Consider the following 72089-nt stretch of genomic DNA (forward strand, 5'->3'; position numbering starts at 1 on the left):
TGTACTCACTCTACACCTACGACTGCACAGCCACTAACAGCTCCAACATCATTGTGAAGTTTGCGGACGACACTACAGTGGTGGGTCTTATCACCAACGGTGATGAGACGGCTTACAGGGAGGAGGTCAGCGCTCTGACCCACTGGTGTCAAGACAACCATCTCACCCTCAACGTCGCAAAGACAAAGGAGTTGATAGTGGACTTCCGGAGGTGCAGAGAAGTACACACCCCCATCACCATCAACGGCGCTGCTGTGGAGAGAGTGAGCAGCTTCTGGTTCCTTGGTGTACATCTGGCTGAGGATCTTACGTGGTCAGTACACACAAACAAAACAGTGAAGAAGGCGCAGCAGCGCCTCTTCTTTCTCAGGAGACTGAAAAGATTCGGCATGAGCCCCCGCATCCTCAGGACCTTCTATCACTGTGCCATTGAGAGCATCCTCACTGGATGCATCACCACCTGGTATGGCAACAGCACCGCCTACAACTGCAAAGCTCTCCAGCGAGTAGTGCGGTGCTCTGAACGGATAATTGGAGGTGAGCTTCCCTCCCTCCAAGACATCTACAGGAAGCGGTGCCTGAGGAAAGCGGGGAGGATCATCAAGGACTCCAGTCACCCCAGTCATAAACTGTTCAGACTGCTTCCATCAGGAAGGAGGTTCTGCAGCATCCGGTCCCGTACCAGCAGACTGAGAGACAGCTTCTTCCATCAGGCCATCAGACTGCTGAACACGTCATAGACACCTCAGCTTCACTACTGGAACTTTAACATTATGCACTCCATACTGTACAGTAATGCCACTGTTTTGCACATATTCAACTCTGTATATTTTTATTTATTGTTTACTCTATTTAATTTGTAAAATATGTGTATACACACACACACACACACACACACACACACACACACACACACACACGTAGAAAAATATTTAGTATACACATCCAGAAATGCATATACTATTATATATTGTACATATATTTATTAGTTTCAGATGTAGCCATTCTTGTATTTGCTTGTTTACATTATTGTATTTTGCACAACTCTGTTGCTTGTGAAGCTCGCACACAAGAATTTCACTCACATGTACTGTACCAATGTACCTGCACATGTGATGTGACAATAAAAGTGATTTGATTTGATTTGATTTGACATGCATTCACACGCGTGCACACTGACCAACTCTGCTTCATCCAGGAGATGCAATACTGTCAGAACTCTTTTTTCCCCTTATAATGTAAGAAAGAGCTCCAAGCAGATGGGAAGAAGGCCTTTTTATTTCATGCCTCAGTCTAGGATGCATAGCTTATTTTATTTGGCAGATCACTTAAAATTGTGATTCTGTTATTTCTACTTCTAATAATTTATCAGTTTTTTGTCTTTAGGAAAATGTTTCTTCAAGAAAGTGGAAATGTGATTGTGATATGGGATGTAAATACAGTGAAAGAGTTGAGCTCTTTTGGCAGATACTGTGTATTGTTAAACTATCAAAACAAGCATTTTCTAAAGTGGAAACAAATGAAACGTTCATTTTAAAAGACCTGAGTTTTCTCTCTTTTGAATGTTTACTGTTGCTATTAATTGAATACTCACTGCTGACATAATCGATGGTGCTAACAGTTTTCTTGCATATTTTGTGTCGTGCAGCCCCATTTACCAAAAGGATACATGGCCATTTAAGAGCACATTTTATTTTCAGTTACTGAGTTATGAAGAAAAAAAAGTTATTCAGATACAACTTGCTTTGCCTTCTATCTCAGTAATAGTTCCTGTGCACTTTTTTCCTTTATAGTGAACTATCAAAAACTGTCTTTTTTCTGGTCCTTCTTTTATCTCATCTCATCAGTTTGTCTCTTTTTTCCTCTCCTGTCCCTCAGACATAAAGGCTGCTCCTGCACTGACGGACTCACTGCTGCCCAACACACTGCCCTCCATCACCAACCTGTCCAGCTGCATGAAGGATGGAAAAGAGGAGGATGGGGGTGAGTTTGTCACTCTGCGGCCACATGTGACAGTTTAAGAGCCTTCGTATTGCTGTGTTCTGCTATGAAGCACACGAAGATGGTAAATGGCCTGCATTTGTATAGCATTTTTCTAGTCCCTAAGGACCCCAAAGCGTTTCACACTACATTCAGTCATTCACCCATTCACACACTGGCAAGCTACATTATAGCCACAGCTGCCCAGCGGCTGCCTGATACTGGCACCACCGGGCCCTCTGACCACCACCAGTAGGCAAACATGGGGTTAGTATCTTGCCCAAGATTTGGCATGCAGCCAGGAGGCAGCCTGGGATCGAACCACCGACCTTCTGATTAGTGGCTGACCTGCTCTGCCACCTGAGCTACAGCCACCTACAAGATGTAATTAGCTTCTAGCGGTTGTGTGCGTTTGTGTTTTTGTGCACATTGATCGAGCTGGACAAACTGGATGCAGAGATGATCAAGCTCTTGGCCTATCAGAGGATCCAGCAGCTCTTTGCTCCCAAAGTGCCCAGCACTCAACCTCCCCCCACCACCAGCACTACCCCAAAAACCTCAGCACCCCACCCAAACAGTAAGACACCTTTGCACTACAGTTTAGTCTGTTTACTTGTCAAGAAGTCAGTTTTTCTGCTGTTTGATTGCTGTTTTGTTCTAATTATTAAAACCTACACTCTCCTCCTCCCAGGTCAGAAAAAGGTGCAAGCCAGAGCGGTCTTTTACCCTCTGACAGGAAGAGGAGCAGCTGTCAGCATGTGCTATAGGACGTTACACATAGGATCAGGTAGGACATTCAGTCGCTGTGACTTTGACCCTGCTGCATTCTGTGCCCTGGCTCTGAGCCACTCTTAGGTTTCACCTGTGATGGGGAAAGGTTCACGTAGGAGAACAGCATTAAAGCTGCTCTCACGTAGTTTTTTTTTACCAGTTCACCAAACTCTAATTAATCATGTTTGATTTAGGTTATATTCTTGCCTTGTGACTAAAGTTTAGTAAGACCGAAGTAGAACATAGGTAGGGCCCCATCATACCTGCTGTGTGGTGCCTGGCAAATGTCACCGTACAGCAAAGTTGATGTTACATGTTGTAAGCTGTCATCTCTGCTGGTCATGCACTTCTGCATTTTTATAATCTGGTGTGTTGTTGCATTGCTGCTGCAGCTGGGTTAAAGTCTGTTTTTAATGGCATCCTAACATCATATCAGTACAGAAGTTTAGAGGTTCACAGGTTTCACAGAGGGAGATGTTGAAACTTTGAAACTTGGCAAAAACTTTAAAATTCCTTGGCTTCCAACTTTGACTTCTTCTCCTTCTCTACCAGCGCTGATTTGGAGGACGGGCAACACCTATTGTTCAGAAGAATACTGCAGCACGTACATGCACCGTAACAGCTAGCATGAATGGATATAGCTGTGTGATGGTCTTACTGGTGACACACAAAGCTGCCAACACAGCAGGTGTACCACGGCCCCTGGTTTGGTGTCTTGGCTCTGAGCTAATCACTCCTACAGATATAAAACTGGGAAGTGAAGCAGAAGCAGTGTGTGGAAAAACTAACAACACCCCATCATTCATTAGCTTGCAGAACCACCAGACAGATTTGCTGACGTGCTTGGAGTCATTGCACTGCCTGATCCTTGGTGACTGTTTTTGGACTTTAACTCCTGGGAATGTTTTGCAGTTGTCTTGCATGTTTTCCACTTGAATAGTGAATAATCTTTCTCATGGTAGAATTATGAGCGTGTTTGGGACTGGCTTCATGCAACTTCAGATACTGACATGCAGCACTCATTTATTCTTTAAGACATCTTTCCTCTTTGGCATTATGTCGACACACACCAGAATGCTTCTGAGTTTATAGAGGTGGTCACTCGTGCTGATAATCAGTTAATCAGTTGTGTTTGATCAGCAGTATGTACCTGCTACTTGTCATCTTTATTTCTATGGAAGCAACAAGGGTTTGCTTAGTGCTTCACACACTAATTCTGCATTTTGGCTTAGTTTTGTCAAATACATGACAGTGTAATGTCATATTTTATAGTTCATCTGAGGTTATATATCAAGATTTAATTTCAAGACCTGCTAAAAACAAGATGATTTTTATTTTGTCCCAATATGTAAACCTTGACAGAAGGTATCCTTTTAACCATGACTGTACTTCTGTACGACAGGCAGCAGTACACGACAGAGTATAATATAATAATGTACTGAGCCTGTACTAGCTCCCAATCTCTGCATCATTAGTCAGGTTGAGTGATAGTTGATACCGTCATCTTTAAATCGGAGTATTTTAAGCAAGTTGTCTGTGAAAGTAAGTTCTTAGACCTGTGAGGGTCACAACAGGACCATGTGGAATAAAAACTACTGAACAAAAACACAATATGTCACATTGGAGTGCAGGTCATTAAAATACATTTTGACACGGCAATACTGCAGAAAAAAATCCATGTTGCAAATCTGTATTCTTTGTGTTGTGGGTGTTATGATATTTTGATACCACGGTAAGCATTTACAGGATATTGTTTTATACAGGAAAACTGTTACTCAATAAGGCCGATCTACTAGTTGTTTTTCTCTTTCTCTGTGACCCAAGAATTAATGTGAGACTCACAAGCTGGTACCAGAAGGTCGAAAACACCACAGAGATGAGACCACTTCCTTACTCCCATCCTCCCTTTTTCCTTATCTCCTGGAAAAGGCTCGTTAAAGGCTAGGTGGTTTGTTTCAGAATTCACTGATGAAAGAACTCTGTATTTTATGTCTAGGAGTGTATTTTGCTGGGATGATCATAAATTATAGCTGAACTGATAAACTACACAAGGGATACTTTGCTCAGAAGGCAGGAAGACGTTTCCTTATTTGGTCTGTACCGGTTTGAACTGGGAAAGCTGACACACGAACCTTTTTTCATCTATATAAACTGCTGTGTATCAAATAAACCTTTGAGTCGATTGGGAAGGCAACCTAAAGCAGTCTCTGTTTTCTTGTTCTCCCAAGCTGCTCCCGAGCTCGTACTAACACGCTGAATGGCATACCTGAGTGTTACTTTGAATAATTAGGAGTCTTATAAGGAAAGGACAAACTCTGCTTATCGCTCACGCCACGGAGGAAACCCGGGAAGGCAATTTCCTTCAGTGGGAAAGGGTGTTTAAGTCTTTAACTGTTTCTCTAAGGTGCTGACATGGATGTGTGCCTTACAAACTACGGTCACTGCAACTACGTATCGGGGAAACATGCCTGTATTTTCTATGACGAGGTGAGGCTGTTAAACTACATCACTCTGCAGAGCACTCCTGTGGTTGTTAGTGACCAAGATGTAAATTGTGTGTGTGTGTGTGTGTTTGTCGTCCTTCAGAATACCAAGCATTATGAGCTTCTGAACTATAGCGAGCATGGCACCACAGTGGATAATGTCCTGTACTCGTGCGATTTCTCTGAGAAGACCTCACCATGTCCACCCGGTGGCCTGGTAGCCAAAGTCCAAGGAATCATTCGTAAGTACATCTCCGTCATCTGTTTGGATTGGCTTGAAGGAACCCAGGTCTGTGTGCCCAGTTTGACTTGGACTGCTGATGAGGTCGTCACTCATAGATTTTGTATGAACACAATTTTATTGGAGATTACATATCGGAATTTCAGGAGCCGGACCACACCTCCAAACACACTCCTTCCAGTTGTCATCTATGTATGTTCCCTCAGTTCTGCAAGCTGTTCATTCTCGTTTACGTGCCCAAACCTCCCTTCTTTTTTTCTATTCTTTAACTTCTTCATGTCTATTTAGTGCATGGGGATCTGCCAGGCCCGCGAGCCGTCACCAGTCCCCTTCGAGGCCTTACCCGAACCGCAGCTCAATTCATGCCAAAGCATTCACTTTTACTTACTAAAACGCTGTCAAAAATGAGGACGTGGGCCCAGCTAGAGAATTCATATCCATCCATCTTCTTCCACTTAGCCACTCATCTGTATGTGTTCTGGTTAAAATAAATGAAATAGAAAATGTGTTTTATTTGTTTAATAAATAGTTTTGACCAGTAAACTCTCCTTGTTATGCACCATGGTGTGGTCTTTCTTTGCTTGTGACTTCTTGATGTTGGTAAATACAATAATTGAAAAATACCAGGTTACATATAATATATACATATAATAATGTAAAACACATTATGGAGTATGCTTCTGCTGTGAGGTCTTGCCTCCATGCAGGTATGCAATTAATCGCCGGAGGGGTGTATTTATAAATAATATTATATTAGGGAAATTTCCCCAGACATATTTTTGACCTGGGGGTAGAATTGATTGTGAAATGGAAAAGGAAAATGCTTATGAACTTGCAAATTAAAAACATGATGCATTTAAGGTAACCCTTTCTCATTTTTATTTAAAAAGAGAATTTGTTCTAGTTTGCGATGACTGAACCTGTTCCTTTTTGTGGAGATAATTTCTCCTGCCTTAAGGAAAATCCCTTCACATGGAACAGAAGAGGCTGGAGTGCAGAGAAACTGGTAGAGATGCAGTTATACAGTCTACCTGGGCCCCACAAACGATCAGATAAAGAGAATAAAGAAATTCAATTGCTGCACATTTGGCAGACTAACATTTTCAGATTAATTAAACAATAAAAAATATATTTTTACAACATTACATGTAAAGAGTCAAGTGGAAGTTTTTCTAAAGTTATTTCAAGGTTCAAGGTTCTTTATTTGTCACATGCATAGTTATACAAGTATAACACACAGTGAAATGTAGCCTGACACGCTCCTCGACATGTGCAAAAATTGGGGGGGGGCTGTAGAGGAAGAACATTATATATATATATATATATATATATATAGTATATACATTGGGTGATATTTATATTTATATATTTAATGATATTTATATTATGGAAACAGATTTTTGACATTTTACCTTTTTCCCGTTTTCAGATATAATAAACACGCACAAAACAAAAGCAAACGGCCAGAACACAAAGCTGGAAAACCCACCCGATTGACAAAAATCAACTCAAAATTCTCCCACACAACAGAACCTCCTTTATTCCTCGCTGGCTCCAAATCTCTCAGTAGAATGATCAGTGGTTCGCTATCTGTCACCATCAAAACACTCCACAAATCCCACGAATGATTTGCTTCCTTATAAACCATTGAATCAGATACCGAAGCAGTTAGGCTCTAAATGAAGCTTCGGACGTCACTGATCACGTGACTCTGGCCAAACGAGTCAAGCTTCGACACAGTGCTTCTGAAGCAGTGTGTTGATTTTTTTGACACACGCACCAGAGCTTCAGCTTCAAGCGGACCATCACTAGTTAGTAGTGTTTGCTTTAAAACACATGCATGGATGTAAAGAATGTAACTACTGCTACCACAAACAAAACCCGGGATATTGTGTGTTAAGAGAAGTTACACCAGCAATGTCTAAATTAAAGCATTATGGCTGACTGTAAAATAACAGAACACAAAATAACAATATATGCAAGTGACAAATGACAAATGAATTCTGTCCTAGCCACTTTGTCACACTGAGTGTGACATGTAATGAATCATCTAATATTTTCATGTTTTTAACTGGTAGTATATTTATTTGAAACATGTGTATAGTTACTCCATTTTTGTATACTTACTATTTTAATGATATATAATGCATATTGCAGAATGTAACAGCCGCATATGTGTCAAAAAAAAGACTTTTTTCTTTTTTGCCACCCCATTTGATCTCCATGCCACCCTCATACCACCCTAAGAAGATTTCTCTTGATCCACCCCTGAGTACTGAGTATGTAAAAGTTCTTCCAGAAGTAACACAGGGAAATGAAGTGGAACGGAAGTAAGTTCACACCACAGTGTGTGGCTGTCTTCTTTTGAGTAGGGTGTTGTTCAACTTTGCAACCACTAGAGTGCAGGATGCCTCAATCTGCTTTTATTACTGAATGAGACCGACAGTGTAACTGTGCTGCGACCCAGTGGTTTGGGAAAAGTACTTGATACGAGTTAGAGGGCTGAGGAAAACATGTAGGACTTTAATCATCAATTGAAGACCATGTCAAGTCTTACATTTAACATTAAGCTTCATTCGGCTTTAAATTTTCAGATTTTCTTTGATAAAACATTTTAAATGTTTTTTTTGATTTTAATCATAGAACACCTGTTCACAATGGCAGTCATCTCAAAACCTTATTTAACGAGTTAATGACCCTAAAGTACAGAGAGAGAACCCCCCAAATCAGACCATCCACTATGACCAGCACGTGGTGATGTAGGGGAGGATTGGCAATGGATCACAGATCAGGAGCTGAATCATACCTTAACTATAATTGCACAGGCTCACGCTCCTTGGTGACATCTCATGATGATGAATAGCAGCCCCTCTCTTTCACCATCCATGTATGCTACTGTGGCATGTCAGTTACCATATCTTCTTTGTTTGTGTTTGTTTCTTTTCTGTCTATTTCACAATACCTTTCTGTAAATATTGCTGAGAAACACTAATATGTAATCAGTAAATAAATGACTGAATCTGATTAGGAAGCTAAAGAGTCATTAATTCAGTGAGTGATGTTGCTACTTTTGTTGTTTTCAGTAGAATGGCATTCGTAATGTGTTGCCATTTTCTGCTTGTTGCCATGGACCCAAATGTAACCATGGAAATCACAGAGGGAAACGCAGGAGCTGGTTTTACTGATGCTACTGCTATCACATCTGAATGATAGCGGAGAGCACATGCTGCAGGAATGCACTGAATCAACATCTGGTTCAAAGTGTGATTGACTTTCATGGGCCAGCTCACTTTTTACGCTGTTAGTTAGTAAAACATGCCAAATTAATCCCATTCAGCTGTTAACATTTTACCCATTTTATGCTGTTAGTTGTCCAGCATTTAGCTATGTAGGCAGCTCAGAGGCACCTGGAAGGGCTAACTTTTCAAAAAGAGTGCCCGGATGTTCCCAGACAGTGGCAAGTGTCTAAAATCAGTTTCAACCCTTAGATACATACGTGCAGTTGGCCAGTGAGGTTGTTTTCTTGCAATATCTAATTAATGAAAAGTCTTCATCATTTCATGTTCCAGCGATTCCTCGAAAACATGTTGCTGATATCATACAATTGAAATTTTCACCTTACGTTTTACACATTTTACAAAAATTGTAGTTTTTGTATTACTACCCCAAACTTTCATAGGTGGGTCAAAAACGACCTGCATTCATTTCTGCAGTAGATTCAGAAAAACAAGATGCACCATCACCACAGTTAACTTTTCTCCAGTGTGCCCCTTATCCACTGTCTCCTGGAGAAACATTTTTGGGGACTCTACAACTGAACAAGGCAGATATCCTTCTTCTGATCAAGGCTCCCAAGTCCAGGGAGTTTTACAGCACAGTTTGGATTCAATGGCAGCCTTAGCATGGGCAGCAAGAAAAGAAACACTGATGTACTCCTGAGCATGATGTGATACCTCTGCAAGTGTATAACACAGTGGTGGCCCATGGTGCTGTGCTACAACTTGACATTACCACCATTAATGACTTTTTAAAATAAATTAAATTAAAGAATTGTATTAATAATGCATGCCAGCTCTTCCTGACTGAGCACTCAAAGGAGCTAACCACACCACACATGAGAAGTCAACTGGAATGTTGCCCCCAAACTCCGATCACTAAGGGTGGGAAGGTGTAGGGTGGCATAAACCAGAACTCGGCCACAGGGGAAAAACAGACAAGTTCCAACCTAAGTTAGCAAGAGTTCAGAGCCGAGTAAGAAAGATGGTAAAGTCAGCAGTCTATGAGGGAAATGCAATGTACCTGTATGCCGGGATTCCGGCCAGAAACAGGTGGTTTGTCACAACTCTGTACAGTGAGGAGACAATGCAAGAAAAGAGAGCCGACAGTCACAGACACACATATTCTCTCTCAAACATGCTACCCACCAGCTTGATAGCTAGCCGGGAGCTCGAGGGTCACTGATACCGCCGAGAACGGCACAACTCCCGGCACATCATTTTCAGATCACCGTGGACTTTCGCTACTCGGGTTAAACGTAATATATAAGTCACTTAAACAACCTAAAAATGTTATTGTTGGGCTTTTTTCAGTGTTTTGTTTGTTCGTGAGTAAATCGGTTTGGCTGAGATTAAAGTTATTAGATTGGATAAAATAAAACTTTATTAATCCCCCGGGTGGGGTCCTCCTTGTTTTTTTTTTTTTTTTTTTTTTTGTGTGTCCAGTTTGGATCTTTACCATCAGAATTGTTGTCTTAAGGCCAAGAAAGATGCCAAGCGGATTAATTTTACCAAGTGGATCATCATGGTCTTGCCATATTGGTCCATTTGATTGACCTTTATTATAATTATGAATTTATTTTATTTTCAGTTGCTACAAACGGGACAGACATGACTGGGGGCTAGGACAGGGAGAAAGAATGAAAGAAAGAGAGGGAGAGAAAGAAAACAAAAGGGGAGAAGAGACGGTGAGAAGGGGGGGAAGAAAGAAAAAAAAACAAAAAAACCCAAAACAAAACAAAACACCTGGATCACCTGTATGGAGAAAAAAAACAGAAGAGAAAGCAAACAACAAAGAGCAACATAATAAAAAAAACAGCACCATCACAATAAACTAGCTAGCAGTAGATATCAGTAGATACTAAATAATAAACGATATTGTGCAGCACGCAAGATAGACAGCGCACAATGTGCTTTGAGGCAGCAGCCAAGAAAGCTGTAGTCTGCGTCTGTGAACACCCGTGTGTACACCTGTGTGCATACCTGTGTAGATCAGCATGCTTATATTCCAAAGGTTTCTCCATGTAACGATCTGCTAGGGAGTGTGGGGAGCCACAGCCCCGCCCTCCAGGGTATGAAGCAGGTATGGAGGAGATCAAAACTCCAGACATCCAGAGGCCCCCAGAACACAAGAGACCAAGGAAGACCAACAGAGGGGCAGCCGCGCCACTGTCCCAGAAAGAGCTGAGGAGAGTCCCAGATGAGGGCTCACTCAGCAGCCACCGAGCAGAAGCCAGGGGGAGTTGCAGTGACGCGCCCGTGAGCTCCGCCGGCAGCCAGCTGTGCCTGAGTGACCGAGCCCCAGGCCGAGAGGCCGGGGGCACCCCACCTCCGAAGTGGCCCGAGCGAGCCCCAGGCTCCAGGCCCCGATAAGCGGCCGCCAAGGAGTGAGCCAGTGTGTACCTGGACGCCCATCCCCAGACACAAAGAACCACCAACGCACCGACACCTGAGGGAGTCCGCCACTGGCAGGGGAAGTGGTGGTGGGTGGAGATAGGCCTCCAAACCTTGGAGGGCCTGAGATGTCCCCAGAGAGGTGGCGTCTGATACCCAACCTGACATATAGACACAGACATACAGGCACACACAGACACAAACATCCATTCCCACCCTCATGCTCTCATATGCACTTACTCCACACTCAACCAACGTGGAGACAGACATAAAGAGACGCTGTACACACGATCACACTCCCCAAGCGTACTCTACGAACCGGGTCTAGGTACCCTTGCCCCTGGAGGGGGGAACTGCACCCAGACCCAGGTGGTGTTACCCTTTTCCCTGCGGTGGGGAGAGGCAGACCTCCCCGACTCCATAGCAGCAGGGAGGCCCCACACTCCAGACCGCAGTTGGACGGCCAACTCCTCCACCTAGCCACCCCGCTCCAGCAGGCCGCAGAGAATGGGGGTGAGAGAAGACTCCAAACCTCCCTCCTCCTGCTCATTGTAGTGTTGATGCATGTGTGTTCTAAGGTGCAATTAAAACCCAGGAGGGCATGGAGCTACCTGCCAGAGAGCAGCAGGTAAGCGCATAGTCCCTCCTGCTAGCCCTCAATGTCTACGTGTATTTAAAATTGAGAGGTGGGCAACGACGCCAGGGGTGAGGTGTACACCCTGATGGTAATTTGGACTCCGTGTATCGTGCCCACCCCCAAGATCCTATATGTATGTGTAATGAGAGTGTGAGTAATGTGAATGTCTAAGTTGTGGGATAAAATTGAGGCAGAGGCAGCCGGAAGGGGACAGAGGGGGGGGGGGGGGGGGTAGCCTCCTCTGCACCCTGGTGACATACCCCTACTCCAAGGCCCTGTATGTGTGGGTGGTTGTGGTGGAGCGGGAAGAGGGAGGCAGCTGGAGATGGGGAGGGAAGGAAGGGAGGGGCAGGTGACCCCTCCCTGGGGCCAGATCCCCCGCTGACCCCAGTAGGCACTCCCATACTCCGCGACCCGCCAGGGAAAGGGGGCCCAGGCCCATCCAGACCGGGGCCCAGTGCAGCAGCGCCCCCCGGCCCCACAGAGCCCGGGACAGTCCACCCAACCCCACCACAGAGAAAACTGCACCCACCCCACCATCCACTCATCTTCCAGACTACATGAGACAATAGACGCCCAGGCTGAGATCTTCCTCCACCTCTCCTGTATCTCCCCCTCCTGCAGAGAGAGTTCCTGAAGAGAGGAAAGTTCCTGCAAGGTGTGACAATCTCCCCCACCAGTTGAAGAGCCCCCCCAGGTGGCTCGACGCACCAGCGGCACCCTGCGCCAGGGATGGGCCCCCATGCACCCACCCGCCCACAACCCCGGCAACACACCAACCAGGACCCGAGGCCCGGCCAGGGCCCCAGCCTAGAGACGGAGCGCCCCCAGAACCTCACGCCCATTCCGGACCCACCCAGGGGCAGCCAGGCTACCAGGTCAGTAACCCACTCCCGACAGCACAGCCCCTCCTCTAGCCCCGCTGCACGCAGCCATGAGGAAACAGTCACCTGAGAGCCAAAAGAGCCCCCAACCGGACATGACCGCTTCATTAAAAAAATTAAAATAAAGGAAAAAACACACGAGAAAAAACTAAAGCTCTCCACCAAAATCCCAAAACGAAAGTATTTACAACAAACTATTTATTTACAACAAGACGTCAAACTATTTACAACGGGGGGAAGATCGCGACCATGACACACTGAAACACAGGGTTTAAATACATAGAGGGAGCAATCAGGGAATGGACAACAGGAGGGAAACACAGCTGGGGCAAATCAGAACTGACGAGACAAGAAAGCGTAAACTGAAAACACTGAGATAAGACAGACTTTCAAAGTAAAGCAGGAAACACATTACAGTCACGCCTAAAACAAAACACTGACAACACCGAATCGTAACAGTTCCCCCCACCCAAAAATCAAACATTTAACACCAAGTGAAAAGTTTGATCCAGACAGATGAAGCCGATGAAGGCTGGAGCGGTCCCACTGACCCTCCAGCAGACGACGAAGGCTGGAGCAGTCCCACGGACCCTCCAGCGAAGGCGGATGAAGGCTGGAGCGGTCCCACGGACCCTCCAGCGACGACAAAGGCTGGGGCGGTCCCACGGACCCTCCCCTCAGCGAAGGCAGACGAAGCTGATGAAGGCTGGAGCGGTCCCACTGACCCTCCCCTCAGCGAAGGCAGACGAAGCTGATGAAGGCTGGAGCGGTCCCTCGGACCCTCCAGCAGAAGCGGATGAAGGCTGGAGCGGTCACTTGGACGCTCCAGCGAAGGCGGATGAGCAGCTCACCAGCTGCACACACGGACACGCAGCCCGCCAGCTGCACACACGGACACGCAGCCCGCCAGCTGCACACACGGACACGCAGCCCACCAGCTGCACACACGGACACGCAGCCCACCAGCTGCACACACGGACACGCAGCCCACCAGCTGCACACACGGACACGCAGCCCACCAGCTGCACACACGGACACGCAGCCCACCAGCTGCAGAAGGCTGGAGCGGTCCCTCGGATCCTCCAGCGAAGGTGGACGAAGGCTGAAGCGGTCCCTCCAACGGACCCTCCAGCGAAGACGGACGAAGGCTGATGAAGGCTGGAGCGGTCCCACTGACCCTCCAGCAGACGACGAAGGCTGGAGCGGTCCCTCGGACCCTCCAGCGGAGACGGACGGCTAAAGCGAAGGCAGATGAAACTGATGAAGGCTGGAGCGGTCCCACTGACCCTCCAGCAGACGACGAAGGCTGGAGCGGTCCCTCGGACCCTCCAGCGAAGGCGGATGAAGGCTGGAGCGGTCCCACGGACCCTCCAGCGACGACAAAGGCTGGGGCGGTCCCACGGACCCTCCCCCCAGCGAAGGCGGATGAAAGCAGACGAAGCTGATGGAGGCTGGAGCGGTCCCACGGACCCTCCAGCAGACGACGAAGGCTGGTGCGGTCCCCCGGACCCTCCAGCAGAGGCGGATGAAGGCTGGACCGGCCCGCGGACCCTCCAGCGAAGGCGGATGAAGGCTGGACCGGCCCGCGGACCCTCCAGCGAAGACAGACGGCTGAAGCGGTCCCTCCCTCGGACCCTCCAGCGACGGCGGACGGCCGAAGCGGTCCCCGGGCCCTCCAGCGAAGACAGACGGAGGCCGAAGCGGCCCTCGGACCCTCCAGCGATTGGACGAGCCCCCATATGTTACACCCCGGCCTAGGCAACCGGAGTGCAACACGAAAAAAGTAAAAATAAAGAAAGAAAAACACACAAAAAAAAACCCACTAAGGCTCTCCACCAAAATCCCAAAACGAAAGTATTTACAACAAACTATTTATTTACAACAAGACGTCAAACTATTTACAACGGGGGGAAGATCGCGACCATGACACACTGAAACACAGGGTTTAAATACATAGAGGGAGCAATCAGGGAATGGACAACAGGAGGGAAACACAGCTGGGGCAAATCAGAACTGACGAGACAAGAAAGCGTAAACTGAAAACACTGAGATAAGACAGACTTTCAAAGTAAAGCAGGAAACACATTACAGTCACGCCTAAAACAAAACACTGACAACACCGAATCGTAACAGTTCCCCCCACCCAAAAATCAAACATTTAACACCAAGTGAAAAGTTTGATCCAGACAGATGAAGCCGATGAAGGCTGGAGCGGTCCCACTGACCCTCCAGCAGACGACGAAGGCTGGAGCAGTCCCACGGACCCTCCAGCGAAGGCGGATGAAGGCTGGAGCGGTCCCACGGACCCTCCAGCGACGACAAAGGCTGGGGCGGTCCCACGGACCCTCCCCTCAGCGAAGGCAGACGAAGCTGATGAAGGCTGGAGCGGTCCCACTGACCCTCCAGCAGACGACGAAGGCTGGAGCGGTCCCTCGGACCCTCCAGCAGAAGCGGATGAAGGCTGGAGCGGTCACTTGGACGCTCCAGCGAAGGCGGATGAGCAGCTCACCAGCTGCACACACGGACACGCAGCCCGCCAGCTGCACACACGGACACGCAGCCCGCCAGCTGCACACACGGACACGCAGCCCACCAGCTGCACACACGGACACGCAGCCCACCAGCTGCACACACGGACACGCAGCCCACCAGCTGCACACACGGACACGCAGCCCACCAGCTGCAGAAGGCTGGAGCGGTCCCTCGGATCCTCCAGCGAAGGTGGACGAAGGCTGAAGCGGTCCCTCCAACGGACCCTCCAGCGAAGACGGACGAAGGCTGATGAAGGCTGGAGCGGTCCCACTGACCCTCCAGCAGACGACGAAGGCTGGAGCGGTCCCTCGGACCCTCCAGCGGAGACGGACGGCTAAAGCGAAGGCAGATGAAACTGATGAAGGCTGGAGCGGTCCCTCGGATCCTCCAGCGAAGACAGAAGGCCGAAGCTGTCCCTCCTTCGGACCCTCCAGCGATCCCGGACGAGCCCCCATATGTTACACCCCGGCCTAGGCAACCGGGGTGCAACGCAGGAAAATAAAAATAAGGAAAATAAAAATAATCCCAAAACGAGATTTAAAGCAAAATACCACATTTATTTACATCACCAAACACCAGACGTCAAACTATTTACAACGGGGGGGAAGATCGCGACCATGACATACAGAAACACAAGGCTTAAATACATAGAAGGAGCAATCAGGGAATGGACCACAGGAGGGAAACACAGCTGGGGCAAATTAGAACTGACGAGACAGGGAAAAATGTAAACTAAACACACTAAGATGACACAGACTTTCAAAGTAAAACAGGAAACACATAACAGTCACGCAAAAACAAAACACTGACAACACCGAAACGTAACACCCGGGTTATTAGATTGGATAAAATAAAACTTTATTAATCCCCCGGGTGGGGTCCTCCTTGGTTTTTACACAGCTGACTAAACGTCAAACAGAAAACTGATTAAACAGAAGTATGAGACGGTCGAGAATTTACGCCAGTGTCCTGTTATATTTTAGATAGCAAGGAGCAGACGGCTGAGTTTATTAAACTCCACCGAGACAGCGGTCAGGCTAATCAGAAGGCTAGACTGTCCTATTTCCCCAGCCGTTTACTTCCAGCCTACCCAACCTTCTGAGGACCCGGCCCACAGGAAGATGCAGCCCATGAATTTGGACACGACCATTGGGACCTCCACAGTAACTGGAAACACGTGACCTCTTCAGTAGGTGGAAAGACGTTCTTTTTTCTTTTTTTTGTCTCGTTCCTGCATGGATCATTAACCTTGCAAATCGATCGTAAAGGTTGGTACAGAGTCATCCATGTATAAATTCGCCGTTAATAAATATATAATTCTAGGAATCATCTACTTTGCTGACACTGATTACGTTGGCACTTTGTTAGCGTTACAACAACTGTCATACCCTCGAGGTATCTAAACTTTAGTGAGGAATGTGTGTACTTTTGACACCTCTGGTTAGCATTTAGTGGTCCCTTTCGAACGTATTTGATTTTTGCTTGTTAACAAATTCACTTCACTGCTTTTCACTATCTGACATCAATGCACATTCCATTTACTGCATATTGCGCTTTATTCATGTCTCTCATTCCACCTGCATCAACATTGTAAAGTTTGTCACAAAGAGATTTATACATTTATAAATATTAATATTCTCTATTCCATTCTGTTCTGCTTTTTTATTGCCCAGATTTTAGTTAGCCTTTGTTAAATTGTCTGTTATATGTCAATAGATATGTATGTCACAAATAAAAGTGTCTTGTAAATTAGGTTTTGTAATGAATTTTCTCCCAAATCTCTTACATGCTAACTGTAACGTGTTATTTCTGCTAAAACCTGAACTTAAATGTGTATATGTCTTTACAGGTCTACCTAAAAAATCAGTCAGACAACTACAGCTCATTCAGAACTCTGCTGCTCGAGTCCTCACTAAGACCAAAAAAGTGGACCACATCAGTCCAGCTCTGAGGTCTTTACACTGGCTGCCTGTCCGTCAGAGGATAGACTTTAAAGTTCTGATGCTGGTCTATAAAGCTCTGAATGGTTTAGGACCAAAATACATCAATGACCTCCTGACCCAGTATGAACCATCCAGATCCCTCAGGTCATCTGGATCCGGTCTTTTATCAGTTCCCAGAGTCAGAACCAGACACGGAGAAGCTGCATTCAGCTTTTATGCTCCTTATATCTGAAACAAACTCCCAGAAAGCCTCAGATCAGCTGAAACACTCAGTCTATTTAAATCCAGGTTGAAGACTCACCTGTTCTCAGCTGCATTTGAATAAAGCACCAAATCCACACTTTAAGCTTAAATTTCAAAACTTACATTTAACTACTGATTTTATCTACTGTTCTGATTTTATCTGTTTTGATTTTATATACTGTTGTTTGTTTGTTTGTTTGTTAATTAGTTAGTTAGTTTATTTGCTTGTTTTAATCAATTTTAAATCATGCTTTTTATTTGTTCTTGTTTCTAATGTCTCTGTAAAGCACTTTGAATCACCTTGTTGTTGAATTGTGCTATACAAATAAACTTGCCTTGCCTTGCCTTGCCTTATTTGTTTTTCTCTCTGTTTTAGATGCACATATCAATTTGGAATTCTGCCACCAAGCCAGAATTGCAGGAATGCACCACGTGTTGCAGAAGACTCTTTCACTGCCCTCTGTGCCCCCCTTTCAGCCCTTCTTTCAGGGCAAAGATCAAAGAGCATATACACTGAACAAAAATATAAACGCAACACTTTTGTTTTTGCTCCCATTCCCCATGGGATGGACGTAGAGACCTAAAATTCATTCCAGATACACAATATAACCATCCCTCCCAAACAGTGGTCACAAATCAGTCCAAATGTGTGGTAGTGGGCACATCTGCTATATTGAGATAATCCATCCCACCTCACAGGTGTGCCACATCAGGATGCTGATCTGACATCATGAGTAGTGCACAGGTGTACCTCAGACTGCCCACAACAAAAGGCCACCCTGGAATGTGCAGTTTTGTCTCACAGCAAAATGCCACAGATGCCACAAGCAATGAGGGAGCGTGCAATTGGCATGCTGACAGCAGGAATGTCAACCAGATCTGTCGCCCGTGCATTGAATGTTCATTTCTCAACCATAAGCCGTCTCCACAGGCGTTTCAGAGAATATGGCAGCACATCCAACCGGCCTCACAACCGCAGACCTCGTGTAACCACACCAGCCCAGGACCTCCACATCCAGCAGGTTCACCTCCAAGATCGTCTGAGACCAGCCACCCAGACAGCTGCTGGAACAATTGGTTTGCACAACCAAACAATTTCTGCACAAACTGTCAGAAACCGTCTCAGGGACGCTCAACTGCATGCCCGTCGTCCTCATCGGGGTCTTGACCTGACTCCAGCTCGTCGCCGTAACAGACTTGTGTGGGCAAATGCTCACATTCGATGGCATCTGGCACGTTGGAGAGGTGTGCGCTTCACGGATGAATCATGGTTCACATTGTTCAGGGCAGATGGCAGCTGAGAATGTCCCAGTTCTTGCATGGCCAGCATACTCACCGGACATGTCACCCATTGAGCATGTTCGGGATGTGCTTGACCGGCGTATACAACAGCGTGTACCAGTTCCCACGACTATCCAACAACCTCGCACAGCCATTGAAGTGGAGTGGACCAACATTCCACAGGCCACAATTGACAATCTGATAGACTCCATGCGACGATGTGTTGCACTGCATGAGGCAAATGGTGGTCACACCAGATACTGACCGGTTCTGGGTCCCCAGACCCCCAATAGCGCAAAAAACTGCACATTCCAGGGTGGCCTTTTGTTGTGGGCAGTCTGAGGTACACCTGTGCACTACTCATGATGTCAGATCAGCATCCTGATGTGGCACACCTGTGAGGTGGGATGGATTGACAATCTGATTTGCCACTTGTTTTGCACATATTCAAAACAAGTGGCAAATATATATTTTATATATTTTATTATTATTATTATTATTTTATTTTATTTTTTTACTATTTAATTTGTAAAAATGTGTATACACACACACACACACACACACACACACACACACACGTAGGAAAATATTTAGTATACACATCCAGAAATGCATACACTATTATATATTGTACATATATTTATTAGTTTCAGGTTGGCCATTCTTGTATTTTGCTCGTTTGTGTTGTTGTGTTTGCACATCTCTGTTGCTTGTGGGGCTCGCACACAAGAATTTCACTCGCATGTGCTGTGCCAGTGTGCCTGCACATGTGATGTGACAATAAAAAGTGATTTGATTTGATTTGATTTGATTTGATTATCTCAATATAGCAGATGTGCCCACTACCACACATTTGGACTGATTTGTGACCACTGTTTGGGAGGGATGGTTATATTGTGTATCTGGAATGAATTTTAGGTCTCTACGTCCATCCCATGGGGAATGGGAGCAAAAACAAAAGTGTTGCGTTTATATTTTTGTTCAGTGTAAATGGACACATTAAAAATGCTTTGCTTTTCAAAGGTATGTTGGTATTAAATATCATAGTTAAAGTTATAAATATGCACTTCTTTTCAGCACCTCTGCAGTCTCTTTGTTGACTTAAAAGTTTATTTTCTTAATCTACAGTTCAGTGCATTCATCAGCAAGAGAAAAAAGTGTGTTTTCATTAGAGATGGCACGATACCACTTTTTTATGTTGGATACCGATACCGATATCATAAATTTGGATATCTGCCGATACCGATAAGAATCCGATATAGTGTGTTTTAATCAACAAAACTGTTTTTTTAAATATCTTGCTGCATTTTGTATAAGTTCATACTCAAGTTTAAAACAACAACTACACTAAAGCTATTCTGTTATACCTAGGGATGGGTATTGATAAGATTTTAACGATTCCGATTCCATTTTCGATTCTGTTTAACGATTCGATTCTTTATCGATTCTCTTATCGATTCTTTTTAAAAAAGGAGAACACTAAGTTCGATTAGCTTAGAACTTCGTTTTATATCTTCTCTTTGAACAAGATAGAAATTTAGGAGTAACATGGCCTTACAAACCCAACAGTGAGATCTTAAGAGATCCAGCCTACGGCTCTTCAATGGGGTGTCACAGGGTCCCCAGGAAAAAAAATTGTAAATGTAAAAAATAAATAAATATTCTTCTGTAGCAATAACAAAGCATAACATAAATTATTCAGTAGCAATTACACAAGAATATCCAGTAATGTCCCTGCCTACAATTAAACACATTCACTTACCTAAAATTGGGGGCATCTGCTGTGGCAAATGGGTTCAAGCCAGCGACTTTGTTGCAATATTTAGCGAGTTTTCAGACCCCTTAGCGACTTTTTTTTAGAAAAAAGAAGTCGCTAAAAAAAGACGTGAAAGCGCGTATCGCTTTTACTCTCAACAAGCAGTGGGTGCTGTAACGCAGTCAGTTCATCTTTTACTCTTTTACTCTTATGCTGTTTTGTGGATCACAAGGTTTAAAACTACTTATAAACACACACACAAAGTAACTCCACCAGAGTGCCTATTTCAGGTCACTTTTGCCGGTCCAAGCCCGGGTAAAGGAGCAGGGTTGGAATTGTGACATTAAAAAAAACAATAATTGCTAAAATAAATTTAATTTGTAGTTCTAAATAAACTCTAAATGCATTTAGGACGTTTTTTACTCACTTTATGTCTCTTCCACGATGTTATTTCTCTCTCCAACAACATAGGTTACAATTAGATTAGCATGACCAATTATGCAAATTAGGCGATGACGTCATTTAGCGACTTCTAGCGACTTTTAGGACAACCAATAGCGATTTTCCTTACTGAGGAGTTGGCAACACTGGTTCAAGCCTTTTACCACAAACTTAGTCATTGCTCGGTGACATTCGTCTATCCTGGCCTGAAAGGAGACGCTACCGGTAGACTGCAGCGAGAACTGCCAGCATCTGAGCCAGACTCTGTCTGTCTGTCTCATCATTGTCACCTAAATGCACAGTAATAGCAGGTTTTGTAATAAGGCAGATCGCGCTAACATAATATGCACTGTTAGTTGATTATTTACCTGCCGCATTAACGGGAGAGGACGTGCAAACGTTACCGCTGCTGCTGGGTTGAGATTCACGAGTCCAGAGCGGAATTAAAAACATGACATTCATTTAAGGTTATCACGTGTTTTGTGAGCAAATGTTTTTGCATATTCGTAGTGTTTCCTCCCTTAAATTAAATATCTACTTTGCAAGTATTGCAAGTTGCCCTGTTGTCATCCATTCTCGTAAACTTTTGAGCGTTTGAGCCGCTTACGCGCCGTGTTTCCTGCCAGGTAAATGACGCTCCGCAACGTGGTGACGTCATTCGGGGCGACTGGAATCGATAAGGGAATCGTTTGCAAAAATGGCAAACAATTCCAAGGAATTGAAACAGTGGGAACCGGTTCTCAACAAGAACCGGTTTTCGATACCCATCCCTAGTTATACCTGTATGCAAAAAAAAATATTTCATAGTTCAGCAATACTGATCAATCTAATAAACTTAAACCTACACCATCCTCCCTATTCTGGTATTTTAAAGAGTACTTAGCGTAAATATTAAGCAAACTAACTAATAGGGTTCCAACTCCTAGCAACAACAAAAATAAATAAATAAAAAATAGGGAACCACCCTCCACCTCATGATGCTTAATCGATGTAATCAACCTTAATTTGATGCAGTGTGAAAAAAAAATGCACAGAAATAAATTATTTTTCAATATATTAAAATATTAACATCTTTCTTCAACAAAATTGCACACTGCACAGATGGTACCTTCCCAAAATAAAAAGTACTATAGCTTACTAGGGTATATATATTAGACTTAATCGTTACTAAATACAGTAATGGACTTCTATTCATTTTGCATCAAATTAAAACTTTGGGTGTCAGATAATTATTTATTAAAAGCTAGACATTTTAAATGAGAATAAGAAAGAAAAGTATGTCTTTGTGCCCCCCTTTTCCCTGTTAATGCCCTATCGGCTCCCCTGGCTAAACTTTGCTAGATCCGCCCCTGCACAGTTACCAGCGTCAGCTACAAAAGGATCCTGGTGTAGAAAGTAATATTAAATAAATTCTAACAATAGCTTATCAAGCTTAAACGTGCTGCTGTTGTTTATCCGCTGGTTTCCTCTTTCTGGAAGGAAACAAAACAAAACAACAAAAACAAACAAGAGAGACGGACTCACGACAGAAAAGCCGATCAGCTGATCATTAAGCAGTTTCATGATTGAAGTAGCAGCAAGAGAGGGAGAGAGAGAGAGGCAGTCGCTCCATATATCAGTTGTTAAGCTTAACGCAGGAATGCTTTACAAACATTCAGAGATGAACTTACACACTTGCTTTACTTCTCTCGGGGATAACTTTGTCGGAGATGAAATGCCGGGTTGCTAGCGAAACTCCAAATGCTATCCAGACCACCGACAGGTCCTGCATGCCACAGCCGCTCTATCACGTGATGCATACTGCTAACGTTCTGAGGTGAGTTACGGCGTGTTGCAAGTTTTGTGAGGTGCTTTCGTGATATTTAATGGATCGGATTACATTTTTTATTTTTCTCCGATATCCGATCCAGTAATTTAGGTCAGTATCGGACCGATACCGATACGTAATATCGGATCCGTCCATCTCTAGTTTTCATTAAATATTTTTTTTTCTTGTTCACCACATTTCCTGACTGCTTTTGTGATCCACACCATTTTGCTTTCATTATTGAGGATGGCTTGGATATTTTTGTTAATATGTACAATCTGACTGTTAGATAAACTGATTGCATTCTATACAACTACATTTAAATTACATGTGGGGTTCTTTCTTTCTTTTTTCTCTCTTACAGACAAAATGATATGCCGGTGCACTTTCACTGCCCTGTCTGTAACATGACAGTCATACAGCGTGGGGATATGGCAAGTCAATTATTGTCATGTCAGCGTTCAGGACTGCTCCCCACTGAACTCTCCGTGGAGCCCCATCTCCCTCTCGATGTCTTCTCTCCAGCATCTAAACCATTTTCTGAATCTTTGGTAGAACATTCATGTGCTCTACCCTCTGTGCTAAATGAAACTGCGGCTTGTGGAAAGTCCATGAAAATGGAATTCCCTCACTGTGGTCTTAGTCTTCTTAAAAAAACCCTTCAAGGCTCACATGCTGAGGAGGCATTCAAACAGGTCAATAGATGTTTGCCTGGCCTGTCATCTGCAGTGTTTTTGTGTAGAGGGACTTCTTCCTCTTTGTTTTTCAGTTTGCAGAGGACACGGAGCTCTTTTTAAAAGCATGTGCTGACGAGCAGAGACTACAGGTCAATGCGATGTTTGACATTTAATAAACAGACGAAGGCATTGGCTGTTTGTTTGTGTTTTTTATTTGTTGTTGTGGGGTTTTTTGTTTTTTTTTGCAGTGTACAGAATTCTAATTAAGCTTATTATAAAATGTTGTTCACTTGTTTTATGTCCATACTTATGGTAAAAAAAAAATTAGTGTAAAGGTAACAGCATTGTTTATACTTGTAACTTCAAAGTAAAAAGCTTACAGTTGCTATTAACAGTAATGTATTATCCTGTAATCAATCATATTTTTATACATTTTACGAATTAACCCTCTGGGCTCTATCCTGGCCATTTGTGGCCACTTCACTTGTTTTTTTTTTTTACTACACTACAGTGGACCAAAAGAATGACACAGGTTTGATCTTAAGGATCTAATAGTTGTGTGTGTTTGTGCATGACATTGCAACGCAAATATGTATTTGCAAGATAGACTGGAATAAATTATGATGCATCAAATATTACACAGGCTGCAGTGAATTTTTGTTGATACAGACTATTGAGCTTTGAGTTTCCCAGTCAAACTTAGCTTTGACCGCAAGCTAACACTGTTAGTCTTCTATATATTTCATAACAAGACACCATAGCCAAAATATTAACAAAATATATATTAATAAAAGATTCAAAGCTGCAACACATACTGTTAGTAAATGTGCACCTTTACGCAGGTGCAGAAAGTGCTGCTGCAGTAAGTAAGCCAAACAGCTTCCAGATCACTTATTTTTCTGGAAAGATGGCAAGAAGGGCATCACTGCTCATTTCTACAATCTCCCAGATCTTGGAATCAAATGCCTTTGGCCCATGAAAACCACGTCACAGTAGTAGGAGTCCACTAAAACCTACAAATGAAGAGTGATCCTGGAAGAAATAGGGCGCACACTAGTGACCTCAACAATTGCAAGACAGCATTGTCCCCGATGCTTATATGAAATTTATATAATATTTTTATATTTTCATGGACCGGCCTTTAAGGTGTTGCAGATAAATACAACAAAATAAAATGATACAAACAAAGACAAAAACGATGGTATTTTGTAAATACAACAATAAACGTGAATTCGGCTGTGTAATTGTGTAACTTTATGAGCAGCGTCCTTCTGAAATGCGCACTTCTTGTGTTTTTTTTTTTTATTCATTTTTAGACAGAGATGAGATCATCTGCAAACTCTACAGAGGCCCAGAGTTACTGTTAATATCAAAAATATAATGCTGTCCTTTGAGATTTTAACATAAGACTGTGAGTGTAATGGATCTAAACTGTTTAAATCTTCAGAGCCCTCTACAGCCTGGTAACATGGAAACTTTAAAAACAGCAGGTTTTAGTAGTGTAGTCTAATTTGTTCTTTTCATTTAATAATAGAGTCCATATTATATCAACAGCTACATTCACCCTGGAGAGAAACTAATGAGGGAGACCATCAGGACCAAGCTGGGTTTCCTGGGTCCAGAGGTTTGGAGAAACTTCTTGCCTTTTTTTCATCACAGCTGTCCTGCGCCAGAAGTTCTGTTGACCCGCTGAGAGAGGCTTCATTTACAAAACAACAGGAACACTGAAGCTCATCGCATTGATCAAGCAGGACTCTTCACTAGCAGCTCCCTCACAGGGAAATCTTCAGCACTCCTCCGTAGGCCCACCCCAGGAGATGGATAAACCCAGCATTTCATGAACACTGTGTAATGTTATAAATACTCAGATACTCCCCAGAGGCTCCAGACTTTTACATAAAGATATTATATTTAGTCCTGTAGAAAGTTATACATTTAAAAATATATGATCCTCTCTGGTTACTCTGGTATGAATAACTCTGAATTACTTTATGGTAAATAACACACTATCTGCAAAAAACTGAAAGAATTCCAGATGACAAGTTTGTAGTTAAACATACAAGTGACGACCTTTGACCTTCATCAGGTTTTATTTAATTGTGTTAGAGAAAATCTCATATGCTCTTCATGCAGCTGAGTACATCAAGTGTTTAAAACGGAAGCTGTGCAGGTCTGAGATCAGCAGCTTTGTGAAACACCAAACTGAGGTCGTGTTAATGCTGATATATGTGACACAGTTACAGGTGTGATTAATCCTTTTGTTTTTTTTGTCTTTAACTTTATCAATAAAACAGCTGCAGCTTTCACTACATCACATGTGGTACTTTAACCTTTGTACTGTTTTCATCAGTTCATTTTGCAGTTCACACGTGAACATGTTGGATGATCTGTCTGCTGTCACTGGGTGGTGCTGAGGTCTGAATCTGAGGGCAGCTCCTGTAATCACAAAGAGAACAGAACCATCAAACTCAAATATAAATTTTATCCCTCAAAATTGAAATAAAGCTGATTCTTCTGTCCTCACACACTCAGGATCTGAAGTTATTCTCTTACATTTTTTTCAGTATTACAGTACACTACAGTACTTTAATCCATAGTTCCTGATTAATGAGGAGTTACTGAAGTACAAGCTTTTAAAAATGGTGTTACTGTCTTTACAGATGTGGCAAGAGACTGAAAACATGTTGTTTGCACATATTTAATATTCAGCTCTGCACAGGAGCTGCAGCAGGGTGCAGCCTGTTGCTTTTACAGTATAATACTTGTAATAAAAGTACAGGAACAGTAATTAGTGACTGAGTAGCCCGGGACGTTTCTCTTGATTTCTTTAGTAAATTCATTTACCTGCACAGATTAGCTAAACGAACCCTGACAGCCGAGTGCTCATTTTAGCTAGCTAAGGTCTCAGGAGCTAGCTAAGGACGGTAGTTACTGAGTAGCTTACAAACACATTTAACTTACCGAAAAAGTGCAGCGGGGCCTCGGGTCCTTCTGTCGGGTAGTCCAGTTTACTGAGGAACACCTCAGGCTGTCAGGTTAAAACACTCGGTCGTGTTTTCGTAGCGTAAACGCTGGCCCTCCTCTCAGAGCCTACGCTCTATCTGCTATTCCCGGACAGAGATACGCAAGTTTCTCCGTGACTGCAGCTGCCAGTCAAAGCTGTTATGATGACGTTTCACCCCCAATTTAACATCACCGCGGTAGAAATTAGAATCAAACTTATGGGAGAGGAGACCCCTTGGACATAAATCAGCGTGATGAGAATTATTGACAACAAAAGAAAGAATCTTTGGAAAAAAAATTATCTGAGGAGAATAAATTTATTTTAGTCTGACCCCAGCCACATGGAAGAGGCGGGGTTTATGACCTATACTGCAGCCAGACACCAGGGGGCGATAGAGACGTTTTGGCTTCATTTTGGCTGTAACCAATGACTGTCATTGGCTGTAACCCGATAACAAAGACACAGTCACGCCCATGCAGGAAATGGGTGTGTTTGTTTAAATCTCAGAGCAAGTTACAGCCAGCTGAATTGCTTAGACTTCTTGTGAGCAGGCAGTTTGCTGTGAAACTGAGGCAGGAACAATGTGCCTTCTGCTGGTCTTGGGTCTTGCTATAGCTGTTGCTTATTTTTACCGTGAGATTGTAGTGAAAGGAAAGAGGTGCACAAGCAAAGCAAAGCTACATGGGAAAACTGTGATTGTGACTGGTAAGTAAAGGCTGTGTTTTGTGGCTACTGTGTTGCACTATGTTTCTTTGATGAGCAGAATAAAAGCTTTTTCACCTGCAGGCAGCAACACGGGTATTGGGAAGACCACAGCCCTAGATCTGGCTAAAAGAGGAGCTCGGGTGATTCTGGCCTGTCGCAGCAAGCAGCGAGGAGAGGCTGCACTTGAAGAAATCAAGAGGGTGACTAGATATTTAACCAAGCAAAAGACCCATGTCTGTCCTAAATAACCTGCAATGTTATCTAGTATGTACATTATTGATAGGTTTGTAGCTTAAACCTATTCGCTGGAACGTTCAAGACAATTCAGCTGCACAACAAAGCAAGACACGAGTTGGCAAAGTTCTTTATGTTTCTCGTGCACGGGAGAGAACTGGACAAACGCTTGACCCCAGTTTCTCTCGTCCGTTAGGTTACATGAATATACATAGGTTCATTAACATATGACGTATACATACACACAAAGAGTACCTTGTCTGTGCGTTGTGTAAGTAAGTGTGTGTGTGTGTGTGTGTGTGTGTGTGTGTGTGTGTGTGTGGGGGGGGGGGGTCAGACTGTGACCCCATAAACGACTTCCCTAAACCTACTGGTCTGGAAGTCCAGCAGTTCATCTAAACAAAAGGCACTTATACTTAAACAGATATACGTGTGTTTGCAACACTCTGGAGAGGAGTAAACGCACCCCCCTCTTCATGCTACACAGAGTTGTTACAGACCTCCTAGGATGAGACATTCTTTCAATCTACAAATGGTTATATACTTCTAAGCATATATAAATATATATTTCTAAGCATAAATGACAATCCAACAATACAAATCTAACAATTATTGTACAGGTTATACCAGGCTCATTCATGACAGTAGATGGACATTGTAAAATAGTTATGTGCTCAATGACTTTTTCATGTTTTCTGCAGGACAGCGGGAACAACCAGGTGGTGTTCATGCAGCTAGATCTGGGGAGTCTAAAGTCTGTTCGCAGTTTTGCTGAAAACTTCCTCAAATCTGAACCCCGACTGGACATCCTCATCAATAATGCAGGTTTGGCTGTCCATTGCAACTTCATGTCATATGAACAGAGAACTGTGTCAGTGTCTGTCGTCATTGGTTATTATATTTATATTATTATAAATATATTTATCTCTAGAGTATAAAGGATTTTATACATTTAATGGATAACATGGTGAGCTTTGGAAAGCGATTAAAATGTTTTCCAGTCACTTTAGCACACTACGTAAAGAATACAGAGAAAGAAGGCTACACAGTTATTACACAACATCCATCCCAGTTCACAGAACTACTTCATATGTCAACTTTGCAAGGTTATGATCCTCGTGCTGCCAATTTTGAACATTCAGGGTTGCAATGAAATACAGAAAGAAGTCAGTCAGTTCTGATACACTTAAACGTGCACTTCTAGAGAATCAGGATTCTGTTGACTATTCCTGTGGCCTGAACTTATCTGACTTACCTAACTATCTACTCTACTGTGATCAGATGTTTAAAAGTCTTGCTTGTTTAGATCTTAACACATCTTGAAACAAGATAAAAGTTTTCTCCATGTTTTGTCCAGGTGTGCAAATGCAGGGTCGCACAGCGGACGGACTGGGCCTGATGTTTGGTGTCAATCACATTGGTCACTTCCTGTTAACGAATCTGCTGCTGGAACAGCTGAAGGCGTGTGGACCAAGTAGGGTGGTCAACGTGTCATCTATGGCACATTACTTTGGAAAAATTGATTTTGACTGCCTTAACACTCACAAAGCTCTTGGACTGGGGACCTCATTCATGGAGGTCCTTCAGTACTATTCTGATAGCAAGTTGTGCAATTACCTCTTCACCCATGAGCTGGCCAAGAGACTGAAGGGTACCAATGTCACCTGCTACAGCCTCCATCCAGGTCAGTGGGCATGGCACCAATATTCCCCATCAGTTCATGCAAACAAACACCGAATTAATGTATAGTACACACACTCGGTATACACTTTAAGTTCTGATCCTACATGATTTAGAAACTGAAGCAGATCTAACCAGCTTTCCCTTCAAGTTAAAGTTGTTCTTCTATTTTTGCAGGAGCCATCAACTCTGAACTGGCCAGGAATATAAACTCGACTTTGCAATTATTCCTGAAGCCCCTCACTGCTTATTTTTTCAAGAACACAGAGCAGGGATGCCAGACCACCCTGCACTGTGCCCTCCAGGAGGGGATTGAACCGTTCAGCGGACGTTTCTTCTCCAACTGCACAGTGAAAGAAGTTTCTGACAAAGCTAAGGATGATGCAGCATCAAAGAAGCTCTGGGAGCTCAGCGAGAGACTATGTGGCCTTGCATAAAAATAGTTAATAGTGTGAAGTTTTCACTGTTTCTGTGATACTTATAGATGAAGTCTTTGCCTGATTTTGTTTCTCAACCAAACAAAAGCCAGAATGACTGGACTGATTTTCAGTAAACATAATTGACTTGTTTTTACAGTAATGATCAGATGTTCACATCGGTAATTATTCTGTGCACTGAGTGCATAAGATGTATACACTTAGATAAGGCTTTGTAATAAACCAGAGTGACTGGTTTATTTTTGCACCACAGTAAACAATCTTCAATCTCAGCAAGTCCAGACTGTCTCGAAGTCACTAAAAAAAAGCAGGTTTCAAATAACTAGTTTGGTTAGCTGAATGATCCTGGTTTCACTGGTTGAGTAGGTGGAGTAGCAGAGTGGTGTTGTCATGACAGGTTTTACATAATAAACATCTACATGTGACTACAGCAAGTTTTTGAATTTTTATTGCATTAGTATACAGCTAATAATCAGTTTATTCAAACGTTTACTCTTTCAGAAGACTAACTGGAAGCTTGAGCTGCTACGTTGTTTCTAATCTCAAATCTCCACCTTTATTTTGAATTGTCTGAAGACAAAAACAAAGAACACCTGTGTCCAATATCCCTTCTCTCCTTTTTCATTTTTAATCCCCTGTATCGTTAAAAACAAACCAGCTCAAAACATTAAAAATTCAGGTAAACAAAACTGTTTCATGGTTTGCTAATTACAGTCACAGACACTTTTTCCCACACGTGGAAACAGCACATGGGGTATGTGACGGCACGACACAACAACGAACAGAGGAAAAAACGGCTCAAATACACAGAGGGATAACGAGGGAATGAGACACAGGAGGAAAAAACAGGAAGCAAAACTAAATACACTGAACACAGATCAAGGAATGTCAAAATAAAACATGAGCCTGGAGTCATCTATGTGACAGTATTATATCATACTTGTAGCACCACTTACTAATCATCTTTCACTCTACATGAAATTTTATTTGGTGGTTCCACGTATGATATATATACATCACTGTGACATATGGGTAGAGGGTATTCTCCATCACCACCTAGTGGGCATAGGAGGCATTCAGTAGTAAAAGGACGCAACACCCAATCAGATTATGGAGCAAATGGTAAATGGACTGGTTCATACATAGCACTTTTCTACTCTGAGCACTTGAAGTGAAGTGAAGATGATTGAACACAACTTACCTCATTCACCCATTCATACGGGCACTTTTTCTGTAGGTTTTTTTGGTCACTAGAATTTGGAGTGTTGTTGTCATGATTATACTGTATCATGGTTTAAGCATTTCAGCCACTGTAAGTGCTGAACAAGTCATGACACATATGTACAGCCAGTGGGCCTACCCTCATCACACGTCTGAGTACGTGGCTCTTGTATGAATGATAATCTTTCAATCAAGGTATCAATTTAGGAAACTGAGCTAAGGATGTTTTTAAATGACACTGCACATAAAACAACGCAGGGTGCATGCTTACACTGTTATTCATACTTTCTACTTACTCTCATCCTCCTCACCAGGAGGACGAGGTCACAAATTCAACAAAAACAGGTCCTTAGTTCAGTTCAAGAGTGCAGACCTTCCAAAGTGTTTTTCTTATGGTATGACAACAGTGAGTATGAGAACAACTGAGAAGAACATAGAAACACACAGTTCATGAGAAATGTGAACCACTAACCTATAATAAAATATTCAAATATAAATATGGAGAGAGAAGGAATTGTATCAACTGGTATCAATGATCATTTTAAAAGGTACTGAAAGGTGTCGGGAAAGGTCGAGGGATTAAGCATATTTTCCCTGAAAAGCCTTTAGCTAAACCAAAATGCTGCAGCAAGAATGCTGACAGGGATTAGACAGAGAGATATTCCTCTTTTATTGGCTATATTCCTATATTCTTCTTCATTGGCTCCCTGTTAAATCCAGAATTGAATTTAAAATTCTTCTCCTCAAACACAAGGAGAAGGTCTTGAATATTCAGGCTCCATGTTATCTTAATGACCTTATAGTACCATATGACCCCATTAGAGCACTTCACTCTCAGACTGCAGGCTGACTTGTGGTTCCTAGAGTATTTAAAAGTAGAATGGGAGGCAGAGCCTTCAGCTTTCAGGCCCTTCTTCTGCAGAACCAGCTCCCTGGTTGGATTTGGGAAACAGACACCCTCTCCGTCTTTCCTTTTTGATCAAACATATAGTTAGGACTACACTCAAAAAAATAACTCTTTAAATGAACATAAAAAAATCATGGAAAGAATTTCCACGTGATTAAATTGCTTTATTTTAGCATTATGCAATTCTGTTACTCCAACTTAATGCACTCAAGTTGGACCAACTTAATTAAAGATTGATGAATCAACGTATTTACTGCATTTTGATCCAATATATTTTAATAGTGTTGATCCAACTTAAAGAGTTTTGTTCTTTAAGTTGGATCAATTCAACTCAATTGAATTGATCCAACTTAAACCTACTCAATTCAGTAGGTTTTCTCCAACTAATTTACTAAATTTGGTCCCAGCTTAAGTTAATTGAGTTGAACCAACTCATACAAATTAAGTTATTCCAACACAAGTCTTTAATGCTAATAGAAAGCAATTTAATCACGTGGAAATTCTTTCCATGATTATTTTAAGTTAATTTAAAGAGTAATTTTTTGGAGCATTTAACAAAGTCTAGAGCCTGGTTAACATACATTTCACTATTACATCTAAAAGGTAAATAAAAATTTGTCATACACATCTTTTTGTTTTCTCCAATTTATTGAATTTATAGCAAATTTCACATAATGTATAAAGAATACATGAAATGCAAGTACAAGTTACATAACAGAAAAAAAAGTAGTGGACAAAGTGGAAAGTTAACCTGTTAAAACAATTTTTTAACAACAATGAATGGCTGAAGCAGGTGATTTTCCGATGACCAATACAACTACTTTGAAGGTCAACAGATGCACTTTCAAAAAAGAAAATATCTGCAATTATTTTAGGTTCATGGTCCAGATACATGGTGTAGCTGTTGTAATGGAAACATTTCTCAACGAGAAAATAGTCTTTTGAGAACCTGTACTTTGTGTGCTGTTGGATAGTTTGTGTGCATCTAATTCCATAAGAATCTTCTGCAGGACCTCAAAGGTGTACCTGAGTTCCAGAGGGTAGCTCAGGTTCAGTGAATAGACCAGACCAAGCAACATTGTCACTGCAAAAACTACACTGCCCAACTCACCCATCACTTCCACCCCCTCTAGAACAATCACAACATCCTGAGGGTCATCGCCAGGCTCCGCACCCTCTGACCGAATGACACAGATTCCAAAGACTGTCTCTGCTATGGCAGTGGCGATGCTTTTTATCAACTTCCTGTGACAATAAAACAAACAAAAAAAAGATAATGATTTCTCACTAATGTCCATTGCAAACAGTTTTAAAAGTAAATATCTGTTTTACATTAATGTAAAATACCTAAAAGCTTTACTCATTCAAGCCTTATAATAATGTAAATGTAATCAAAAATGACTGCCCGATATTTTTCCTGACTCATGAGAAGTTCATTCAATACCTCAACAATGTCCTGTCTTTCAAAATCTTGAGTTGTGATAGGGGTGACTGTGGCACAGGAGGTAGAGCAAGTTGTCTACTGGTTTAATCCCTGTCTTCTCTAATCTGATACTAAAACTATCAATGGGTAACATACTGAACCCCAAGTTGCTCCTGATACATCCATTGAAGTGTAAATGTTACATAAAAATCTTGTATGAATGTGTGTATGAATGAGGTTATTATAATGATATTATAATAATGATAGTATAAAACACTCAAGAATGGTGTGTGTAGTATCCAGTGAGAAACTTAAAGCTCTTACTTTTCCTATTTTAAAAGGTATTTTTTACAGCCACCGGTAATTTATAGGAAAACCCCATCCCCTGAAACTTTTTGTATGTAGTTCAAGCTTATCTTTGATCATCTCCTTAGTTAAGGATACAGGCAAGTTAACATACCAGGTAATCCTTCACCAGCTTCTCAGGATCTTCATTCAGGTACATGCAAAGACCTTTGGTGATGTATTCTCTTCTGATTTCAACAGCATCAGTCTTTATACACAGAGGGGGAAAAAAACAAATATATAGGGAAATCCATCTCAACGACCTAGCAGTGGGATTAAAGAACTATTAGTTGAATTACCAGGAATTTGTGAGAAATACAGAGGCTATTGTTTTACAGTCTTAATCTTTTCAAATAGTATTTATGCATTTTAGACAAGTCTGTCATTTTAATATTGTTTTGTAAATTGTGTATTAATTTAATCATGCCATACCCCCAATTCAAGAAAGTTTAGATGATGTGTACATAAAATCAGAATGCAATGTTTTCTTGGTCTCAAAAGTATATGTCACTTACAAATGAATATATTACATTTTTAACATGGGAATGTGATAATTTTTAAGAAAAATATTAGCTCACTATGAATTTGATGAACTGGCCTGCCAGCTCTCCAGACCTTTCACCACCTGATAAGATTAAACATTTATTATCTTTACAGGAGGGAACTGCAAGTCTCCAAGTTTATTAAGTAGAAAAATATTTAATTTCAAAAAAATTAAAAAACAGGAAAACATATCTGTTCATGTTTTGTCTTTCCTCCTCAGTGTACTAAAAACACATAAATTGTTAAATAAACCACTGTCCATCAGTTGCAACTTACAAACTTACAAATTTCAACAACCCACATGTAAAATGTAAATTTATCACAACAGTCTCTGTGGTAGAGCCAAACTAGCTTATGTGCAGAGGTTAAGTTATAAACAATATCTATATTTGGAGTAGCTAAGTCTTTCATATTAGGCTATCATGCTAGCATGACATTGTGCTATATTCTTGCACTAACGTGTTAGCTAGCTAGAATGGCATAAACAAACAGATATTTAAAAAAACAAACAAAAAAAATCAAATGTGAATAAATAGAACTGAAAAGAATCGACAAACTAATGATACCTTTGTGCAAAAAGTATTTTCATCAAGATGGATGAAGATAGATTCACTCTTACCTTTCCAAGATGACCGCGAAGCAAACCATGTGCTTTCCTGCCTCTTGTTGTTTAGAATCTCACATGATCTTGTGATATCGCGAGTCTTTAAGGCAGCTAACCACTCTTGTTAGATTTTATCATGTCATATCAACAAGAATAAATTTAAGAGGCGCTAAGTTGGTAAATTTCATGTAGATCTTATATGATTTTATTACGTTCACCTTAGAAACATAAATTCATTGTGTTCAAATTACATGTTAGAGTCTTGTAAATGCAATAACCACCAAATTTCACTTTTTTGAGTGTAGATCAGGTGACCTTGAGTCCTCCCTTAATTATGCTTAAAAAGGCTATGCAGCTGGAGGCTTCACATGATGCACTGAGTGTTTCTTTTTCACTCACCATGTGTTTATAAACCACTCTGCATTCAACCAGTAGTTATTATTAATCACTGGCTCTCTTCCACAGTATGTCTTCATCCTGTCTTCCTCACCTGGTCGGGGCAGATAACCACCCCTCCTTCAGCCTGGTCTGAATTGAACTGAATAGATGATCTGCTGTGGCAGCATCTAAAGGGAGCAGCTGGAAGAAGAAGAAGAAGAAGAAGGGGAGGAAGAAGAAAAACACCAAAAACATGGAAGGGACTTCTTCTCTTTCAGCAAGTCCTCTTGGGGTCCTCTGCTTCCATCACACCAAATGCTTAGCAATCCAGTTCTAAAATCTGAATCTTTTCTGTAGTTCTACCTCTTTGTGGTCTTTCATTTTCTCCTGCCTGCAGCTCCACCTTCAACATCCTTTGTACATCCAATAACCCTCGTCTGCACATCTCCAAACCATCTCAGCCATGCTTCTCTAACTTACCTCCCAATGATTTATTCATTTCAAATCTCATCTATCCTGGTCACTCCCAGTTAAAATCTTCAGTTTCAGCATTCTGTCTTTTTGTCAGTGCTCCAAACCATACATAATTGCAGGGCTCATTATGCTCTTCTAAACCTTCCCTTTCACATTTGCTGTTATCTTTCTTCCCAAATCCCCACTAACACTTGTCTCCACCTTAATGACTTGTGATGTTCTATTAAGGTCATTCTATCTGAGGTCACTGTGGACCGTCTGCTCAACCATCTCAGATTTCCCTAAAAGTTTTACGACAACCTGTCATAAAAAACTGCATGCCAACAGTGAAGTGATTTTAAAATGGTATAAAAGTACAACAGTCAGCATGTCATGCATGTATGGAACACTTATAATAAACTGTATATTAATAAAGTACCAATTAATTCATTAATAAATAATAATTTACTTCTCAGGAGCTTTAAAGCAAAACTCCAACATGTTATAGGATGTTATTGTTGTTGGGCAGTATTTAGGAGTGGACTTAGCTTAAGGCTAATCAGTGGACCAAAGGTTATGGCAAATGTTCAGATCACACCCTTACTTTTACTGCTACCCAGTTATTCACCTAACCATATAAAAAACAAGTCTAACTTGATTTTAGTCTGGGTGACCTGACAACTACGGAGCCCCGCAAGGGACATGGGAGAAAAAAAATTACGATGAACTTTTGCGAGATCTCGCAAAACAAACTCGGGATCTTGCAAAGCTTTTGAGAGATTTCGCAAAAGTTGAATTCCAACAATGGCGGCAGCTACTTAGTTGTAATATTACTCTTTCTGGGTCACAAAATAAACTTTTAAGATATTTTGAGGTGTGAATGTAGTTGTGTAAACGTCAAATATCTGCTCGGTTTACAAGACATCACATATTTCTGACACCCACCATCTCGAAGCTAACGGGAGGTCGAGACCTACTACAGTTTGTTTTGCGAGATCTCGTTTACATGATGGATGACAGGTTTCAAAGTAAAACAAAAGTCACTGTGTGAGCACAGCTTTTTTTCTCTGTGGCGAATACACTGCTGTGTCACTGTGACTACTCTACATGCTAATGAGGGATGGTTTCACACAAAGGCGACCTTCTGCTCCTACGTTAATGAGCAGAGTGCAGTGCCATAGCAAAAGAGTGTTGTTTAGTATGAACGTTCCTTTTTAGAGTCAGATAAAACCAAACCGCTTTTTAAGAGCTATCAAGATTATAATATGTCAGTTAAAATACAGATTCATGAAATCCCATTTTCCTTTACTGACTGACACAACCATGTCTTTTAAAAAAACATTTTAAGTACTTAAACCTCTTGTGATTTCAAAGGGTCTCAGCTCTTACAAGACACAAAGAGTTCTCTGGTACCTTGCTGTAACTTTTACTGTACACAGGGAAGGGTTGGAGAGTGGGGGTGTGGGTGATTGGTGTGGAGAGAAAGGAGGGTTTTTTCCCCCCAACTAAGGATTAACTAATTGTTAAATAATTCATATTACAGTGACAGGACTGACAGGAATCATGACAGTAGCAATATCAAGTTTGCTGTATTGTTATCTACCATCCACCTAAATCCTAAAATAATCCTGGTCTCAGCTATTGTCACATTTTTGTCAGTTTGTTACCTTCACCTGAAGGTGCTGTTAAGCAAGAATTAATTGATTAATAATGATAAGCACAAGCCAACATTCTGTTTAAAATCATTAACAGACTCCTTAGTGCTGATCCAGCTTCTTTTCCTGCCAAATCTTCGGATGACTGTGAAAAATTCCCAAATTTCTTTGCTGGCAACATCAGTGATATCACATTACAGTTCAAGTTTAAATTAATCACTTTCATCTAACTCCAGCCCAAATTACTTTAAATCATCCATTGTCTTGATCTGCCAAAAAAAACCTTTCATTTAAGAAATTTTTAATAAATTTATTAATTTGAAAACAAAAATTTCTATGCTTCAATAACCGACAATATTTCATTTGAGTCCTTCTAGATTTATCTGCAGCCTTGCCACTCTCATCAGAAGATTAGAAAATTGGGCTAGCATGATAAAAGCTTGTTTTAGCAGTGCCAGTGATATCACTGGCACTGCTAAAACAAGCTTTTATCATACTTTTCTGGCTGATACTTCGAAATTCATTTTAACCCTTTCTGCTCAGCATGACCTTTAAGTCTCGAGGACAAAATGCGATATGCTCACTAGGGTTGAGAATGACCAAGCTAAGATCCTGTGAGACCATATACAGATGGACAAACTGGTAACGACTAACCAGCCAAACATATACAAGTGACAGCAACATCAGGGAGAAGGAACATGAGAAGCTTGATAAGTGCCAAGTGCTGAGAGAGGAGATCGAAAGATGTGGAGGGGGAAGGCAACAGTGGACACAGTGGTAACCGGGGGATTTGGGGCAGTGACCTGACCACCAAGCCAAGAAAAAATCCGAGATCTCTGCCCAGAAAAGGGCAACAGAAATACTCTGCAGGACCCTCAAGGCTCCAGACCTGTGGCAGAGGACTTTATCTAAAAAAATACTTTTCTTTTCTTTTCTTTTCTTTTCTTTTCAAGAACTGCGGATCTGACGCTGGCGCTAAGTAAATCTGAATGAATGAGAATAGAAACGACAGAGGGCAGCAGAGAGCCTTTGTTGCTGCTGGTAGCCGCAAATAGTGATAGAAGAAGAGACAGTCACTTGGTTACGAAGAATTGAGCAGTGTTTGGAAGTGTCGTAATGTCGGCTTTACTATGCCTCATAGCGGGATTCGTATCGTTTTATGTGTTAGTTTATTACTGTGTGTTCAGATCCGCGAGATGCTCCAGTTCAGTGAAGCTTAAGGGCAAGACGGCCATTGTTACAGGTAACACGCCCCACTGTCCGCTCATCAACTGTAAACACAGTCACTAACTCACGTAAGTTGCGCAATCTTACCATTGTCCAGTCAGGTCCCAGCTTACTGCTGGTTTGAGTAAAAGTCAGCAGTGATACTTGAAAAATCGCGAAGTCCTTTTAGAATCAGCCGAAAGGGACACACTCCTTCTGAATGATAAAACTATGTTTCTGAAACAACTGTTACCGACGGGCTGTGTCTCTATTTCAAAATGAAAACAAAGATGGCAGTTCGCTGCCTGTTGTAAAAAGGACTTATAAATTAGTTAACGTCTTTGAAAATCTTTCATCATTAAGTAGAGGGATTTTTGCCATGCTGATGTTTAAAATAGTCTCCGAAGATTGTAAAAATGTATTCGGAATCGGAGTAAAAGTTGTGAAACTAGCTTCGCTTTTTTTTCCAGGTATCAATTGTTTATTCTTTTATAGGAAAAATAAAACAAAAAACTATTAGTTTTAAATGGTTAGCTCTGTGGGTGGTCTGAAAAGCAAAGTGAAACATTTGTGACTTCAAGATGATTAGCAGAGGACTCGGCGTCCACCTGAAATACAACTTTATTTATATAGCACATTTAAAAAACCAACAGTACACCAAAGTGCTTTACAATAGAAACAGGGAAATTAAGACATGATTAAATAAAAGGCCATTAACAATGTACCACATATGTACAACTCTATGTACCATATGTACAGACAGGTACATAGATACAAATGGAGCCAAATATAAAATAGGGGCACTAACTAGATGGAAAAGCTAGGTTAAATAAGTGAGTTTTTAAACGTAATTTAAAAGATAGAATGGATAGCGATGGGAAGGTTGTTCCACAGGTTTGGTGCAACCAGGGCAAAAGCACGGTCACCCCTAGATTTAAGTCTAGATTTAGGCTGAACCAAGAGTAATTGGGCTGAAGACCTTTTGAACCCACAGTGTCCTCTGAGTTTTTAGCGAGGTCCACCCTCATGCTTCATGTCTCATTTTTAAATACAAAGGTCAACTGTAAAAACGGATATCTGTACATTTGCACTGTTTTCCACTTTTGATGTGTAATTCTATCACAAGACTGTGAATTTAACTGAACATGTAACAGGTAAAAACAGTCTTAGATTGAATTTTCATTAGATACCCAGAGATAATGCCACTGTATTCACAATGACACCTTTGCAAGTAGTTTGCTGAGATGTTTGAATTGCTTTTCTGAACAGGAAGCAACACTGGCATTGGTAAGTCCACAGCTTTGCAGCTGGCGAAACGAGGAGCCAGGGTGATCCTGGCCTGCCGTAACAAGGAGAGAGGAGAGGCTGCCGCTTACGACATCCGCAGAGTAAGAAGTCAGAGACTGACACACAGCAGGCACTATCCTGTGCCACAGTCAGTTGAGAGAACTAGTTGGTAGTTTCATTTTCTTTCATTTTAACTGAAAAACTTACAGGAGTGTTCACTCAATCACTAAAAATGAGAAAGAGTAAGTTATTAAAAATCAATTTTAGTATATATATTGTGAAAGTTTTTAGACCTTTGTCTTTATGCATGCTCAATCATCCAAGTAAGCAAATCTCAGAAAGTTGTTTCGGTTCAGAGGTGGGCAATGCTTATCACATGCTGCTACCTGCCCAACAGTGAAGCATGGTGTTCGAGGGATTGTCCTGTGGTAGTGCTTGTCAGTAGCAGGAACATGAAGACTGATCACAAATGAGGGAAGGATGAATCCATCCATATACAGAAAGAAACGCACTCCTGACAGCAGCGACCTATAATTGAGGTTACGAGTAGAAGTAAACAGTAAGGGTAACACTGCAGTGGCCTCTAGCTGTGTTTTAGTGGTTTCAGCCAGAGCCCGTCTCTTTGGTGGAGATGTAGAGTTGGATGTCTCGAGACCACTTTTACGTGGTCTCTTGGTCTCGTCTTGGTCTCGACGGACTTTTGTCTTGGTCTCGCTGTCTCGGTCTTGCGTTCTGAAATCGACATAGTGTTCGGGAGATTTGGAGTCAACCATCGGCGGAGCGGGGGGGGGGGGGGGGGGGGGGGTGGCTTACTGGGCTTAAGCCCGGGTCATTTTTTCAGAAGCCCTGGGTCTTTTGGAGTGTAATTTGTTTCATAGTTAGATGCCTGACTGTATAAACTGTATAAAACAAAAAATAAACACAATACTCGAAGCACAGAGCGCACAGTCGTAAATTCCCCCTAATTTTGGTATGATCCGAGCTCAGGCACTAGGCGACTGAGCACAGCACCCATGTGAGCGAGGGGGGAGAAGCTGCTGCCTGCGAGTTTGCTGCAGACAGAGGAGAGCTTAAGTTTGACCAGGTACCAAAGCAAATCATTCGTACTGTACAAATAATGTAAATATGAAGGTTTATCACAAAAGACTGAGATTAAACTGATCACTTGGTTGCGTTACTTGCTCTTCGAGTGAATCAACAAATGGATAAATAAAAAGCCGAACAGCAATGCTGATTTTTTAGAGAGTCTTAGCTTACATTTCATATTTTCAGTTGTTTCCCCTCCACGGCTAAACAAACTCTCTAAATCGGTTTCAGTTATGTACTGATGAACACAACAATGGACATAAGGAGCTTCTTTCAAAGAAAAAACTCTGGTGGATGTTATTTTATACATTATGCTTTGTATGTTGTTCAGTATATTTCTATGCAAAACAAGAGGAATTTCAATACACAGCAGTATATTCACAGTTTAAACCAGATATTTACAAACACTTTATGGAGAAAACATAAAACCTTTTTTTTTTTTTACTGTTAAACATCAATTTAGACTGAACTAAAATATTGAAATAAATATTGAAATATCTTTTGAATTAGTTAAATGTCAGAATAAAGAGAGACAGAGCTTCTATTTTTTATCACTTTCATCAAATTTAGGAGTACATATACACTAAGTTTATTGTAAATTAATAAGAAACCTGCAGACTATTCCATTCTGAGCTGAAGAAGCTTCTGATAGGTTAGTAGAGTCCATGTGAGTAAATTGGTGGCACACCTGTGGATGCATATAAGGCAAAACACAGAGCCTGTTTCTGTGACATGGGAAAATCAAGAGATGTCAACCAAAACACCAGGAAAAGAACTGTGGAGCTCCATAAGTGTGGCTCAATTTTGAATACAATTTGGTGCCATTTACAATTAAGAAATACAGATAGTTTCTCTCTTTACTCTTAAAGTTAACAAATATGTTTTTTATATTTATCAATCTAAAAAAATAAACATTTAGTCTGATTTGATGTTACAATTAAAAAAGTGTTTCTGTTTTGATCTGAAGAGTTTGTAAATATCTGGTTTCAACTGTATATTTGAAGATGTTGGTGTTTGGTTTGATTGTCAGCACAAAGAGGGAGAGAGAGAGGAACAGAGAGGGAGAGAGAGAGGAACAGAGAGGGAGATGGAGAATGAGGACAGAACAGAGATGGAACAAGAGCAGGTGAGACACACATGTTAGTCAAATGGTTGTTTGCCAAAAGTATCACCGTATCATAGGTCCTCATGTATCTCGTACCTAGTGTTTCTTTTTAGGTTTGTTATTTTTCAAATTCTATATTTATTAAGTTATGCAGGCTTGTTTACACAACAAGGCTAAATAATTATATAAATGTTTCTGAATCTAAATATTGTACATTGGTAGAATTAAAAAATAAGTGTAGTGCAGGTCTATGATGATTTTTAGTGCTACTATCATCTAGTTCTGATTCTGGTTCTGTTTTGGTTAAATCCTAAGTAGTCCTGATTTTGAGCTGTTGTAGTCCTGTTTTAATTCCGGATCAGTTCTGGGTCTGGTTGAATTGGGGTTTAGTCCGCCTGTCTTTGTTCTGCCTTGCTGCTTAATTAAAAAACTAGTTTAAGGTGTCCTGCACATGTGATATATATTTTTTGTCTGTATGAAGTCATTCTTTTTTGAACAAAACTCAAAACAGAGCCTATTAATCTTTCAGTCATTTCTACCCTCACTTAATTTCCTTTGGCTGCTCAGCTCTCACAAAGTGGCTCAGCTATGCTCCAATCCCTCCATATTGTGGCCAATCACATGCGAGGATATAGGATAATATCATTATGTGAAAAACAGAGAGGGTGAGAAACGCGACAGTCAAGTGGAGCGTGCGTCTGTCCTCTCAGCAAGTAAGTGAGACCGTAGACAGCGGTGAGGAGGGCTGTGCGAAAGCAAAAACACATAAATATGCCTGACACCCGTAAACGAAGCAGCATCTGGCTGCAGTTTAAAGACTTTTTTTGTCTCGTCTTGGTCTCGATACCCTCTGGTCTTGGTCTTGTCTTGGTCTCGGATTAGGTGGTCTTGACTACAAGTCTATGGAGATGTAAGAAAACAAATGATAAAAATAAACGGTACTTTATTTGTATTCGGTATCAGACGCATGGTTAGCATGTAATTCAACAAGCATCAAACAGACATCAGATCTATTTCTAGCGCTTACATAAGGATGTGTTTTAGGTTTTATTTTCAAATGCACCATCATTGTTCAGTCCTGCCAGATATGTGACAGATCTATCGCAGCCTGTCTTACTCAGCAGTTCTGTCCTGTAGGAGAGCGGCAACAACCAGGTGGTGTTTATGCATCTGGATCTGGCGAGTCTGAAATCTGTTCAGAGCTTTGCTGAAACCTTCCTGAAGACCGAGCCCAGACTGGACATCCTCATTAACAATGCAGGTGGGAATGTTGCCATACAGAGAAATGTCGCTGTCTGTTCTATCGATAGTGACTGAAACTTTGTGTTGCAGGTGTGATGGGCCTGGGATGTACCGAGGAGGGTTTTGGTATGGCGTTTGGTGTGAACCATCTGGGCCACTTCCTGCTCACCAATCTCCTCCTGGAGCGGCTAAAGCAGTGTGGTCCCAGTAGAGTGGTCACAGTGGCTGCACTGCTGCACCACCTTGGAACCGTTGACTTCTCTCTGCTTAATTCCCAGAAAGATTTGGTGTCAGGTCAGTCTACCTGGGACAGCTTCCAGGCCTACTGTAACAGCAAACTGTGTAATGTGCTTTTTACCAGGGAGTTGTCCAACAAACTGGAGGGCACCAGTGTCTCCTGCTACTGCCTGCACCCAGGTCAGTGTCTGCTTCCATTTTTGGTGTGAGGCTGTGTGTACCACAAGCAAAAGCTACTACAACACTACATGTCCAAATGAGTACCTCTGAGTTAAGATCACCTCTGTTCTTCCCAGGAGTCATCTACACAGAGCTGGGTCGCAGTATGAGCCTGTGGCTGCAGCTTCTCATGATGCCTTTTGCAAAGCTGTTCTTCCTCAGCCTTGAGGCGGGGTCACAGACCACCCTTTACTGTGCTCTACAAGAGGGCATTGAACCCCTCAGTGGACGCTACTTCTCCAATTGTGCGCTGCAACAAGTAGGAGTCAAAGCTCGAGATGATGCCCTGGCAAAGAAGCTGTGGGAAGTGAGTGAGAGGTTATCTGGCTTATCATAAGAGACTCCAGAAAAATTCAAGGACTCTGTGAATACTTTGTAACATAGAGACGATACCACACCTTTGGTTTTATTATGTGCTATTGCTGGGCTGATGGTATGTCAGGTCTTAAGGTTCTCTGGCATTGTGCTATAATTTCAACATGGGGACCATTTTAGATTCTCAAGTGAATAATATGTTTTTTTAACTGTTGTGTAGAAAGAATATTCTACAGTATGTGTCATGTTGTTTTGTATTAATGAAGTAGATATGTTTTATCATTAAAAGTCATATCTGCGTCTCAGCACTGCAGTGAATTGGGCATTTTGTTTTCACATGACGGTTACATTTTTTTGGACCAGTTAAGCCAGTGGCAACGCCTCGATGAAAGCAACAGAGGAAGAAGGTGACAGTTTGGACAAACTGCTATAGCTTTGTGGAGTGGTGCATTTGTTAGCTCGCTTGCCTCGCAGCAAGATGGTTCCCGGCTCAAACTTGACAGTGTGGGGATGAACAAAAGTATTTTACCAGCACAATATAATCTGCAGTATGATCATTGCTTTAACAATGTAACAGATAGCTTTAAGATGGTTATGCATACTGTTATCATATTAATCTTGTATTCCAGATGCAGTTATAACTATTTTATACATATTGCATATCTGTGCTTATTTTGAGTTGATGTTCGGTTCATTAAGGGTCTTAAGCTTCACTGGCGTGACTGTCCAGGTCATTCATGCTGAGGGAAACTAGAACATAGAAGGAATTGCAATACATGCTTACAAAACACTTATATCAGGTCATTTTTATTATCTTTCATACAGTGGGGCAAAAAAGTATTTAGTCAGCCACCGATTGTGCAAGTTCCCCCACTTAAAATGATGACAGAGGTCAGTAATTTGCACCAGAGGTACACTTCAACTGTGAGAGACAGAATGTGAAAAAAAAAAATCCATGAATCCACATGGTAGGATTTGTAAAGAATTTATTCGTAAATCAGGGTGGAAAATAAGTATTTGGTCACCTCAAACAAGGAAAATCTCTGGCTCTCACAGACCTGTAACGTCTTCTGTAAGAAGCTTTTCTGTCCCCCACTCGTTACCTGTATGAATGGCACCTGTTTGAACTCATCATCTGTATAAAAGACACCTGTCCACAGCCTCAAACAGTCAGACTCCAAACGCCGCCATGGCCAAGACCAAAGAGCTTTCGAAGGACACCAGGAAAAGTATTGTAGACCTGCACCAGACTGGGAAGAGTGAATCTACAATAGGCAAGCAGCTTGGTGTGAAAAAATCAACTGTGGGAGCAATCATCAGAAAATGGAAGACATACAAGACCACTGATAATCTCCCTCGATCTGGGGCTCCACGCAAGATCTCATCCCGTGGGGTCAAAATGATCATGAGAACGGTGAGCAAAGATCCCAGAACCACACGGGGGGACCTGGTGAATGACCTGCAGAGAGCTGGGACCAAAGTAACAAAGGTCACCATCAGTAACACACTACAACAGCAGGGAATCAAATCCCGCAGTGCCAGACGTGTTCCGCTGCTGAAGCCAGTGCATGTCCAGGCCCGTCTGAAGTTTGCCAGAGAGCACATGGATGATACAGCAGAGGATTGGGAGAATGTCATGTGGTCAGATGAAACCAAAGTAGAACTTTTTGGTATAAACTCAACTCGTCGTGTTTGGAGGAAGAAGAATACTGAGTTGCATCCCAAGAACACCATACCTACTGTGAAGCATGGGGGTGGAAACATCATGCTATGGGGCTGTTTTTCTGCCAAGGGGACAGGACGACTGATCACACAATTTTAAAAAAAACACAACGATGAAACAGATTAACACACCGCCCGGGCAACAAAGGAGTGGCTCCGTAAAAAGCATTTGAAAGTCCTGGAGTGGCCTAGCCAGTCTCCAGACCTCAACCCCATAGAAAATCTGTGGCGGGAGTTGAAAGTCCGTGTTGCTCGGCGACAGCCCCAAAACATCACTGCTCTCGAGAAGATCTGCATGGAGGAATGGGCCAAAATACCAGCTACTGTGTGTGCAAACCTGGTAAAGACCTATAGTAAACGTTTGACCTCTGTTATTGCCAACAAAGGTTATGTTACAAAGTATTGAGTTGTATTTTTGTTATTGACCAAATACTTATTTTCCACCCTGATTTACGAATAAATTCTTTACAAATCCTACCATGTGGATTCATGGATATTTTTTTCACATTCTGTCTCTCACAGTTGAAGTGTACCTCTGGTGCAAATTACTGACCTCTGTCATCATTTTAAGTGGGGGAACTTGCACAATCGGTGGCTGACTAAATACTTTTTTGCCCCACTGTATGTTCATGTTCTTGTATTGAGTTTTAAGTAGTATCAGTTGGTTAAAACATTTATTCAATTTATATTACATCTATAAGTTTTAGTAAACTGTTGACACATTTGACAGTGGCCTCTGTTTGACTGTGAGCGTTAGTAGGTGAGAGGTGACATAGAGTGCCGAGTGAGGTCGTGACATATACACACACACACACACATTAGTTAGACTCATTTATAGGTGAGAGGTTAGTCATGTCTGCTTGTAACTGCGAAATTGTCTCTGCAAAAGAGGAACAGTTTCCAGACGAGAACTGGAAGTCAAAGGGTTGACCGGAAATACCGGCCATGAAGATAGAAGACAACGTTCTTTTTAAACTGTCTTAAAAGTCATTGTGGTTTTGATTTGACGTATGTATATATTCTGTCTGATGACGCATGAGGGGGCGTCATTAAATTCAAACTCTGATGGTATAAAATATCTGTTTATGCTTTGATTAAGTCGAAGATCAATTGCTGTCTGTGTAAGTGATCTTCCCACGCGTGCATTAAAATCATCGTTTGACTTCACCCGGCCGGATCAGTGTGGTTATTCTTCGATCACCTCTTGTACCCCTTCCTCAATATTGAATCCTTAACAACAGCCAGCTGGGTCCTATCTGCTCGTCCAGTGCCTGTGTGAGTTCTTTTCCAGGTATTCCAGTTTGCTCACACAGTCCCCAGACATGCCTGTTACTTTACTGAAATGGAGACCTGTGTAGCCAGACTCTCACTCAGTGACTCTGAACTGAATAAACAGTTAAAATGCATAAGAACTGGTTCTTTTATAGCATTTTAACCAACATTCACACAAGCACATTTTCTTCTATGTCTAAGTGCTTTTCTCTAACATTCACACTTTTGATTAGGAGATGACCTGCTTTACCTCCTGAGCCACAGCACCCCTAATATGAATAGTGAGCTGTATGTGGTCAGTCCATACCACAGTGGCACAGTACTGTTGTCCAGGAACACCCACAGGTTTTGTCACCTGGACATAGTCATCTGGCCACTATGATTTGACATTGCTCATTGGTAATTTAGTCACTCATCCGAGTGACTTCTTCAGTCTGATGAATGAGTAACTGTTAATGACAGGAAAAAATCTAAAGAATGGAAAGGTGTTAAATTTAAAAACAGTTATTAACATCACAGATTTATGTCTTCTAACAATATTTCATGTAAGCAACACTGGATTGAAGCATAGTATTCTGCATACTTTGGAAACAATGATTTTAATGAATGATTTACATCAAGCAGTTATTCTGTCTGACTTCCTGTAAAACTCAACCTCTTCAAAAACAGCCCCTCAGTATCTATAGCTTAGCTTCAAAAATTAAGGCAAAACTTGAAGAGTTTTAATTTTGGTTTGGTTTTGAATCCAGGCTTCACAGAGCTGATGATTTTAGTTTCCAGTGATCATTGCTCCGTCATGTTGTTCTCAGCACATTACACAACATACCTCGCATACATAGCTGGAATATTTTGTTTACAAAGCACTAATGTGTAATTCGGAGTGTTCGACCAGTTCTAATGAAGGCTTTGACCTAATTTGTCTTATCCAGTGTTTAGCATTTAGTTTCTGATTTGTTGGTTTTCAACGTATTTGACGTCGCTTAGAAGCGACTGGACTTTCTTTTAAAAGGAACTTAAAGAAGTCCAGTCGCTTTTCTTTCCAAGCTCCTTAGACTACCATGATCTGGATGAATGACTGTGAAACCTACACAGACACATTTTCATCATGTTAGCTTTTTGCCATTAAAAATGTCAAAGCAAGCATGTTTATGGTGTTTCTGTGGACATTTGACGAAAGATATAGCCTGGTCAAATACTGAAGGACAATTTTCATTTTCATTATTATAATGCTTGACTCAGGTTAGGATGTCAGATAGAGTTGCTATAGCATTTCTCACATAACAGTCTCTTTGTACAATTAACACATCATGCAGGGATAACTCAGGTTTCTTTAGTGAAAATTTTAATTGCAAGTAGCAAAATTAAATAAATGTAACTGATCCGCATCAGTTACATTTATTTAATTTTGTACTATCGAACAGTCTTTCATCTAAACATAGAAATTTCCCATTTCTCATATTTTTTTCTCAGTTACTGGTATTTTTTAAAATATATGTAATTTGAATGGTTTATGTGAAGCTGAACTCAGTGGCACCCATTTGAACTTGTCAGAATCAAAACATCCACAGGGGGGCAGTAGCGTAGCACAGGTACGCCAACAGCAAGCACAACATCGTTTCACGCTGCTTCTCGGCTGTTGTTGCTTGGAGCAAGGTTGTTGAGGACCTTAACCCAGCAGACCTATGGATTCTGTTCATTATGAGTGCTGATTATTAACACAGGCTGGCTTGAAAGCCGGGTCAGTTGTGTGTAAGAGAGGAGCTTTTGCAATTATTCGGCAGGACATTTCTGTTTGCAGACTTCTCCTTTAACCTCGGCAATCGTGGGGAGAAACACATGTCCACGATCGATTCCTGTCTCCTCCTGCCTTCAGTCATCACTCTGTCCTGTTCCTTTATCCCCACACACCTCTACTGTCTCTGCTGCGTGCTGAAAAGATCTGTGGTAAATTTGAGTAGCAGTTTCAATGACAGTCTCATTTATTGAGGTATAGTTGTATCTCATCTACTCCAACAGATACTGCTGGAGAAACACTTGAAGATTAAGTTCCACGTGAACATAAAGCTTCAGAAAGAAGCAGCCTATGTGAAAACACAGCAAAGTGAGTAACATACAGAATCTGGAACTCCTCTCACTGAACTCTGATGATGTCAAATCATTTACAGTTGGCTGGGAAACTGAAAGTATAAGAGTTCAAATAAACAGTGAAACACACAGAAACAGGAAAGATTTTTATAAAAGTGGTCTGCACAGTGGTCAACTGGTTAGCACTGCCACCTCACCCTGCTGGGTCCTTTCTATGTGGAGTCTGCAAGTTTTCCTTGCGCCTGTGTGGGTTCTGCAGAGGTGCTCTGGCTTTTTCTCACAGTCCAGAGGCATATACGTTCAGTTGACTAGTGATTGTGAAATGGTTGCAGTGAGATTGTGTGCTTGTAGGGCGTCCAAAGGTAGAGCAAGTCAACTACAAATCGGAAAGTTGGTGCCCCAGTTTGCCTGACAAACTTTCTTGGGCACCAAGTTGCTCTCTGGTGGATCCATCAATGTGTAAAGGTTTGCTAGAAAGCACTCATGTAGAAGAAGTTGCTTGTATGAATGGATGAATAAGGCAATAAAGAGCAGTCTGTTTACTAGCAAACCACCCAGCTTTTACTTTGCTTTATCACAGCTGGAATAGCGTTTTTCACTAATGATAGAGTGTCCTCCATACTGTTTGGGACAGAGACACAATTTTTGTAGTTTGCCTCTTTAAATCACCATGGTGCATTGCATCATCCACTGTCTGATTCCTAATGTTGTAAACCTCAACATCTGGCAATAAACCCGTTCTGATTGAAGCGCAGACCTTCGGTTTTTCTCTATTTGGCCAGGACAGGCATTTTTATATACAGTTCCCATTTTCAGAGGTTTAAAGCCAACATCTGCCTGAAGTCTAGAACCCATGGACATCAACAAACGTTGCGTTTCCATCCTTGAAGCTTTACTTCAGGTACCCTCTTTTTAACAGTCCAATAGATTTTTGATTTGACCACTTCCAAAGTTTTTGCTGTTTCTCTGATAGGTTTATTTGGGGTTTTTACTTTTAAGATGGTCTCCCTCGGTTGTGTTAATATTTAATTTGTTTACATTAAAATTAAAGTGGAAAACTATACAATGTAAAATGAATAATAAAACTTCAGATATTATGTCAGACATAGAATCCCATGTCACGATGCTCCCAGCACACTGTTTTTGTGCTGATTTTAATACCAGAGGAGGTCAGGAACTCTGCAGTTATTGAGTCAGTAGCATGGCAACTTTTATATTTCAATTTACTCCTCGTCAAAAGACGAGGTAAACTTTGTAAACCCCCTTAAACAGCTAGAGGTGGCTGTAGCTCAGGAGTTGAAGCAGGCCATCTCCTAATTGGAAGGTTGGCTGCTCCAATCGGCATGAGAAAGTATCCTTGAGCAAGATACTGAACCCCAAGTTGCTCTCTGGTGCAATCATCGGAGTATGACTGTATGTGAATTTTAGATGGAATGCGTGACAGCAGAGGAGAAAACAAAAGGGCTTGTATGTTATGGGTGAATGAGGCATGTTTTACAAAGCGCTTTGAGTTCTTAAGCAGAGTAGAAAATCATTATATTCGAAGCAGTCCATTTACCACTATGTGCCTCAACACTTGGCGACCCCAGTCAGTAGCTTAATGTGGTCTGCTACTTTGTGGCTGAGTTGTTGTGGTTTCTGTAATGCTTCCACTTTGGAATAATACCACTTACAGTTAACCGAGGAACGAGCCTTCACAAACGTTTTGCGACTTGTTGCGAGAGTGGCATCCTATTTTAGCACCACACACTTAAATTCAATTAGCTCTTTAGAATGATGCATTTTTTCACAAATGTTTGTATAGGCAAAATATAGGTGCTTGACTTTATACACCTGTGGCAATGGGACTGGAAAAAATCTGATTAGATCAAGAGGGGTGGTCCAATACTTTTGTCCAAAGTAGTGTATTGTAGGTTTACCAGCTGAGCTATGGGGATGCCCCTAAATAAAGATATTATTTAAGGAGTTGACTGATCATTCAAGCCTAGTCTAATGTCATACTATTGAACTTGAGTCCTGTTGGTTACAAAGTGGTTAATAATAACAGTATCAGAAGTCACAATGGGCTCAACACACAATGATAGATGCTCTTTTAAGGAAGATTTGCTTGTAGTATGTAGTTGTTGATCTCCAAGAAAAGGGTATGTGTTGTTGCTTCTATGCTCAGAAGATTCACTGAGTGAGAAAACAGTGCTGTTTGAGGCCAGAGGTCAGCAGCTCACCGTTTTTATGCCTCTTGCCTGATCTATAGTTCATAGATGTTCTGTCAGTCCTGCTCCACTCTCTTGTTTGAGGGGCAGCTCATTGATGGCTTGTGTGTGTTTTGTTTGCTTTGGGCCAGCTCCACAGTGCTGCAGTACTTAGTGACTGGATTAGTGCATCAATTAGGCAGCTATTGGATGCAGAGAGCCATGTAGATTGATTTAGATGCTGGTTTGAGCTGTGTGCAAGTCTGAACATCAACACATCTTAGTGGAATGCAACTGATCTTCTGCTCATTATAGTATAATTTACACAGATGCACGATATTTGGCACACTTGCTCCTGGTTTTTAAATGGGCTGTACTTGACAGAAGGCAGCTAATCTACCTGGTTAATGAAAAAATGGTTAAGTTATACAAAATCATTTGTGACAAATGATCTGTGCTTCCCGACTCTTCTGCCTGCCTCTCTTCCTCTCTCTCTCTGTGTGGGTGTGTGTATGAGGGTGACCACCTAACCCCACCCCTGTCTTGTAGGGGCGGGATCCTTTTTGACTTCCTGCCCTTTGTTCCTGGGCACCTGCATTTAATGAGCTCACCTATTTGTCTTCGTCTGATAATGCTGCTACTATATAAGATGGGAGGAATCCATTAGTTGTGGCCTGAGTGTTGAACTACCCACATTAGTGAAACTGGCTAGTAAGTTGATTTTTTTCAGTTTCATGCCTGCTTCTTACTCCTCTGTGCCTAAGTTACCATGAGAAAGTAATCTATCTGCACAAATCTATTGAAAACTGTTGGTAATGTTAGTTGTTATTGCGGTAGGCAAATCAGATTTGCTACATCTACACTGGCATTTCCATATCCATGCATTACCAACTGCATGTGTGTTTGGTAACTATGTAGGTATGAAGCACTATGTAAACAGTGGATTTGATGTTGGTATTGTGTGCTGTACACAAGACAGTGTTACATCAAGATGCAACTGTAGAAATGTGAAAACATTTGAAACATGCCCAAATTTATCCAGCATTGTTCATGGTCGAAGCATATTTTTATTTCAGAAACTTTTTGATAGTAGATCTTGAGTTGCTGAGGTTTGGTTAGGGCCTCGACAACAATGTAATTATCACCATTGTTGCAAACAGAAAACTACACCGAAAGAAAATGACCATGCATTAGAAAACTATAGAGAAAACTACAATACTAACGAACACCAGCATCAATCATAAAGTGCATTAGCTGTTAACTGTTGATGCCCTTATTTTGCTTGGGAATATATTTGTGTCATGGATGGTGTATCATTCGTAACAGTCAATGCATATCTGCTGTTGTATAACCAAGGAGTGTAAAATAAGATTTAGCAGGTGGAGGAACACTAATATCTGACATGGTGGACTTGTTATGGCAGTTTGTTTAACTTGCCTTAAACTAACTCGGGGAATTTCAGATAACTGGATTTCTCCAGTTAAGCTATCATGGAAGCTTTCCAACCTCTAGCCAGTATAAAGGTAGTGTTAGTGGAATAAATGTAATATCACAATGGAAACTGAAAATTCACATAAAATCATCTGTTTGAATTCAATGCTTCCTTTTGATGACTTGATGACTTCACCTAACAGTGAAAATAGAGATCACAGTTTGCCCAACATAGTCCATTACTCTAAACTGTGCCAACAAACTCCTCTGTTTGGCCTATACTTATTTGAACTGTCAGTATAATAATGGAATAATGCTAAATTGTTGTCATTCAGTTTGTTATAAACACAGTTTCACAACATGAATAAACTAATTTGAGAAACAGATCCAATGTTAGGTTAAAATAATTCAAAAATAAGTTTGAAAATTTACATTTCAAGTATCCAGATTGTCCTTTGTTGAGCAGTTTTCACCTTTAAAAATAATCTCTCATCTTTTTCTCTGGCTCTCTTTTTAACATCTCTAACAGTGAAGTTTCCCATATGCAGATGGTATTCCTTTAGCTTCCAAACTGTATACCAAACTATACACAAACTGTTTGCATATTTGCTGACATGAGCTGTTGAAAATGTTGCATTTAAAATTGGTTTTGAGTTCCACTGGAAAGTAACTCTGTTTAGCCTGGACCTGCACCTATGGATCTGTAGGAGCAGCAGCTACAGGAGCAAGTGGAACATCTTCATGCTAGAATGCATGACGGGGATGAGAAGTGTGTGGACTTTGAGGTGCAGGACAGTGCAGGACTGTCAGGCTACATTACTTTCTGATTTTTTGAGTGAAAATCTCCATGGAGCCATATGGAAACAATGCCGGGCTGCTGCACTAGAAAGATCAGCTTGTTGGATATCATATCATCAATCTGCAAATTAGACTTAATGACTCTTTGCTCCAGTACCCATTAAACCCTGTGAGCAAAGCAGAGATTTGCGATGGTTGAGTAGAAGGCTCACAATGATTTCAGATGGAATGATCTTATTAACAAATATGTAAGCACAATTATCATCACATCTTTTTAGTAACATCAATATGAAGGGGACTTGCATAAAAGTATGCAATATTGCCAAAAGTATTCACTCACCCATCGTACGTATAGACGTATAAAATCAAGCAGACTGCTTCTACAGACATTTGGGAACAAATGGGTCACTCTCAGGAGTTCAGTTTATTCCAGTGTGGTAGGATAGGATGACACCTGTGTTAACTGTCCTGTGTTAACAGGGAGACAACGAAGAGCAGCCAGTATGGGTGATATATGCTCTGTCTTTCTTGTCTCAGCATTTTGGATCAACTGAAGGCTTTTCAGGGAGTTTTAAACACATCTTGATAACCTAGAAGTAATAAATGCATGAACTAGTTTTTCAGCATTATTCTGAGACAAGATGTTTTTCTTTTTAGAGATATATGGAAGAAAGCAGTCCTACATATTTGCATGGATTGAAGGACATATTCTGGTCAAAAACAACTCCAAGATTCCTCACAGTGTTGCTGAAGGCCAAGGTTTATAACTACCTTAAACCTATTACTAAAGGGTGCTGGCTCCTGTCTGTTTTGTTCAACTTATCTCAAAAGCATGTTTTTGAGTGTTTGTGCCTTGGATGCCAATTTGTGTCCTTCAGAAAATCTTCTGTAAGACTTCAAACATGTATTTGAGCTCTAGTGGATAGCTTAGGTCCAGAAAGCAGACCACATGCACATGCAGTGCTAGCCAAACCGGGTAGGACCACCACAGCTTCAATAAAGACACTGATATACAACTGGGCATCTTCTGGCTGCACATCTTCTCTGTCAAAAATAGCCCCATCACTGTTTTCTTCATCATGCCTTGAGCCTCCATGTCTATATTATGTGTGATAAAAATATAAATCTACCATTAAGAGAAGAAACATGTTAAAATAGTAGAGCCTTTTAAAAAGACATTTGAAGGCAAGACAATGCTTTTTGAAAAATTTTCAAGAATCCCACAAATTATATTTAACAGAATCCTGAAACATAGAATACAGGTCAATATCTCAAGCAACACAATTAATTTTAAAATTGCACTACAAGAAGACTATTTCTTCACGAATACACACACACACACACACACACACACACACACACACACACACACACACACACACACACACACACACACACACACACACACACACACTGCATAGTGCAAACTGTGTATATGCGCAGATACAAACCTGTACATAACCATTTCATCCACTTTGGTTGCTAATCTTGACCTAACCAGACTAACACCCCACAAATTCTAACCAGAGAAACTACTTTTTTTCCGTATTTTTAATTGGTTTACGGAATACAAACGGTTATGATGGCATATCATGTAAATCATTTCATCATAGTAATTATGTATGAGTTATTGCACTTCACATTCCCACGATGCATTGTGTACAATATCCTCTAGTAGAGTGCAACCAAAATAATATGAAGCTTACCCTAACCCTAAGTACAAAAATGAGCATCTGCTTAGAAATATGCCAAAATTTACTATGGAGTAAAGAGAAGGTGCCCATGAGCAGATGAAGGAGACGTTTTTTGTGATGTACCTCTGGTCAAGAGAAGAATATTTAAACAAATTCTACTTACATCTCAACTGTAAAACAAACACAAAGAACTCTAATTTCAACCTCAATACAACAGTTGTTTAGCTCTATTAACCATTTAGAGGCTGGTTAATATAGATCATTTGTAACCTTCACTAAAGCTGTTTCTGTGCTGTGATGAGCTCTGAAACCTGACTGAAACTCTTTAAACAAACCATTTCTCTGCAGATGGTCAGTTAGCTGTTTTACAACTACTATTTCAAGATTTTTTTTAGATAAAAGGATGAAAGGAGATTGGCCTGTAATTAGCTAAGACAGCAGGGTCAAGTTGTGGCTTTTCAAGTACCTGTTTAGCTACTGCCTACTTGAAGGCCTGTAGGTATGTAGTCAATTAATACAGTTCGGTTAGTCATATTTAAGATTGAAACATTAATAAAAGGTAGGACTTAGTTGAGCAGTCTTGTAGGAATGGGGTTTAAAAGACACATTGATGGTTTGGATGAAGTAATTAACTTAGATCAGAGCCAAAGATCAGAGAAAGATCCAGCGCAATGCAAAGTGTTGGATGCAGTGGTGTAAAGCATGCTGCCACTGCACTATAGAGTAGTTGAGACATGTTCTCTAGGGTTATGAATCACGCTTCTCCATCTGGCAATCCAATGGAGGAGTCTGGGTTTAGTAGTTGCCAGGACAATGGAAAAGTGAGGTTTGGTGGAGGGAGAAATGGTTTGGGGTTGTTCTTCAGGAGTTTGGCTTGTCCCCATTGTTCCAGTGTGTTTTAGCACACCAAGACACTTTGGACAATTTCATGCTCCCAACCTTGTGGGAACAGTTTGAAGAACATTACAACATGACTGTGCAACAGTACACAAAGCAAGGTCCATAAAAAAGGCTGAACAAGTTTGGTGTGGAAGACCTCTGCCTACACAGAGTCCTGACTAAGGATGGGAATCAAGTAGTCGGATACTTGGAACTGATAGTCTGCTTTTGCATATCTATCCCACTTATTGATTCTTGCACTTGCAAACAGTAGGGCAGTTTACAGCCTTGATATGGACATAACTTTTACTTTTATTGCACAAAAGGACAAGAGCACAATGGTACAGTGCAAACTGAATCCAGGAAAGAAACAGCTGCATTAAGCTGCTAACACAGCTTTAGCTCTTTTCAAGCACCTGTACAGACATAGTGACACTAAAGCTGGACTGTGGTAAAGTGAGCCATCATTTGTGAACTACGGTGAAGCCAGATGCTGCTGAACTGCATCAGGTAGCAAACAAATGAGCTGTAAACTCCGTTTCTACCTGTTTTTTTGTAATTTATTTATTTATTTTTATACCACCAAATCACAACAACAGTTGCCTCAAGGTGTGTTATATTGTAAGGTAAGGTAAAGACCCTACAATAATACAATCCTGTTCATTTTTCTAAAATAGAATCATGATGGAGATCGCATTAAAGTCTCTTTGTGCTGGCATGTGCGAATGTGCATAAAGCCAGACTAGCAAATACTTTTTGGACATAGTGTATGTACAATAACATGGGATGGAAGATACTTCATATGTTTTATAATGGTGGTGAGCAGAATGAGAAAAATTACATTACACTGGAGCACACTAGGATTTAATCATTTTTTATGGATGGATTATGACACTTAAAATGACCGAGGGCCATGAAAATGTGAAATGTCTAAGAGTTTTCCAAAAATATGGAAGCCAAAAGAATGTTTTTGTTTGAATCCACTAAATTTTCGCAGATACTGTAAGAGAGATGCTAATGAGGAAAATATAAAAGACAAAGTTTTGGTAAACTCAAAATGATCATTGCCCCTTCCCAACATTTCTTTCCTCAAGACACTTTTCAGTGCTCCCCCACCCCTTACACACACACACACACACACACTCACACACACACACACTCACACACACACACACACTCACACACAGACACCCCCCCCCCCCACACACACACACTCACACACACACTCACACACACACACACACACTCACACACAGACACACACGCCCCCCCCCCCACACACACACACACGCCCCCCCCCCCCCCACACACACACACACTCACGCTCACACACACACACACACACACACACACACACACACACACACACACACACACGCCCCCCCCCACACACACACACACTCACGCTCACACACACACACACACGCCCCCCCCACACACACACACACACTCACACTCACACTCACGCTCACACACACACACACACACACACACACGCCCCCCCCCATACACACACACACACTCACACTCACACTCACGCTCACACACACACACACACACACACACTCACGCTCACACACACACACACACACACACACACACACGCCCCCCCCACACACACACTCACACTCACACTCACGCTCACACACACACACACACACACACACACGCCCCCCCCACACACACACTCACACTCACGCTCACACACACACACACACACACACACACACACACACACACGCCTTATCAGTAACAACGGGGGTGTCGATAAATAGAAGCATCCTCTGGGTCTTGTTATTTCCTCTGTAGCAATTAACGTTCCCATCTGCTAACCTGTGATTAACGGTCCTTACCAATATGCTGAAGTGTGTTTGACTGTTTGAGTCACAGCACACAACTTGCAATCCATTTTAGCCCCTCCCATACAAGGCTCAGGCTTTCAACAGTGAGTATAGCTAAACACTTCTCCAGGGACTCTGTGTTGTGATGATGTAAAGTTGTAATGATGGAAGGTTGATAAGTTATGATTATGCTACACTGAACCACAGATATGTTGTATAAGACTTTTATAGGTCTAAAAGTTACACCTTAAGCTAACTGTATCATGCTGCTATAGCAACTAATAACTTCTTAGACCACTTTGCCCCTCCCTGCCCTTTTTTAAGGAGGCAGCTGGCAGGGAGGTTGTTGCCTCTTTTGCAGGTGGTCTCTGCTTGTGAGGAGTCCACTCTGCAGGTGTAGTCTGGGAGTTGACTGAATGTTGGGGTGGGTGTAGTTTTTCCTTTGCGATGGGCCACCCCAAGTTCTGTGGGCTTGGTAGTGCTGCTGCTGTGGGCCCCAGTGTGGAAGGGCCCAGGCTCCCTGCCCTTGGGGCATTTTGGGGAATAGAGGTTCCCATGGGGCTCACCGGGGGAGCTGGCTCCTAGGAGGGGGTACTTGCTCCCTCCCCCAATCCTTTCCTCCCCATTCCTAATTGCTTATCTCCTCCCACTCCATCACACCACCACACATGCAGGGCCTTGTGATGCAGGTGCGTCATTGAGGTTCAGTGAAGGTATTCAGAGGATGGACTGTTAATTTAGGCAATTGCATGAGTATTTGTATATGTGTGCAGGTCCCATACAGGTCCCTGTTTAAGCACGTAAACCCGGGACAAAAAATTCACCGAACTTGGACATGCACAGAATTTTTTCCTTCATGGTGTGGTGATGAAGGAAAACGCTGGCACATGCCACGTTCGAGGTGAAAGGACCTTTATCCTTCCAGGACCTAAGCTCAGGAAAGTTCCACTCTGCACTGCTATCTGTTCTCTGATTGGATTGTTGCATTTGTCATTGACATGACATTGACCAATCAGCTGAAAGGAAGAAAAATTAGGTCAAAATTCATACTTGCAATTTGAAACTCACATACAAGTGAGGGAACCTGAGAACAGAGTTTTACATGTAGTTTTTCGTTTTGTATCTGTAGCCAGATCTTAACAAAAACATTTGTAACATCTGTAAATATTTTTCACAAACACAAATCTTTTTTTTACACAGCTGCACTCATTTTTTTTACACTCAATTCTCATTTATAGATGCACAAACAAAAAATTTTCAGATATTTTGATTTACAAGGTTACAAAACTCTATGCATATTTATGACCACAATTTTGAGCCCATATTAAAAGGCTTAAAATCTTAAATTTGTAAAACTCATTATTGTTTTTGAGATTGTGGAACATTTACACAAATAATGCACATTGACTCATATAGAAATACTATCAGAGGGCATATTGTACACTCTTGGTCAATTTCTTCCCTCTGAACAAAGACTCATTTCAGATTCAGTGACAAATCACTGATTAAAACTCAGTGTGCAGGTGGTAATCGAAAACTGAATCATGTCAAGTCTTTTCATTTGTCTTGTAGGTGTTCTAATGATCCTGCCTGTTACCCACTGTGTCAGGAAACATCATGAAACACATGTGGAGAGAAAGCAAATCTCAAGTGTTTTAAAAGCCTCTTTAACAATACATTCTTTCATTTCACTGAGTTAATTTTTTTTGTGGCAATTTGCAATTTGCAATTATCTAATGAGAAAATGTTTCCTGCAGAGACTGTAAAACTGCCACTTAGCTGAGAGGTTGCTTCTAAAAAAAGCTATTAATTAGTTTGGAAATATACCACTATGTTTCTATGGCAACAAATTGCCAATTTGTGACACAGGAAAATCTGTCATGTTTGTTTGTGACGTCCATCCACTCAGTCACATTAGCTTTTTCACACAGGGACTTTTCTTTATCCAACGTGTCAGTTTGGACAGATAAAACTAATAAATCAGTACTTTACTGTGGTCCATCAATAAATATTCCATGTGAGATTCTACATTATGTGGACAAGTGAATCGTGTTTCTGTTTTGAGGAAATGTATTTATTACAGCTTCTTGTGATCTGTGATTTAAAAGGAAGTCATTTAGTCAAACTCTATTTGAAGTAATAGATTTCTGATTTTCATAAGCTACAAGCCATCATCAAAATAAGTGCAAATAAGATAGGTCACTTTACATGTAATAAATGTAGAATATTTGATTTTGTTTTACCTTTTTGAATTAATTAAAAAGAAAAGAAAATATATGTTTCCATTCCATCTGTGCATCCACATAAATGTCAAAATAAAAAAAAGAAGCTGGAAATGCACCAGTCCTTCTGTAGGCTTGAAGACTGGGCCAGTTTTACACAAACGTTCATGTTTGCTTTTGTTTGTATATGCGAATTGAAACTAGATTGTAATCTAAAATGGCACCAGTGCTGAGATGACAACCTAGAATTTGACTTGAAGGAATTGAGATCACCAAAGATTAGTGACTCCAATACAGTATCGAACTAAATATAAAATTATAATCACAATTCCTTAATAATAATAATGATCTTGAGTTTATTTGTTGAACATTATTGTCATGGTCCCTCAGTCCTCTCTGTGCCAGGCTCACAGCTTTTTCTATCATACTCTGTAATGCTCTATCAGAAGCGATCTGCGTATCTGTTCCGGATGAGCTTGTCACCACCACTAAGGTAATGGCCAGCCTTCAGTCTTTGTTGGTGAAGGCTGGCTGCTTTACTCTTACAGATTTTCCTGGAGTGCTAAAAGCTGAAAGTCTTCTGTGAGAGATTCTGTGGAGAGATCATCTCTCCTTTTCTAGAAGCGAGACGTGTTCCAGTGTTCCACATAATTTTGTCATCACTTTGTATTTTAATTTATAATTTCTATTAAACACTTGTCTGAAATCTAATCAGGGCATAAGGGAATACGTGCATTATGGCCAAAAACATATTTGTTGAGATTTCTGTAACAGTCCCATAACCAGTAAATTTGAATAAATTCATCCTTGAGTAAAGGTGATAGTTTGTGCTAAATGTAAAGATCAGTTGATCCAACTGATCAATGGTCATGACAATTTGCATATTAACAGCCATGAAACAGACCTTACCGCCCATTTGTGGCATTATGCAAATGTACTGTTTATAAAATTGGGGAAATCTGCAGTCAGCTAAGACTGAAAAGGTCGCTGGGATGAGTGTCGAAATGTTTCTCCCACTGAAAAATGCTACGTCCAGATGAACAGGATAGACTTTTTGGGGGTAAATGAGAAGCAATTTTCTTTCGCCCTCTAAGAGATAATTTTGTGATAATTAAAGAGATAAATAAACAGCCATGAAAATACCCTTGTTTACAGTTACTGCCAGTGTAGAGGTGTATTAGAAGTTGAAGTCAAAACATAATTTCAGGTTTTCAAATTTAACATGTGAAAACAATGTGAAACATGCTTTCTTATTTGTTATTTTTTCTAGCACTGACAGGCAATTGTAAAGTCGCTCGTGTGTTGATCTACAGGTGCCCATTCATGGATGCCACAGGTCAGTGTCTCTAAAAGTAAAGAGGCTTCAACACTGTTTTTTTTGGAAGTAGCATTCCTACAGCTGCAGTAAAATACAAACAAACTGTGAGGTAAACTACAGAAAATCTAAAACTATTACAATATATGTTTATTATTTAGAATTAAGTTAGTCACCCTACCTAATTTGGTTTTATTGAAATTATATTTAGGTTTTTTGATTGTTTGCGTTTTATATTTTTAGCAGTATATCCACAACCATAGCAGTGGTTCTGGAATGCTGTCCACTCAAGAAGCAGCTCTTATCAGAATTCCCCATATATGGATGTTTCTTCAGACTTCAGATCTTGAAGAGATATGTGATTATGACTATTTCTAATGCTATATCTAAATGTGTATGACTGACCCATGGCATTTTAAACAGAGACAATATAAGAACTTTAGTGATGTTTACAACTTGTTGGCTTTTGTAGTACCCGAATGTGATGTGGACAGGCTGCTCAAGGCTACTGATTCTCTATGCTTTTTACAGAAAAATTGATTGAGAAATTCTACAGAAGTGCCACTGTCGATTAGACACTGATTTTGGGGTGTGAGAAAAGCCAAACATCCTAAGCTGGCAGTCACAGATCGAAGTCAGCCATCTGCGCAATTAACACCACACTAGATATACAATAGCTTTTATGAAGAAGTGTCCTTTTGTAGGTGCAGGGCTGTTTCCCTGCAACTGCAGCAGGAATCTGCCTTCCTTTGTGTGATGGGCTTGTTTACACAGCTCACAGTCCATCTTTCATTCAATTACAACATCTGAAACAAGGTCAGCATTATAGATTAGGCAAACATTTACAATGGTAGCCACACACACACACATAGATAACCAACAACAGCAATCGGACTACCACACTTTATAATTTTAGTATTTATTTATTATTGTGTATTCCAAATTAGACACTTTTATGTAAAAAGGACACAGCTCATGAGTTTTCTGTCCTTTAAAGGTACAATGAATTATTAATTAGGTCATTTAATATATAAAAATGATTTTGTACTCATACATATACATTCATTGTTAAGATTAAGTCTTTCAACAAACTGATGCATTATCATAAACTTAAACTTGGAAGCTGCCATGTTGCCCCGCCATCTTGAATATAGTAGCCAAGATATACATTGCTGTTTGGCCAAATCACACTTAATGCATTTGTCATATGTATGTGCCACATATGTAGTACGTCTTATACGTTCCTTTTGATTAGAAATAGGTCTTTAGAACCACTGAAAATGTGTTTATCTTCTGATTGTTATTATGTCTTTCTATTCCTGCACCACTGCTTTTTTTCCTCCCTCATCTTCACCCCCTGAACTGAAGTCAGGGCTCTAACACCCAAAATGTGCATAAACATACTTATTAATTCCTGATGTTATTGCAGTTACTTAAAAAAAAAAGAAAAAGTTTTACCATCGGCTCCAGAGCAGTGATGGGAAGTTCGGCTCTTTTGGCTCCTAAATGGCTCTCAATTTATTCTGTTGTTTTTATGAGAAGCTTTGTAATTTTGAGTGTTTGTTCTGTTACTACATTTTATGAAATATTTGTGGGTGTTGTTTTTTCTTGTTTGTTTGGTTTTTTGTCCTACTTGAACACCAAAGTGGCCCTGCATGAAGATGACACTGAAGTTTGAGGCCCCTGCTGTAGATGAACAACAGCTGGAGTGGCTTTTTCCCACAACAGCAACAATAGTACGGTGGCCCCTAGAGACAAAGCACATACAAACTCCAAAACACGTAGTTTGTAGTTTTATAACAACTTTCACATAGTTGTTACTCTATCCACCGTCTTGTCTTTATCAGGGTCGCAGGGGGGTGGAGCCTGTCCCAGATGTCAAAGATCCAGAGGCGGGATATACCTTGGACAGGTTGCCAGTCAATCGTAGGGTTAACACAGAGCTACAGTTTTGCAGATGAACTGACCCACTTGTCTAACCATCACAACTTGACCCTTGAGATACTTGCTCACATCCCTACATTTGCCTATGTTTCCTGTTTCTAACACATTAACTTAAGGATAAAATTTTCTCTTGCTTTCTAATCCAACCCACTAACACGTGATGAAGAGTGAGTGTTATTCACTTCATCTGTTAATGATCACTGTTTGTGTTTGTGTCTGTCTGTCAGTGTTTGTGTCCTGACATACTGTTGTGTTACTCGTGTGTGAGAGAGACATCCCACTCCCATTTCACCCCCAGCACCACCACTAGCTGGCCAGCTACAGCAGATGAGGCTGAGTCATCAATATCTGTCACTCACTATTGATTACCTAATTGATGGCACAGTGAATGTTTGAGAAACAGTAGGAAGAGAAGAAGCCCGGGCCAACCCAATTGTTTAAAGCTGGGGTCCTTCATGAGAATAAGCGGCTGATGTCGATACTTCAGCAACGTTGCCTGTATGGTGGCTGTCAGTCAGAATTAAAGCTCCAGTCTAGACTTCGTGCCAGGATTAGGGAGGACATAGGAAGAGATAATCAGTCTTTTTCACTTCATGTATATAAAGTATATCTATAGCTATGTGTGTGTGTTTCAATACATAAGTTAAATAGGGCGGTTCACTCACATTTAGTTGTTAATAAGCCGAAACTTTTTTTTATAACAGGGTTTAAAAATGCTATTTAACTCTTTTTAGATTTAGATTTTAGATGAATGTTTTACTGGATTCACTTGCTTTTGGATCAGGCCCAAATTAGAAGAACTGTTTTTCAAATTTGTGTGTCATGTTCAGTCCTGGAAGTTACTACTGGGTGTTTAACATTAAAACAATACAAAAACATTTTTTTACTTGTTATTTCCAAAAATGTGAGTAGTGTGATTTCTGTTATTAGAACTGCTACTATTGTTAAAGACGTTTGTCTAGTCAAAACTGAAGAATTTACACTATGGCAGTCAAGACAGGAAAACTCAGATGGTCTTATAAACTGGAATTAGGTGTAATTATGCAGGTTAGAAATTTGGAAAGTGAAAGAAAAAGAAGTAAGTTTATTGTAGATTTACGACAGTAAATTGTCATAAATTGCTGTAATTGTAACTGCTTTGATTGGTTGTGATGTTATAATGCAGTGGGGAAGCCCCCTTTGTTTTTTGCTGTGTAACTGACTAAACACTCTCTAACCAGCTGACAATTACAGAACAGGGCTCGAAAACGTTGCTCGCTAAGTAAAAATTTGTGAGCGGCTTGTATGAACAAAGTAATAATTATTCCCGGTTCTTATTGTGATAGCCTTATGGTTTTTTCAATAGATCCCTTCATATTGCAAGTTACAGATAAAATTTTGCATAGATGTAGAGGTGAATAACTAAAAATGACAAAATGTCATAGTTTAAGCTTTTGAAATATTTTCTAATTTTTCTTTACTTTGGAGATTTTAGCTTTTTAATTATTGGCTGCTATATACTAATTATTTCATAGATTTTATGGGCTGCACAATTTACCCAGCCCTCACTGAAACTGGCACAGCTAACCTCCTACACAAACAGTGAATGAGGGATGCAATGAGTCATGAATGTACTTAAAAAAACCCTGACATATCATAAACATCATATCATGATATTTATGATGGCAGTGTTTGCAAATTCAGGTTTCATAGAATACTGCAGAGTCCTGTAGCAACTGTAGCCACTCTTCTACTTTTCATTATTCATTAGTCAAACTAGAAAGAAATTACAATTTGCAATTATAGAGAGCCCAAAGTAACATGTTCAAAGTACCTGTGTAAAATATCAGCATTTTCAGACCTGAAATTCTCATATTTAGAAGCGTTAAAAACAAACAAACAAACTTTATACTTGCCATAAAAGTTATTTAATGACAGCAAAAATAGCTGTCTTATTGTTTCACCACTGCTGTTCTTGTTAACTAGTTCACAGTATGTGATGCTTTGGCATCAAAATAAATTAAATAATTTATTAGCAAAGAAAAACTGAAACTGTGCTGTGAAGAACATATTCAGTTACGTAAATGAACTCAGATTCCACCTACTGCTTTCCTCTGTGTGTTCAGTACTAATTCATAAGCTGCAGGCTTTGGGCCCATGAAGGTCACTGAAAAGATGTTGAGGTCAAGCATCTCTCCTTGTAAACTTGAGGGTATTTGATTTTGTTGGATCAAGCACAAATAGTAATGCTAGAAGTGTAAAATCCTCACGTGCTCTGATGTGTTTCTCAAAACAAGCAATTACGCAGTGCACTGACAAAGACCTTTCTGCCTTTCTCAAACTCCCTGTTAACCCTTCAAGACTTTACATACCTCTGTCTCTCTACACACTAAATAAAATACACCAGTTTGCTGCAGTCCTGTTGTGCCTGTCAGCGACCTTGCTTCTTTAAATCTGTAAAATGTCCCATATGAACAAACTGAACTACATGTTTTTCATTGAGGCTCCACAGGGACTCTCGTGCCTGTTGGAATATTAGGGAGTGGAATGTAGGTCATAGAAATGTTGGCTTCAGCAGCCCAGTTAAAAGGATTCTAGGTCATGTTTATAATCAATTTTTCAATAAAGCTTAGAGACATGCCAGTGTAGTCAATGAAAAAAAAACATTCTGTAAAAAATCCTATAACAATATAAAATAAGAAACTGTAACTACAGTTTTTTTTATTACATTTTGAATCCTTAAAAACTTTATTGAACAGTTTCAATTAATTTAAGGGATTCAGTACAGATTTTGCAGATGGAGATTAGTCCACCTATCATGGAGGGCTCTTCTACTTAAAACAGCTTTTTCAAGTCTTTTAACATTATCAGGGTTACATCTGGTGAGCTGTGAAACCAAACTTTGTATTTTTTATCTTTTTAAAGTGTGGCTTAAAAACAAAAACATACAGTTAAGAAGTGGAATTGAAATAATTTACAAGGAAGTTGCAGAAGCTGATCCATAGGACTAAATGTCAGAATATCCAACAGAGTTTGTGAGGGACAGTTTCTGTAGATTTATTCTTCAGTTAGGTCCAGTAACCAAAACTCTAGTGTTAAGTTTAGACAATAAAACTGCTCAGTATGTATCTCTGAAATATCTCTGGAACAGGCTAAGACACTTTTTTTTGATTGACTTCTCTTCAGAGAACTCTCAAAAATGTACAGTGCTGTGAAACCTTATTTACACATTCCTGATTTTCTTTTAATTCCTCACAATTAAATGCTTCAGATTATTTTAAAAATAGCCGATAGTCTAAAATCTGCTTCTGCCTTATTGTAATAATTTGACAACTTTTTTCTCAGTTAGCTATAATCCTTTGTATAAAGGCAGTGACTGTTAAACAGAGGCTTTAATCTGACGTTACCCTACACAGCCTCATGTGTTTGGTGTGAGGTGTAAACAGGAAACACATTAAGCATTCTGGGATCATCACCAACCCACAAAAGCATATCCTGTGTCTATAGACTGTGGGTTCTTTTTCAAAGCAAGTGATATGGCAGCAGTCTTATTTTTACCCCCTCTCCACACACACACACACACACACACACACACACACACACACACACACACACACACACACACACACACACACACACACACACACACACACAGTATTTCAGGCCTCTGCAGCAGTGGGAGTCATCCTGCTGCCACTTGCTAACAGTCAGTGTCACAGAGCGGCGGCAGTTGTGGCAGCTTTTGAATTAAAACCATGGCTCCGGGCACTTTGTGAACTTAATATGGAAAACAGAGGCCCTCGCCGACGCCCTCTCACAGACGCACACAAACACACTCTCATATCTTTTTATAGGGCTTGTACCCTTGTCAACAAGCACACATTTTAATTAGTGTTGATTGTTGTTGGCGCATTCAGTGGTTATTAATTAGAACGGGGAGGGGTCCCAGTCTTAATTGCATGCCCGAAGCTGTGATGCATTGTGATGTGTCACACTCCAGAATAACAGCAACGCTGTGAAAAATCAAAGAGTGGTGGGAAGGGTGAGGTTGCAACCCCTGATAATATCTTCTTAACTAAGAACATATTTTTAAGAAGCCAAATGTGGACAGAAAGTGCAGCATTATTATTTATGCATGTCAAACTACTTTAGTAATACTGGAATGTTGATTTACTAAGTGTGAGAACTGCTTTTTTCGTCACAGTGTACTATTGTACCTCATAACAAACATTACAGTATCCTTTGTCAACTGTAGTTACAGAATTGTGAAACTGTGTTGTAACAACACAGAAAGTCTATAGCCGTGCTCCAGAACTGCACTCGGACTGACCTCCATCCCCACGCTCCAGGGCTGACACTTCATCAAGAGGCCTTGTGACAGAGCAGGAGTGTCGAGGTCCATCCTCCCCCTTCCGCCTCTTCCTCTCTGTCCCGCTCTTGATGTGCCTTTTGTTTGGTGCCTAATGACAGCTGTGATGGAACCGTTATGCTCTGCGATCACACCAGCCCACAGCCAGGCCGTCTTTCTGCATTCTCTATCTCTGTCCTCTCCCTATAACAGTCCTCTGCACATCCAACATCGCTTCAAATTCTCACTTTATCACCCCTGAACTTATGTTGCTCCACATCAAATCTCATTTGACTGCAGATTTAGTTATTTAGTAAATATGCATTTGTATATTTTGATGAATATGTTGCCATATGATGCAGACAAGAAGACCCACTGGCTAAAAATATCACTTTCCTTGGCATGGGGACTCTGTGGAGGGTTCATTGGAAACTTGTGCAGCTGGGTGCATTTCCTGCTGTTTGCCTGAACGCATACCCTTCATTCGGAGACGGTGAGCAGCTCTGCCTATTAAAATGTAAATTCCCTCTCACTGCAGCATTGGTAGTAGCAGCAGCAGCAGCAGCAGACTGGGATGAAGCAGAGAAAAAAGGGGAAGTTGGAGGGGGTGAGAGGTGTATGTGCTATAGGCAGGATCTGTCTTTCACAATGCAGAGGCTCGCAGATAGGCAGCATGTGGCTATATAAAATGCTCTGCTGACCGGGCCCTTCAGTAAATTTCATAGCTTAGCCTGGAAACAAAAGATGATGGAGCCATCCATCTGATGTAAGCTTGTCTTAAGAGACTCTGATGACTTGATGCTTACTGTTGATGTTTTCAATCTTTTTAAATTTTCACATTTAATTACTTAGTTTATAATAATTACATATAGCGTCTGTCCGTCTATCAGTATACCCACCTGTGTTATGTATTAATATTGACAGACAATATGCATTAGTATATTGGAGCATGTAGTTGTAATTGCCCCCTGCATGTATTGTATATAAAAATATGAACTTGAGGGGATGCAGTTCATTCAACTTTTTTACGACAAAACATTTAATTCCAGTGTTTATTGTAAATTTTATGATATGTAATTTTTTCTCTTTTTTCTTTTTCAATATTATCTTTTTAATAGACACACCGTGTGTATATGTGTGGTGTTTTGTCCTGTATCTTAAAAATAGGTGAAAAAAGTACCAGTAAAGAACACTAGATGGAGCTCTGATCACACTGCAGCTCACACACTGCAGCGAGGCACCGGCCACTTTCTCAGTCTCCACCTGCATCTTTGGCTACAAGCTGAACACAAGAAACACAGCTGGCTGCTCTTACTTTGGCCTCTGTGCTTGTTGACGTTGTGCTGCATGTTGGATGTGTGTGTGTGTGTGTGTGTGTGTGTGTGTGTGTGTGTGTTTGTGTTTGTGCAGTATTTTCTTTAGGAACAAATGACTGAAAGTAAGGAGAAAGAGGGTGAAACAACACAACAAGAAATCTTAAATGATAAGCATCTGTGATCACCAGAGTGACGTCGGGTTTCTGCTTTGCTGGAACATTTATATACATACAAATGTTGCAGTATTCAGAGATTATATTGTGGGGCCTGAGAGGAGCTGATTATTCCCTGAAACAGAAAGATTGAAAGACTGGAATCTCTTAATGCTGTCAAGTATGTGACAATAAGCAGAATTGATTTAGCTGTACAAGAGTGCTCTATGTAGGACCAGACAACAGTGTGATGTCTGCTACCCCCAGAGAGAGTTTTCATTTTTTGCCTTTAGTGTTGAGCACTCATGAAACTTTATTAGTACAAATCAGTTCATTTTGAACACAGATGACATGACAACACAGAAACCAATAACAAATACATCAGTTTATTGCATGTATTCAAAACCTGATCATTATCTGCATTACTGCACGTCTGATATGCTTTCTTTACCTTCTGAAATGCAAAAATGCAACTTACACCATGTATACCAGGTAATCCTACTACATTTACAGCACATGGACATTTTCAGCTCTTCACGCATGCGTCCTGAATTATACTTACAGAATCTGTACGTGCTGATCAAAGAACTGTGGAATGGTTTATTCCTGTTTTGACAGTTGTGATATTACTCAAATTGAGCAAATTGAGAGAGAGAGCTTTTAAATGTAGCTTCTTATTAACCTAAATGCTTTTGCACACTATAGAGCTGACCTGCTGCACAGACTTACAGTGCCTAATATGAAATCACTGTGAGCAAGATGGTTGTGGTGAGAATGAATCAGTCACAGTTGTCCATTTTTAGTATTTGAGAAAAAGTCAAAATATTATCAGCTTCAGCATTCACATGAAAATGATCTAATAACTCTGTACATGATGAAAGTGAAGCCAAATTAAGGACGCTGGCTGTTTAAATAATTTAATTATAAGCAACTGACCCTGGGGTTTCACAAATATAATGTACATTGTGGTACAAAATTACACTATTACTATATAGCTATTAAAGAATTTTACGTTTTTGCTGTTGTTTTTGTTTTGTTTTTACTAAATTTTACTGAATAAATTAGCCTCTTACTCTTTGGAAAAGAGTTCCCTTTTTCACAAATCCCAGATTAACTCATGTTCATTTTGTATTTTTTGCTTAACCTTATTTATTCCTATTTTGCAGCATTCAGTCGCATTCTTCTTTTCCCCTAAAAGCACTTGCTTTACCATCTTATTTAGCTGGCAGTGCCCACTGTGGCTACAAATAGCAAGCAACTGGTCATAATACACCAAAGTAAGTTTTCTGAGCAAACTGAATCATTCATGCTAATGAACTCAGCTTTCTATAGGAAAAACTGTTATTTCTTCTTCTGAGGATGTAATCATCTTACCTTTTCGCAGTGTCCACATATATGCCAAAATTGTGATCAAAACAATTAAAAATAATAAAATACTTATATACGTCCTAAATATGCAAAATACAAAGTACAACTTCATTTTATCAATTATAGAAAATGTTATGGAAATAAATAATGCATTTTTCTACATATGACAATACATATTTCATGTGTAACAAATGAAATTCAGTATATACCTGGGTTGTTAATGGATTTCATTGATTATTACTTTGTTTTTCTTTACTATTACTTTGGCAATTTAAATTGTCTGCTTTCGATTCCATATCCCAAAACAGCTCATAGCTTCACCCAAACACCTGCAGAAGGCTGTAAACCATCCAAAGCCTTTAATTAATTTCTCAAAATGAAGTTTTTGCATCAGCAAATAAGTCATTAACACCAGCACAGAACGTTCACTTTGACCCTGTGTAAACCAGTATGGTCAAAACGTTTTCATAGACACTGACACTGTTGTGACAGCATCTACTATGGAAATGAAATGCAGTGTGTAATAATAATAATAATGATAATAATAATAATAATAATAATAATAATAATAATAATAATAATAATAATAATAATAATAATAATGTGTAGTAATAATAATACACTACAGTCATTTTTCTGTTTAGTTCAATTCAGTTTTATAATAAAGACTATAAGACTATAATAAATTATAGAAAACAGACAAAAGCCCAACAAGCGTGGGACTGTGTAACACAGAGAAAGACCGCCTTCAGATGTACACAACACTTTTTAAAGATTTCAAATAGTTTGTTGAAAACTTTACCTGTCATGGAGAAAATGAGTCATATTAGAAGTAAAAGTAGTAAAAGTCCATTGAAAGTTTTAAATACCCAGAAAAACACATCTGCTAATTCTCTGCACCAATCTTCAATGAGCTTTGTTTTGGTAGATTGGTACTTGGCAACAAAATAGGTTACCATGAACTTACAAAGGTTTTATATTAAGGCAGGCCACCATTGATTATTTTACCCAAGATCTTTATGTGTCTAAACACAAGTTAAAAAGTAAAACTATATAGAAAGATCACTATGGGTCCCAGTAAACATGAAGACAGTGAGGAACTGCTTTAAACCTTCATTCTTTCTTGAAAAAAACAACAACAAACTATTACACTAGACATTATTCACCCGATTAGCAGGGCACATTATTTTTGGTTGCAAAAATGAACATATGAACTATTTTACATCACTTTTACTACTGAATAAGGAAGTAGACATGACTATAAAGTGTAAACTGCACATAGGCCAGAAACGGCTGCAAATAGGACACTGAATCTTTGCAAGCACATGTAACAGAAAATATGGTAAGACAAAATGAGGAGCTAAGAGCCAGAATGATGCTAAAGCTTAAAAATTAGCGACAGCAGCAATGAGCAGACAGGGTGTATCCTCTAATTTTACTTGTATATGTTACTACAATGGAAATGCTGTGGGCATAACAATTTTCTGTACTCCTTGGGATGGTAAATGGTAAATGGCCTGCATTTGTATAGCGCTTTTCTAGTCCATAGGACCCCAAAGCGCTTTACACTACATTCAGTCATCCACCCATTCACACACACATTCACACACTGGCGATAGCAAGCTACATTGTAGCCACAGCTGCCCTGGGGCGCACTGACAGAGGCGAGGCTGCCAGACACAGGCGCCACCGGGATGGCTTTCATCAACAACAAATTTGTGTTCATTCTTAAACACTAAAAGAAAGTTATTCTGGAGGTTGTCATTAGGATAAGAATGTGTGTGGGTGTGTGGGACTATTGCCTCTGGTTTCTGTTATTAACTGCTAATTATGTGACAATGCAAGGCTATGCTGCAAAAAGTAATATTGAGTTCTCTAGAACAAGTCTTGTGAATTTTAGTGA

The 72089-nt window shown here is 40.8% G+C and overlaps 2 protein-coding genes and 3 long non-coding RNA genes across 5 annotated transcripts; 4 read left to right on the forward strand and 1 right to left on the reverse strand.

The window, feature by feature from the left end:
- Nucleotides 1-2402: 2402 nt before the first annotated feature.
- On the forward strand, nt 2403-5567 carry LOC145420223 (uncharacterized). Its single transcript, XR_013901532.1, has 4 exons — nt 2403-2557; nt 2672-2767; nt 5156-5238; nt 5338-5567. It is a non-coding gene; the product is annotated as an uncharacterized LOC145420223 (long non-coding RNA).
- Nucleotides 5568-22351: 16784 nt separating this feature from the next.
- Nucleotides 22352-23983, forward strand: LOC145420228 (uncharacterized). The gene is made up of 2 exons (XR_013901536.1): nt 22352-22677; nt 23033-23983. It is a non-coding gene; the product is annotated as an uncharacterized LOC145420228 (long non-coding RNA).
- Nucleotides 23984-25416: 1433 nt separating this feature from the next.
- On the reverse strand, nt 25417-26739 carry LOC145420227 (uncharacterized). The gene is made up of 2 exons (XR_013901535.1): nt 26307-26739; nt 25417-25781 (listed from the first exon to the last, which is right to left on the reverse strand). It is a non-coding gene; the product is annotated as an uncharacterized LOC145420227 (long non-coding RNA).
- Nucleotides 26740-26809: 70 nt separating this feature from the next.
- LOC113036961 (dehydrogenase/reductase SDR family member 13-like) lies at nt 26810-29835 on the forward strand. The gene is made up of 5 exons (XM_026193603.2): nt 26810-27054; nt 27136-27254; nt 27990-28113; nt 28646-28972; nt 29146-29835. Exons 1-5 carry the CDS (start codon nt 26931-26933, stop codon nt 29403-29405), a joined length of 954 nt encoding a protein of 317 aa, XP_026049388.1. The 5' UTR covers nt 26810-26930; the 3' UTR covers nt 29406-29835.
- Nucleotides 29836-37969: 8134 nt separating this feature from the next.
- LOC113036840 (dehydrogenase/reductase SDR family member 13-like) lies at nt 37970-43936 on the forward strand. Its single transcript, XM_026193377.2, has 5 exons — nt 37970-38177; nt 39410-39528; nt 42756-42879; nt 42951-43277; nt 43394-43936. Exons 1-5 carry the CDS (start codon nt 38051-38053, stop codon nt 43651-43653), a joined length of 957 nt encoding a protein of 318 aa, XP_026049162.2. The 5' UTR covers nt 37970-38050; the 3' UTR covers nt 43654-43936.
- The last annotated feature ends 28153 nt before the right edge of the window (nt 43937-72089 follow it).

Source organism: Astatotilapia calliptera, chromosome 14 (genome assembly GCF_964374335.1).
Source record: "Astatotilapia calliptera chromosome 14, fAstCal68.1, whole genome shotgun sequence".
NCBI classification, from domain to species: Eukaryota; Metazoa; Chordata; class Actinopteri; order Cichliformes; family Cichlidae; genus Astatotilapia; species Astatotilapia calliptera.

Bases quoted from the DNA above. Each gene is read 5' to 3' on its own strand.
- LOC113036840 (XM_026193377.2), top strand. From the start codon at position 38,051: ATGTCGGCTTTACTATGCCTCATAGCGGGATTCGTATCGTTTTATGTG. The intron at 38,178-39,409 runs GTAACACGCCCC...TTTTCTGAACAG, and splicing joins CAAGACGGCCATTGTTACAG to GAAGCAACACTGGCATTGGT. The intron at 42,880-42,950 runs GTGGGAATGTTG...TTTGTGTTGCAG, and splicing joins CATCCTCATTAACAATGCAG to GTGTGATGGGCCTGGGATGT.
- LOC113036961 (XM_026193603.2), top strand. From the start codon at position 26,931: ATGTGCCTTCTGCTGGTCTTGGGTCTTGCTATAGCTGTTGCTTATTTT. The intron at 27,255-27,989 runs GTGACTAGATAT...TGTTTTCTGCAG, and splicing joins CACTTGAAGAAATCAAGAGG to GACAGCGGGAACAACCAGGT. The intron at 28,973-29,145 runs GTCAGTGGGCAT...CTATTTTTGCAG, and splicing joins CTGCTACAGCCTCCATCCAG to GAGCCATCAACTCTGAACTG.